The sequence below is a fragment of the Photinus pyralis genome, unplaced genomic scaffold (assembly GCF_008802855.1).
Source record: "Photinus pyralis isolate 1611_PpyrPB1 unplaced genomic scaffold, Ppyr1.3 Ppyr1.4_LG8, whole genome shotgun sequence".
NCBI lineage: Eukaryota > Metazoa > Arthropoda > Insecta > Coleoptera > Lampyridae > Photinus > Photinus pyralis.
In genome coordinates, this window is record NW_022170819.1 from 2,162,808 (window position 1) to 2,234,896 (window position 72,089).

At 37.3% G+C, this 72,089-nt stretch overlaps 3 protein-coding genes across 10 annotated transcripts in view; 1 reads left to right on the top strand and 2 right to left on the bottom strand.

The window, feature by feature from the left end:
* Positions 1–4,104: 4,104 nt before the first annotated feature.
* On the top strand, positions 4,105–5,309 carry LOC116178576 (cytochrome c-like). The gene is made up of 3 exons (XM_031498121.1): positions 4,105–4,226; positions 4,638–4,835; positions 4,885–5,309. The coding sequence occupies exons 2-3, from the start codon at positions 4,655–4,657 to the stop codon at positions 5,028–5,030; spliced, it is 327 nt and encodes a 108-aa protein (XP_031353981.1). The 5' UTR covers positions 4,105–4,226; positions 4,638–4,654; the 3' UTR covers positions 5,031–5,309.
* Positions 5,310–10,181: 4,872 nt separating this feature from the next.
* LOC116179748 (MOXD1 homolog 1) lies at positions 10,182–33,819 on the bottom strand. Of its 2 annotated transcripts, none has more exons than XM_031499568.1 (10): positions 33,599–33,819; positions 32,925–33,369; positions 19,232–19,387; positions 13,117–13,293; positions 12,643–12,928; positions 12,329–12,591; positions 12,159–12,275; positions 10,968–11,269; positions 10,588–10,918; positions 10,182–10,539 (listed from the first exon to the last, which is right to left on the bottom strand). In XM_031499568.1, the coding sequence occupies exons 2-10, from the start codon at positions 33,333–33,335 to the stop codon at positions 10,381–10,383; spliced, it is 2,202 nt and encodes a 733-aa protein (XP_031355428.1). In that variant the 5' UTR covers positions 33,336–33,369; positions 33,599–33,819; the 3' UTR covers positions 10,182–10,380. The 2 variants fall into 2 exon arrangements, with proteins under 2 accessions (XP_031355428.1, XP_031355429.1); XM_031499569.1 differs by lacking the exon at positions 33,599–33,819 and adding an exon at positions 33,433–33,538.
* A 19,254-nt stretch (positions 33,820–53,073) lies between these two features.
* LOC116178551 (neuropeptide CCHamide-1 receptor-like) overlaps positions 53,074–72,089 on the bottom strand; it is a 209,999-nt gene continuing 190,983 nt past the window's right edge. For 5 of the 7 annotated variants that reach the window (XM_031498073.1, XM_031498074.1, XM_031498076.1 and 2 more), the window contains 4 exons: positions 61,389–61,702; positions 61,110–61,336; positions 53,901–54,226; positions 53,074–53,848 (listed from right to left, as the gene is read on the bottom strand). In XM_031498073.1, the coding sequence (XP_031353933.1) occupies positions 53,345–53,848; positions 53,901–54,226; positions 61,110–61,336; positions 61,389–61,639 (1,308 nt within the window). In that variant the 5' untranslated portion in view covers positions 61,640–61,702 and the 3' untranslated portion in view covers positions 53,074–53,344. The remainder of the gene's footprint in view (positions 53,849–53,900; positions 54,227–61,109; positions 61,337–61,388; positions 61,703–72,089) is intronic. The other 2 variants (XM_031498072.1, XM_031498078.1) reach the window with 2 other exon arrangements.

Sequence of the window (72,089 nt, forward strand, 5' to 3'; positions counted from 1 at the left end):
GCCTCAATTCAAAACTTAACCTCCGGCGCGATTTAGTTTCTCTCCAAAAAAATTCGGAAAATTCTCAAATTTTGAGGAAAAAAGGTTATAACAGCGAAATCGTTAAAGTTAAGGGCATATTTAAACATATTAAGTACATAAAAAAATAAGTACTTTGCAAGTACGTACTTTCCAATATCGGGTGTTCCATAAAAAAAACGTAAGTTTTTACGCTACTGGAATACAGTACGCCCCTGATGATCAACAATATTTTAGAAATATGGCGACGGTAATTGTGTACAATTTTGCTTTAGACTTTTTTCGATATCCTCGTCGGTATCTTTTATGGTAAAGGAATTATGATCCGATGGATTTTAGGTGTCACACCCTGTACGGGCGCGGAAAAGTAAAATTTTGTGCACAAACAACCCTCACTGGAATTAAACTACAAAGTTTAAAAATTATTTCGGGAAAAAAAAGGCTGTGCCCAATTTTTATGTTGTTTATGTAAGGGTTGAAAGGTATAGATTCAATAGCAATCGCGATATTTAGAAGTGTAAAAAATGCAACCCTCAGTTAAACTAAACCTCGAACTAAACCACTCCTACGTTGATAATAGGAAAATGACTTTATTTCAAGAGAAATGGAGGGTTGTGCAAAAATTTTATTGGCATCATTTAAGGGTTGCAAAGCATAGATTTTATATCAATCGCAAAACTTTAAAAATAAGATTCCAAACAACCCTTAGGCGGACTAATCCACACCTGCTACGATTATGTAAGGAAAACGGCTACCATCAAAGTTTAAAGATTATTGTTCAGAAAAAATAAAGCTATGTGAATAAATTTGACTTTATATGAGGGATGAAAAGTATCACTCGCAATATTTTGTGCACAAGCACCCCTCGGTTAAGGTAAACCGCCCCTGCTACCTTTATGAGGGCAACGACAAAGTTTAAGAATTATTTCAGAAAAAATCAAGGACGTGTATACATTTGATTGGTCTTCTTTAAGGGATGAAAAGTGTAGATTTAATATCACTCGCCATATTTCAAAAATATGGGCACAAGCAAGCCTTATTTGAGTTAAACCGCCCCCTGCTACGTTCATGAAACGAAAACGACAAAGTTTGAAAATTATCTCAGAAAAATGGAGGGTGGTTCACAAACTTTATTGGCTTTAAGGGCTGAAAACTGTAGATTTAATATCACTCGCCATATTTGAAGATTATGTTGCACAAGCAACCCTTAGTTGAGCTAAACCGCCCCATGCTACGTTCATGAAACGAAAACGACAAAGTTTGAAAATTATTTCAGAAAAATGGAGGGTGGTTCACAAAATTTATTGGCTTTATTTAAGGGCTGAAAAGTGTAGATTTAATATCACTCGCCATATTTGAAAAGTATGTGCACAAGCAACCCTTAGTTGAGCTAAACCGCCCCCTGCTACGTTCATGAAACGAAAACGGTAAAGTTTGAAAATTATTTCAGAAAAATGGAGGGTGGTGCACAAAATTTATTAGCTTTATTTAAGGGCTGAAAAGTGTAGATTTAATATCACTCGCCATATTTGAAAATTATGTGCACAAGCAACCCTTAGTTGAGCTAAACCGCCCCCTGCTACGTTTATGAAATGAAAACGACAAAGTTTGAAAATTCTTTCAGAAAATGGAGGGTGGTGCAAAAAATTTATTGGCTTTATTTAAGGGCTGTAAAGTGTAGATTTAATATAACTCGCCATATTTGAAAATTATTTACACAAGCAACCCTTAGTTGAGCTAAATCGCCCCGTGCTACGTTCATGAAACGAAAACGACAAAAAATGTTCTCTTGCAACCCTGAGTTCCGGTTGTTAAATTGCGTTTTTAAAGGGATGGCCAGCCCTCCTTAAGAAAACAAATTGTGAGGTTACTTTAGTTCCCCGGTTTACAAATTTGAGACGAATTTGAAAGGTTAACTTTTTGGAAAGTGATTTCGTGGTGCACCCTGATGTGGAAAAACTCCACGAAGGTTGGATACCTAAGTTTCCCTATGCCGAACGATCCAAAAACCACTTTCATATGAATTTAATTGTGACCCAGGTTCCAAAATATTTTGCATAACGAAACCCTACGGGATTTTTAGATTGTTAAATAAAAAAAAAAGGTCGTTTTAGCTACAATAAATAAATGCTAAACAGAAAACGCTTACCTACCGATTAATTTTCCTTGGAGAAGACCGAATGGACGCTTGCACCATCAAGTACCCGATCCACGGGGTTGGTTTTTAGCGGGATGTATTAATTTTAGAAGGGTGCAAACGCGTAAAGAACACCAGCAAAGAGCACTACAATGCACAAATTTACCATTCAATTTGCCGTTTTTGACTAATTTGGAAAGGAATAAATCGAATGGTTCCGGCGATAAGAAAACAGGTGTGCGTCGTTTCGCGCGTCTCGTCCTTGTTTAATTGGGCCGTATTGAGTAGATTGAATAAAGAACGACTAATTTGGTAAACTTTTGAAATAGGTGTTGTTTTTAATGTATAACCGAATCATGTGATTTTTCACTATCTCTTTTTAACTTGAACGTCGACTTCAACTATTTTATTTACTCTCCCAATTTTCGTTCGATATGACACCACGGAAAATCTTTGAATGAACATTTGAAATTATTAAAAAAAAGCCAGTGTTAATGGGAATTTAGTAGGTAATTAGGACCGCTGTATTAAAAAACACCAAGCCTGCAATAAAAAGGCTTGCCCTTTCCGTGTTTTCTGAAGACTTTTTACTTGTTTGGCATATACATACACCCCAAATGGGGAAGTACGTAAATCATGATCATCAGAAATCGTTATGAAACTGCTGGAAATCATTACAAAATCATTTACACGCGACGCATGTTCCAAAAAAAACTAGGAACATTTTGCAAAATTTCAGTAAAAAAGATGTACCTACAGTGTGGTCCAAATTCGACGGGTAACTTTCTTATTAGCGCAGATAAATGAAAACGGATTAGGTACTCGTGACCTCTTTTTTCATGCTTATTCGATTACCGTTGTCAGAAATAAGTTGCTGTCTTTTGTTTTTTCCCTAGAGGGAAAAACTGAAAAATGGCCGATTCTTTCAATTTGCTCTAACTGCTTTATTTTTGCAACTAGAACAAAATTCAGGCACTTTTTAACGTAAAAATCAATGCCGTCAGTCGTTTGTTTCTAGCCCTTTTAGTAACTAATGCGCTGTAACCCAAAGTTGATTTTTTAAATGGAAATTATAGTTGGCCATGGTTTTTAAAGCATTGCTTGTTTTACGAGCTTTCCGAAAATTTATAATGTATCATAAGTACTTATGTTCTCTACAATAAATGTTGTTTATTAATACATCTTGTCTGAAAATAAAGAGCAAAAAGAATAGTCCGCCATGAAAAACACTTTACAGCTGCAGTTTGTTTTTTTGGAAAAGTCGCAATAGATTTGTCTGCATTCTTTGGCTTATTTTATGACTAAAAGTTCATATTACAAACATACGTCCACAAACGCTTCGTTTCCGATTTACAGGGTGTTATAATTTCACCGGACATTTTACAATTTAAACCTTTAATTTATATGCAATTTGTTTTATTTTGATGTAAGGTATCTAGATTAATATTATTGATTTGATTATAAGTTTTTTTGAAAAATTTTCTTGTATTAGGGTGCTAACATGTTACATTATCGAAAATAGAAAAAAAATCTCTATCAAATGAGCCTAATGAAAAGGTGCACTCCCATTTAGAAAAAATCATTCTTTTTTCTTCACTCATTTGTTTTCTCAAATAAAAACTGGAGAACGCTGCTTTATTATGGGAAATAAAATGTTAAAAAAATGCTAAAAATAAGAAACGCTGATGCATTCGTTTGTTTCAGCGCCCTCCAAAGTTATACCAAAAAGAAAAGGGATCAAAGAAGCAGAAATAATGATGATTTCTTGACCTTTCAAAGGTAATCAAAAAGTATTGAAAACCATAAATGAATTTACAGAAGTGCTGAAAGCTACTGTCGGTGACATCTATCAGAAACTAGCTGAACTAATATACAGGAAAACGGGAAAACCTACTGCTCCCTTTTTGTATTAAAGAGACCTTAGTTCAACAATGGAGAGTAGCCCTCTATGTTTTAATTGTAGCCGGAGGGCGCTAATCATTATAAAGTCACCTTCTACCGGCCGGATCGATCTTTAGAGTCTAGCGCTAGCCTAGATAAGACAGTGGTGGTGATTTTGTGTTTTGTGCGTGTAAGTAGTCGTATTTAAATCGGTTTTTTTTAATTTTTGGATAGTGGAAAAAATTGTGTTGAGTTACAACGTCTTTTGATGATCCTTAGCAAATGAGGTCACGCATCAGGGATGCACGACCCTTCATTTACCTACGTTATGTAACCCTTTGCTATTATTTTGCAATTGAACCAATTTTAACCTTGCTGAATTACATAATTGTTCCCAATGACCTACGGTCGCAATTTTTGCGGTAAAGTGACGTTCGCACGTGGACAAAAAGCACTTCTGACCAAAGGAATCCAAGTGATTCACTGTGGAGGGAATCTTAGGAAAAAACCACGTGCGCAGCATCACACGTTGCATAATCTTAGGCGCGAATTCTCACGTGAGAATATTTCCACAGCCTTCTCAAATCTAGTTTGATTTCAGAACGTACTAGACGAAAAATGGCCGTACCAGACGGAGATGCACAGAAAGGAATGAAGCTGTTCAAGACGAGATGCGAACAGTGCCACACAGTCGAGAAGGGAGGCAAACACAAAACCGGGCCCAATCTACACGGGCTAATTGGGAGGAAAACCGGACAGGCGCCCGGATTCTCTTACACAGACGCGAACAAAGCCAAAGGTAAGCTAACCGCCTAAGCACAACCAATACATCAAGTCACGTTTTACAGGAATTGTATGGAATAAGGACACGCTATTCGTATACTTAGAGAATCCCAAAGCGTATATACCCGGAACAAAGATGGTGTTCGCAGGCCTCAAGAAGAAAAACGATCGTGCGGATCTCATCGCGTACCTAATGGAGGCGACGAAATAATCGCACTACAGTTTACGGAACTAAAAATAGCGCTGCCATTAATTTATTGCGAGATTTGCGAAGAATCTTCTAGGTTAAGTAAAGGAATTATTAATTTTAAGAAAGGTAGTTCTGTTTTGCGTTCTGTAATATGTAATTGACGGTAGTATTCGTTGGAGCTGTTACCTTATCGATAAACGAACACTAGGGATTCTTTTAGCCAATTTTGAAATTACCTGTTGTCGAACCAAAAGTATTTATGGACATGTTATCATTTGAAATATAAACACTTTAAAGATTCACCTTTTTATTTTGTTATTAATTGGGTGTCGTAGATGGTTGTTGAGGCGGGGGTACGTATCCGATGCGATTGTAAATTTCTTGTTTACTTTTGGGACCTGGTTGCCATGCGGGAGGGTCGTTGAAAGGCAAACGCTTCGGTTGCTCCTTACTGGCCTCTTGTTCTCTTCGTACCACCTCATATTCGATAACGTCGTCCAGCTTGAGCTCGATGCTTGTTGGGGGTCGCCGTAACATCGCGAACTGAAACAACTACTTTTAGGGATAATCCTGGGGGTGATAATTAACTTACCGTCACAGTTTTCCTAATTATAACTAAATTAAATTGCTAAGTAAAATGAAAAGATTGCTGGAAAAGTGAGGTTAAGCTTCCATTTTAAAACTCTACAGGGTTGTCAGATCCAGGAATCCAGTGGCGTAACAACCGTTACAAGGGTCCTACAATGAATTTGCGCAAGCTTTGTGAAATTGGAATGTAGTGAATATCATTAGAATGAACATGGTTCTTTGTTCCTCATAGATTGTACATATTATGAATGCCCTAATTTAATTCACATACAGAAATGAAAATATCAAAGGAACTTTTTGTATATGTACCCACTAAAATTTACAATTTGCAAATAAAACCAAGAACTGTCTTCCTCTTACGAAAAATGGGGCATGACATATTCGTTAGGAAGGGACGATTCGATAATCCTATATGAAAAACTACATATAAGGAGTATCTTTAGGCCTGAACGTTTTGGGGGGATCTGGAATTTAAGGAGCATTACCGCCCTCGGTGCTCCGTCCTCCTTACTGCAGACTAACTAAACATTGTTTGTGTGTAGTCTTTTCATAAACCCCTCATAGACGCATGGCTCTTATCGGGGCGCAATTGCTACATTGGTTGTGGCGAACCAGCTCTTACACATGACGTCGGGAGAGCGTCTTGCTGTGCTGGAGGTTTGCCTGTAGCACAGATTTCTGTGCCTGTAGGAATGTCGCATATGTATGTTTCCCCGGTTGACCCCCAGGCACATCGGCTCCCTGGGTCGACGCTGGCGTCACTGGTTGGGGGGGGGAGCCTGCGTCCTGCTCTCTCTTTAGCACTCGCCGTTCCTTAGTGTTGAAACTGGTAAGTAGGCGTTTATAATATTCCCCTGCGGTGGCTTGATCAGCGCAGTTGACCAGCAACCAGCCTGATTGTAATTTGAACGTAGAACTTAGGAATTGAGGACACACCGTTCCTCCGTCAAGGTTTCTATAATGGTTTGAAAGATTCCCTCTTGAAGTGCTTCAAGCTTTTCTGTAGTGAGGTTCTCCCCCGGGCGTCTGCCATGCAGTATCCCTACCTATTTACCCTCTATACCTTGGTTATAGCAAAGAATACTTATTAGTTACTCTTTGGTTATAGATTATAGAAGGATTGACCGGGTACTGTGGAAACTGGAACCGCACACCCATTTGACCATGTCGTCCCCCTGCGTGACTGCTTCCTTGTCTGGGCAGCCTCGAGTTACCTTGTTCTCTCAGCCGCACATACGCTGCCGGACTGCTTGCTCGGCTACTTGGACCGGCCCTACACCGAGTTGGCTCAGCCAACGGTACCGTTTCCTTGCAGCACCGCTTGTCTTGGGGGGCCTGACTTTCAGATGAATTTTCGCCAAAGCCTCACCCAGCATACCTGGAGCCACATCTGGACTATTGAGGCAATTTCTGTCCCTTACTCTAGTGGAGCATTAATTGAGTCCTTGTGAGACCGAAATAGCTCCAAGTCTCATGGTAGAGGGCTCTGTTGAGGGGCGCCACCCTCTGGTATTTTATCGGATTCTTCCTTGCGAGTCCCACAAGTGGAGATAAGTCGGTTATTTACCGCAGAGCTCCATACGACAGGAAGGGTGTTTTTAAAACTGGAGTCCCTCTGAGCTCCAGAGTTCACTTACTAAATGCCGGTTCATTTACCCATCATCCAGCATTTGCCTGTAAGCATTCCATTTCCGCATTAACCCTGTGTCTTATGCGATCATCCACACGGTCATCCCCCTATCCGCCACTCGGGGACACGCCACCCTCCACATACAAGTTGACTACTGGGATCATTTTCCTAACTCTTGACGAGTAGGTACAATAATCTAACTTTTAAGTCGAAACGGCAGACGTTTCCCGGCACTTTATCATAAGCAAAATTACATAAATAGAAGAAATTGCCATTAGAAGACTCCCCTCCCCGTATTGCTGACGTACGGCCCGGCATATGACGAAAAAGGAAGAGATTACTGCATAATAAAGTTGACTGCATAGGATTGCTTTCTTCAGTAAATTTTCTGGTTCCGAAGTAGAACGGTCAACAACACCATCACGTTTACTGTATACAGAGCGTTTCTTATTTTTTCTCATATTGCCATTGTTTCAACTGTAAAGTGTGTTGCCTAACCATAGGGGTATGTCACCACAAGTTTTCGTTTACATCTCCTTCAATATCATAACCTTTTCAACTGCTTCGCGTCTCTCTCACACTTTACTTATGTCTTCATTACGCCACAACGTCGTTCTCCATTTAAATCTCCCCCTTCACATGCTCCTTGAGCCTCTTTTCTTCCCCCTAATTCTCCATTACATCTTATTAATATTCCTTTAATACTCTCACATCTTTTGCACGTTTTCTTCATATCTCATCTGTCTACGCCTCCTTCAAGTTAACCGCTCCATTTTTTGTTTACTTCTTTAGCATCCCGCCATGCCTGCTTAAAACTGTAATTGCGTCTTTTAAATGATTCATTCACGTCTCTTTAATTTTTCAATGAAGTTTTTTACATCCCCTTTCCATCTACTTCACGTCTTCATCAAGATATCGCCACGTACACATCATATCCTTTGCTATTCCCCCCCCCCCCCGCCTGACAGGTCTGCTTCAAATCCTCCTTACGAATAGTACACTTTCTTCTTACAGGTTCTTCGCGATTCTTTCATATCTCCTTTATGCCTCGCCGCTTTTAATATTTCCTAGTTATAAAATCAATATTTGTGAACCACTGAGGACTAAGGCAATTACGGGCACGCCCGAGAGTGTTCAATGCACTTCTAGAAGTTTCTATAATATTCCCCAGTCTTCTTCATAGTGCGAACAGTTAAGGGTATTTATGACCCTTCAAGTACTTGAGAGGGTTCATCAATAGAAGTCCTTGAAACTCTTTGTTCTCGAAGGGTTTTTAAATGCCTTTAGAAAATTCGAAGATTTTTTTAAAAGATCGTTAAGGCCTCCATGAGCCACTATAGAAGCTTTTCAATCATTTCAGTTTTTTAGCGTCCCCTAACGGTCCATTAAATCTTATGAGGGTTTTTACGGGTGTTTAAAGCTTTTTTATAATCTTTAAGGACATGTAGTATTTGAAACAGAATCGCTAAAACCAATTACGAGCTATAATAGTACCTATCTAAGGACATCAAGGACCTCTAAAAGTCTCTAAGCGTTAGAGGGTTTGAAAACCCCTAAGAGTTTCCACGAATCTCCTTTGAAAGCCTTATAAAAGCCTTTGAAAATTCTTAATAAGTACGTTAATATATTGTTTAAGAGATTTGTATTGAAGAGCATTTAAGAGCTTATTTTATAGATCCATAAAGGTTTTTGAATTTTTACGCGTCTCCAAGAATCTTTAATAGATTTTAAGGTCTGTACACATTTTACAAGGGCATCAAAGAGGACTTTAGAGCTTTACAGATGCCTTTGAAGCCTTCGAACTTTTTCTCTCCTAATTAAAAGCCGAGCCTTTAAGATCTCCGTGCTCGTTTGAGAGTTTTAACAGTCGTAAAGGGCCTGTAAAAGAATCATAATCGATTTAAAAACATTTAAAAACTATTTCTCAATATTTGAGAGTCTCCAAGGGTTTTCATAGGTATGTACTTTAATGGACATTCAAGACCTTCAAGATCGTTTATAGAGTCCATAGAGGTCCACAAGATCTTGTTAAGAGACTTTAAGAACAGAAGCTTTAATAAGTTTTGTTGATCCTTAAGGACGTTCAAAAGTACAAGAGTGCTCAATAATCTCAAACTTTCCCTCCCTCATTCATCTTCTCCCTTACGCATTTTTTCGTGAATGCATCGCGACTTTTATTTTAAATCTCCTTCACGCCTTCTTCAAGATACTTTCCGTTTGCATTATTTCCCTTTATTATGTGTGCTTTATTAACCCAACCATTTCCATTTAATCGTTTTTTTACATCCCGTCTTGCCTGCTTCAAGCCCCTCTCACGTCGTTTTTGCGCTTCCATTCATTTCTGCGTCTCTTTCGCCACTTCTACAGGCTTTATTTAAGCCACAAGGTCTTTGCGTCTCTTCAAGTCCACATTACGCCTTTTTCAAAGGTTTTTTACATTTGCTTTCTGTTCACCCCGTTCGTCCCTACACCTTTTCACGCTACTTTCTTCATGACTTCTTTTCGTCATGTTTCCTACGCCTACTACAAGCTAACCTTTGCAGTTTTTTTTACATCTTCAACCGCCGCATCCCGGTTTGCTTCAAATCTCAATCACGCTTCCTTCTTTTCCCCTTAGGTTTTCATGGCGTTCCTTACACCCCCTCATTTTTCATCACTCCCTCGTCTCGTTTACGCGTTTAGGATCTTTCCATTTCTTATTCTTATCTTTAGGATTCCACTTTGAGGTTTTCCGGACGAAAAACGCTTTCTCTACATCCTTGCTCAACCATTGTCTCTTTCACACCCTATTCACTTCTTTCCTTGCTTCGTCGCGGAATCTTGGAACTCTTCTACTGCATTTGCTTCGCCCCCTTCTACTTTACGATGCTTCGAACACCCATCGCGTCTCTTTCTAACATTTCCCACCTTTTCTCTGCAGAAGAGAGGCGCGATATATGCATATAAAATTGTAGTCGAGACGGAGACATTAATCTTTATTTTTTTAGTGGTAAAACGTAGAAAGGTACACAAAAAAGCCTAAAACTAATTTCACAGCGTAGGTGTTTCAAAAAATCAGAGATACCTATATACAACAAACAACATACACACTCGTACATAAGACACAACACAAACGTCCAATAAATTAGTTCGATTATATTAATTTTATATACATCACAATATAAAGGCTAGGACAGACAGCGCGATAACGCGGGCGACATTGTGGAATTTGGCAGAGTGCGAGTGGTACGATTTTTGTCTATAGCTGCACTGTATCGTCGTACCGTTCTCGGCGTAAGCGGTGAAGTTGGGGAAACGTTCCACTTTCTCCGCCTGCAAACAGTCGGGATTGCTAAGGGTGTAAGTGGTTGACGAGCTTACCATTGCCAACGTGTCGTCCCTCTTACGGCAGAAGGTGAGGTGCAACCCTGAGTAGAAGTACTCCTCAATCCGCCTGGTCAGCAGTGACTCGTTGTAGGGCAAGCTTTGTAGATGGGACATAAAGGTCTTGTTCTGAAATTCGAGAGGTTCTTTAATAACGAGCTGATCGAGCGGTCCCAGTCCTCCGCTCGTATCCCCCTCGGTGAACTCGCGTGCGTTCTTCAGGGCGATGATCGCCTTTTCGTTCGCCTCCAGTGAGTTTTCATCGCCCGGCTTGTACGGCGGAAATAATGACGTTGAAGGCACCTGCGGGGTAGCGGGTGTCTCCGGTCTGGAACAAGGTTTAGAATCGCGGAAGGTAAGGGGAAGCGCACACTTACAGTCCGTGCAAAAACATGTTTTCGATCAAGCTCATGTTCTTCTCGTAAAATTCCTTGACGCCCAAATTGTCGAAGAAGTACTTTATTGGCGGCATCGAGTAACATCCGGCTAGTTGAGTGCGCGGATAATGGAGAACGAAAGCTAGGCACATTTCTTCTCTGGTGGAATAACCGCCTAGGGTCGGCAGTTTGCGGTTTATAGTCGAGTAGGTGCATTCGGTGATTAGGCCGTCGCCCGGTAGAATTCTGACTTCGTGCGATAAGGTCCTGGCCTGTTGGTAGTTGAAGTCATAATTGTCATCCTGCAACAGAAACAATTGTGTGTAGATTGTTTGGTTGTATCAAATGGAAACAAACTCAGATTGCTCTGTTTGCTTCAAATGAAAAAAAAAACTCATTTTTACTCAAAAATGTTGTCCAATACATAAAAATTATCAAAGTCCTCGTGTGAGATCGAAGGGACTTCAGCGCATTTTTGTGTGGCAGATCAGTATTCTATTAGCCACTTTCGACTCAACCATCAATAACAGATCTTGTCGAAGGCTACTACATTCACTAACCGTTTCCCACTTTCCGCGTGCACCCGCAATTCGCTTTTAAAGTTAAAATCGGGTCGGGGGCTACCACATTCCCTTTGACGGTAGCCACTTCCGACGTCCCGTTCACCCGCTATTCACTTCTATTGGCGACACGAGAAAGAGAGACAGCGATTCGAGATTTACGAAACTTTAAACCGCGTGAGTTCGCAACGGAAGGTAAAAGGCGCCCGAAGTTGACTACTTCTCGGAGACGCGCGCGCGCCTCGCAAAAGGTCGTTAATTTCGCCCCTAGGACAAAAAACAAAATTCCGCCACGCAGGAGTTGTGCGCGTTTACAACATCTTTCCGCCGACACCAATTTGAAAAGAATCGGACCAAAACTGTAGTAGAAGATAGGAAAAAACTGAAAAACCTTCACGTTAGTATACTACGCTCGAGGATGACGCCCAGATGTCGCCAACCCCACATCATGTAGCCATGTCCCTAAGGTTGACAAATTTCACGGCCCTGTAGATACACGTAACCCGTTGCCTTTCTACAAGAGTTCTTCTACGCGCCCACATTTGCAGCCAGCCAGCCAGCCAAAGTGAGATTAAAAGCTACTTTTTACAAATAAATTTGCAAAAATGCGCTAAAAATGAATGCTACATACCTGAGCAATAGGTGCCAGCTCCTTATCCCCTCGAATATGCCTCAACTTCAACCTCCTGCCAGCCAAATGCGAATGCAACAAAACCGATACAACATTAACACCGTCTCTAGGCAGGACCTGTAAACACGCTAATCGCATAAGTAATTATAGCGCCTTAAGGCACCACAAACCTCACGCGTGCAATCCATACTGCAATATCCTCCTGATTTATACTCGAGCTGTTGGGGAGGAATAAGCTGTAGAGGCGATATTGTAACACCTGCTACCAAAAATCCACCTTCGTTCGGCCTTAATTTATGCGTGTAATGAAGTCGCAGTCCCGACGTATCCACAGCCCGTTTCATTGAAGGATTATCAAAATGGACCTCCAGCATGTAGTACGTCGGTGTCTTAGGCGCGAGCGGAAGTCCGACGTGTTTCGGTACGTTCTCACCTATTGACAAGTTCTGATCGGGTGGCGGATCGAATTACGATGGACTATTACCTTTTGATCCGACAGCCCAAGCGACTAGAGGCGTCAAGCATATTTCCCATTCATTGGGCATGTCCGGGCCGTAGCACGGACGCCCGGCGTCCTTAGCGTACTCCTCCCATTTCTTAATGTTGGGCACGTTGTATTGAATTTCGCACTCGTGCAGGATCATATGATGGATAAACGACGTGTGGTTGCCTCCAATTAACGGCTCGTAGCCTACAATGTGATGTTTCTGCTGAAGCGAGGGCGCTTTGAATATTTTACACCAATACGTCGTATCGTCTTTCACCTCGAACTGAAAATTGACCGGATTTTGTTATTCATGACACAAATCTGTCGAAGTGAAAAAAAAATCGCGCTGGATACGCTCTTAGCATAATATTTTCGACGAGGGCGCGTTTAAAGCAAATCCGGATTTGAATTAATGGGGCGTGGGGTTTTAAAAATGAAATGTAAATTAGGATGCGAATACAAAAAACTTACTTGCTTTAATGCCACGTCCCACTGCCGCACTTGGTACGAGTTATCTGATTTTGTAATACGCGGCGGGCTTAGCAAATGAATACTTTGCGTTCCTCTTCTTTCGCCGTGATAGACCATTTCTGCCCCTGTTGGGGGATCTTTATCGTGCAGTGCCCATATCATACGTATTGTGTGAGACTGAAATGAATGGCACGATGAGATACAGTTGACATAAAGCCTACCTGAATATGAAACACACACTTTTCAGGGACCTGTCTTATTTTTATATCAAATTACACGACAATCTAATTATAGCGTTTCAGATTGGTAGGTTGGAACGTTGTTTTCACCTATTTTAATATCTAGTCTACGACTAACCCAGTAGAATCTATCTTTCCAACTTCTCGGGGAGATGATCAGTGGAGAATGAGATTAATTATGTTAGAATTGTGGTGTAAGACCACAGCCTATTAAAAATAAATATGCTATTTCATTATAATCCTGGTGAAAAAGAAAATACCTCCTTCGTTATAAAATCAGTCCCAATTGAGGAACGATTTTAATTAAGAATTACGTAATTTCAAACGGTTGAACACTTGGGCTAAGGAACCCTTTAAAGCAGCGGTCCCAACTGGGTTCCGACCCACCTAAAAAATGTTTCAATCTTTATCACTTCCTATTTTTATGTTTGATACAGGGGCCATCAGGGCCCATTCAATAGTCGCTCGCGACCCATCATCCATAGTTTGGGATATACTGCTTTAAAGGGTTAATAAATCCACAAGAGTATTTAATTCCGTCATGGATGTAGTGGTTAAGTAATTACGTGCTTTCAAAACGGATAGGGGTTGAATTTTTATATTTATTTATTTAGGGCTGCTGAAGAATCCTCTAAAAGTACAATCAACCAAAAAATATAGTATTTGATCCCCTTACAATAAATAAGTGCTCAGGGATTTCAGAACCGAAGGGTGTCGAATTTCTACATCCATCTAATTTACCTCCAAAAGGAGAAATAAACCAGAGTACAACCTCTTGTAGAGGATAAGTGCTAAATAAGAAATGATTTTTATTAAAAATTGCGTAGTTCCGATACGGATAATAATACGAAATGTCTTTATCAGGCAATTAACAAAAAAAATACATAAGAATGTTAATAACTAATAGCCTAAGAAAGGAGCTCCATCAAGAATGAACTTCGGTACTATCCAAAAGGCCATAGCGATGTGCGCTATGACTAATATGTCAAAAAAGTAAAAAAAAAAGTTGACATCGCGCAATCTGCTAATGATTTTTACAATATGCGATATGTTTGCCTTTACTAGTAGCACCTGTATTAAAATTTCAACAATGTTTGTTCATATATAACAAAGTCAGCATTGAGCAGGAAGCACATGCGCACATTAATCGTTAAGATTCTTCTTGGGACAGATGCCAGAGCTATAAGATACCGAACTGAAAAAAAAAGAACTAAATAAGGAAAACTGTAGGAGTGGTTAAGGCCTCAGACGGACAGACCGACGGACGGAGCAAGTGACTGCAATAGCGCACCCAACTTTGTTGGAAAATGCGTTAAAAAATAACAACAAAATCTTGCGCATGCGACATTTCGTTTATGCTATATGCGATATGTTTGTTTTTACTAGAAGCAACAAAGTTGGCATTGTTCAGTCTGCGCATGCACACATCTGTTTTTTTACTATATGCGATATGTCTGCTTTTACTAGGAGAATCTATGGCTAAAATTTCAAACAAAATAAGAAAGTTATGAAAGTATATGCTCCCCTCAAAAATGTTACCTTTTTGAGTGATAAATAGGAAAGGATTTTCATTGAAAACTACATAATTTCAGAAGGGATGGGGTTGAATTTTTATTTAAGGTTCCTATTGAACCCCCTAAAAGGATAACCAATATAAATAAAGCTAATTGACCCCTTCAAGGGTGCCACTTCTTGTCTTGAATGTGTACTCTCAAAAGGATTGTCATTAAAAATTACGTACTCCAAACCTGAGGGGAGTTGAATTCTTTTTTCCGATTATTTTGGGTTGCCTAAAAGGCTAATCAATCAAAAATTATCTCATCTCCTAAAATGTGTCCCCCGTGCAAGAAATAAGTGCTCAGTAAGAAAAAATATTAAAATTTACGTAATTACAAAACGAGTGAGGGTTGAATTCTATCCATTTATTGGTTGATTGTGAAACATATAAAAGGATTTAAAAAAAAATTTGCTTTGGCTAGCATAGATTCCATCCGTATTTGATCCCTTAAAAAGTGCCATTCCTTGCAGTGAACAAGTGCTAAGAAAGAAAAGATTTTCACTGAACATTACTTATTTTCAAAACGCATGGGGGTCGAATTATTATTTCTATTAAAATAGGGTTGGTAGTTAGCCCTCTAAAAAGGTTATCAAAATAAAAATAATGGTACCTATTTGCTTCTCTAAAATGTGTCATACACTGCTGTGAGTAAGAAATGATTTTCATTAAAATTACAAAGCGGATGGGGGGGGGGGGTGCCTTCAACACATTTCATTATGCTAAAATGATAATCAATCTAAAATAGAGTATTTGATCCCCTGTGAGCGCATAAGTGCTAAATAAGAAAGGACTTTAGTAGAAAGTTACGTAATTTCAAAGCGAATGGGGGTATTTCTTATATCCATAGTTTAGGGTTCCCTCTAAAAAAATATGTAATATAAAAATTAAGGTAATCGACCCCTCCAAAGGAGCCAATACCTCTCGTACTAACGGGCTGGTGAAGAGTATTTGATCCCCTCAAAAATGTCATCCTTTGCATTATGTATTTATTTACAAAGCTAATGGGAGTTGAAATCTTGATAGTGAACTCTCTAAAAGGAAAATTTATCTAAAAATAGGGGAACTTGAACCCCTGAAAAGTGTCATCCCTTGCAGTGAACAAGTGGTAAGAAAGAAAATGTTTTCCCTGAGCATTGCGTATGTCCAGAACTAATGGGGGTTGAATTCTTATTTCTTATTTAAATGGGGTTCCTAGTTAACCATCTAAAAAGGTAGGTAATCATACTAAAAATAACAGTATGTGATCCTCTAAAATACACTGCTGTGAATAAGTGCTTAGTACGAAATGATTTTCACTAAAATTTATAAAAAAGAGGAGGGTTGAAGCCTTCAACACAGTTATCTAGGGGTGTTAGTAAACCATCTAAAATGATGAACTCTAAAAATAAACGTATATTCTCCCCTCTGAGTGGATAAGTAGTAAATAGGAAAGGATTTTCACTAAAATTTACATAATTACAAAAGAGAGGAGGGTTGAAGCCTTCAACGCATTTATTTAGGGGTGTTAGTAAACCATCTAAAATGATGAAATCTAAAAATAATCGTATATTCTCCCCTTTGAGTGGGTAAGTGGTAAATAGGAAAGAACTTTCATTGAAAGTTACATAATTTCAAAACGGATGGGGGTTGAATTATTATATCCATAATTTAGGGTTGCTATTGAACCTTCTAAAAGGATAATTGATATAAAAATAATGGGAATTGTCCTCTTCAAGGATGTTACCCCTTCCCTTGAAGGTGTACTCTCAAAGGAATTTTAAAAATTACGTACTTCTAAAACAACGGAGGGGGTTGAATTCTTTTTCAATTTATTTTTGGGTTGCTAGTAAACCCTCTGAAAGTATAACCAATGAAAAATTAAGAGTATGTGATTCCCCCAAATGTGTCACCCCCCTGCAGTAAATAAGTGCCCAGAAGGAAACATTTTCAATAAAATTTACGTAATTATAAAATGAGTGAGGGTTGAATTTTTCTATCCATTTATTTAGGGTTGCTTGTGAAACATCTAAAAGGATTAAACAATTTGAGTATTGGATCCCCATCGTTTGCAGTGAATAAGCGCTGAGTAAAAAAGACTGACACTAAACATTACGTATTTTTTAAACGTATGGAGGCTGAATTCGTACCTCCAATATTTCAGGTTGCCATCGATCTAAAAGAAAAATCACTATGGAGGGTGTTACATAAAAGTATATGTAAAAAATTGGATGATAGAGGGGATCAAAACAAGCACTTTTTCCAAATAAACCCAGGGTCCAACGTGTTCGTTTGGGACCCATCCTCAAAAACGTGGTAAAATTTGCATATCTTCTTTAATTTTTTTCGAGTTTTTTTCTCAGAAACCATAAGAGTTACAAAGACTCTTGGCACGTATTTCAATAGGTATGTCCTTTCCGATTTTGCAAAAAATGTTTCAAAATTCTTACCACGAAAGAGAGCACCCCTGAATGAGGGTGCGAAAAAATATTCTGATTTAGATGAAATTTGATATCTGGGGGTTTTTGGTGTTGTCGAATAGTTTTCTAAAATTACTTTTGAAATAAGAGTACTCAAAGTGTCCCCCGCCTACTATAGAGCCATCTTATTTCGCATGTATAGTTAGTTGAAAAGGTCGCAAATAACAAAAAATTAACGATTTATATTAGGTCGATATTATGATACTTGCAATAATAATAATATAATATAGACAAGAAACTAAGCAATTAAAAACAAAACCAAAAAGGACAAATAGATACTAAAATTATAAATTCCGATATGACGAATTCCGTGCTTATTTGTAAAAAAGTCCTCCAGATTTTAACTAAATTAAAACTTTACACATACAGGATGGCCCGTCCTTTATTTAGCGTTGCTAGTGAATTTTAGAAATGGATAAGTATTTTAAATATGAGAATATTTAATCACAACAAAAGCATCACCCCTTGCAGTGGTAAGTAAGAAAAGTTTTTGATGAAGAATCCCAAAATCGGTGGTTGAATTCTTATGTTCTTCTTAGTGTTTCTCAAAGGATAATCAATTTAGAAATAAGAATACCTTATCCTCCCCAGGGGTGTCACTTCTTCTAGAAGATGTGTAGCAAGAAAGGCTTGGGATTTGATAGACCTTTGTTGCTTTAAATTTCAATTGGAAACCATTAATTTCAAAATTTGGGGCAGCAAGACCGCACAAGAAATAATTTTTAAGCAGAGACCACGGAAAGAAATTTTATACTTGAAATGTTTAAACCATTAGAGGAATTTTTAATGGAACGGCAAACAATTTCCATAGAAAATTTAAAATCTACAGTTTTAAATTCTTTTTGGCGAGAAGGCTGTGCAAGGAATAGCCTAAAGTGCAATTTTAAAAACTGAAGAGTTAAAAATTGCACGAAAAACATAATAATCTCAAATTGGACGCTTAAAACTTGCGGCGTAATGACCGTCATAAAACCAATTTCAAGTAGAGGAAGAGAAAAGAGATTCAAACCTGAAGTTTGCAAGCAATTCACAACTGTAATCTATTCTTTTCAGTTGTAACTGTAAAAGCAATAATTTCAAGTAGATGCAGCTTAAAACTGCACAAAAATATTTCAAGTTGTGAATTGTGATTACAAAATAAAATTTCAAACCAAGTTTTTTAATATGGAACTTTAAATGCAACAGTTTCAAGTAGTGATTTTCAACTTTCAAGATGTTACTAAAATTTTCACTTGAAACTTTTAATTTTAATTTGTTGCCCCAAGTATGCACGAGAAAGAATTTCTTCATTTGGAAACTCTTAAAAACTACTTCATCTCAACAGACTTTTGAAGATACGTATTTCGTAGTGATTTCCTGTGTAAAAAATTAAAGTTCCGTCTTTCGAGACCGTTTCCTACTTCACGTGGTTTGGTTTGAATTAGATCCGTATCCAGACTAGTAAATGTTTACGAAACCACATGCTCCGGATATTTTTAAAGGAAATTACATAAATAAGTATCCATTAGCACATTTAAAATTAGCCGACATTCAAATCAATTTACGAACCCCCATTTCCGTCTGACCTTCCCTTTCGCAAATCTCGGTCGGTATATCATAATAGTAAACATACTCATTAGCGGCGCACGTGAAATTGATTGCGATTTTCCATTTCGGCATCAAATTTAAAACGTGAAAAATGAGAAATAAAATCATCTCCGATACGTACGTCAAGATTCTGAAACGTTAACAAAAAATATATCAAAAGCATGACGCCTACCTATACCTATACTGATTTCCCATGAGTATATATTTCCGGTCCCTTACAACGTCGATAAGAAGGATGACATTCTAATCTCTGCGGTACAATTAGAGATACTCACCCCTAACGTGTAATCATCCGAATCGCAGGTGTCAAGGGCTCTTCGAAACTCGATTATTGTATGGGTGCCATTCTGAATTCCGGCCATTAATCGGTAGTTGTTAATTTCGTCCCTTATCGGCGCGCTGCCCTGGTCCTTGCTGCCTCCGTGACAATCCTGAAAGATTTTCATAAATTTAAGGGAAAATGTGTGGTCGTGATTACGTATTCGTTTCATTAAAAAGTCAGCTTGTGGTAATTACGTTATATGCAAATGTCCGTAAGACAGGTGCTGGACGTGCGGGGATCTAATTTCCAGCAGGAACGTATAGTAAATGGAAAAACTATTTTAAAAATGCAACCCTTGTCTTCGGTTGCACTGCGGAAACAATTTCTGCATTTTTAGTTCGTTTGTGTAATCGTTTTGGTAATTAAACCAACACAAAACATTGTCTCTAGGGGAGTAAATACAAAATTATAAGGGGATCACGATTTAGAAAGCGAGGGGAGCGTTTGGCGGCAGGTGCATCCCTGTAGCAACCACCTAAAAAGTGCATTATTTCACAGGATATAACCAAATTCATGTAGGTAAAGATATGTTTAAAAACCAAATTGTTGTTTTTGTACCACCTAATGCTAGAAGCAGAATCAGCAGGTGATTTTAATTCAAAGTCGCCGCTTTGGACCTCCTCGGCGATGGACACACGAGGTGCCTCAGTTGAAGACCTCGTCAAGATCATGGCAGCGTTTTGTCGAGTCCAGCACGTCGGTTAACCCCTGGGGTAGTATTTCCCAAAAAAATCTCTAGAATTGATTTTCACCCACCCCTATACATGGGGTGAACATTTGGTTTTGCAGACTCAGACACTCTCACGTGGTCAGGAAACCGGCCACGCTTCAGTCCCTACCTGGGGGCTTACAGAACGGTACCCAACGATTCCCTACACGTAATTGTCCTCTTCATTTCCTTCTGCAGGAAATTTACTGTAACAGTATCCTACGCAGGACCGGCACCTGCACCTCGGCATTTTTCGCTTGCCAAATCTTAAAAGCATTTTATAACTCTTAGGCGCGCAACGGGGGCATTAGTATGGATATGATTTTTTTTTAATTTTCTCGTAGGAGTAATTTTTAAAGCTGTAAAAATGTCAAAGTTCAAACAAATCTTGTTCATGATAATCCAAAGAATTTATTTGGTTGATTGGAGTAAACGAAATATTAGTCATTCTTACGCAGGGGCTTTTGATCTTATTTGGTTTTCGTATCTAGATAGCAAGCGTAGAGATAGCATTACATCCCTTTTAAGAGGGATATACGAGGTGCGATCGGAATGAATCCGGAGTGATATTTCTTTGGATAGAAGAGGGCGCGCGGATCAGTATAGTTTACTACGAGTAGTGGGGAGTATTAATGAAGCGAGTTCGACAAGAGATCGCCCACGATTGAATTCTCTCCCGTGAAATGCACTCATACGTCACACGTCACCAGTAGTGTGCCAAGATTTGGCTCGAAACAACAACGCAAACCAATCGCAACCTCGACCTGGTTCCAAGTGAGTTTTTTGTTTTCCCGCTCAAAAGAGATGTGAAAGGACTCGATACCAGGGGTTGAAGACACTTCGACGAGGTGCCTGAACAGTGTTCTGATTGTAGAGTTTCAGGGAGCCTACGAAAAATGGAAAAAAACGCTGGCACTTGCCCAAGAGGCCTACTTTAAGGATGTCGTTGGTGATCCTTTCATTTTTGAGTCGTTCGGAATTGGTAAGAAAAAAGACACTAGGAAATAGCATTGCCATTTTATTATTTATTTATTATTATTTATTATCCCACTCTTGTTCTGGGCCCTCAACAGGATTGCCCCCAATTACAGAGTGACCCGCATAATGCTTTTTTAGAGATGCCTTGTTCTATACTACTCCGGTATTTACCTTACGAATTAGGAAAACTGCACGAAAACCTAATTCGGAGTAGCCGGCAGAATGTTTGAAACTGGTGTAAGGTAATTCCCATCTCTGCCACAGATGAAAAATTCTCCTCAACCCAGGTTCGAACACCCGACCTCCGGATTTATAGTCCAACGCTCTACCACTGAAGCCGGTATTTTGAAGTTCATTCGTCATTGTGGGCATACGAAATTTACTTAGTAAAAATAGGAGGACCATTCAGAGTTAGAATGAAGAGATAGATGAAGTCTCTCAGCCATCGGGGAGAGATTGGGGGATTTTAAGGGAATTTTAGAATTCTTTCGTAAGTTATTAATCTGAGAAATGGCGTTCTAATGAAGAATGTATTATAATTACTGAACAGTAAATTTAAAATTCTAAAAGTGACGAGTTGAAGCCCTAAATAAATAAAGGCCGCGGAAGCAAATGCGTGGACCGAGCCTATTCCTCATTACGCGTTAAAAAAACTGCGTCGGGTTCGTAGAATATTAAATTGTTGGGGGATGTTTAATAAAATAGTACATAAACGTGGGGAAATTATAACTAAAACTCGATAATTTCAATAATAAACTCAGTTTAACCTGGGCCATTGTTGGAGTCATAATTATAAGTAGAATTTGGGGCAAGTAATAATGTTCACTAAAAACTGAGTGTATGCAAATCAAGGTCTTAGAAATTATTTCCACTTACAAGGGAAATTAACCACCGCAATCGAGTCATTGTAATCAAGGAAAAAATTCCCTTTGGATTAATACCCATTACCAGATGAATTCGTTATCTGTAACAATTCTGTACATCTGTAACATATGTAACCTCTGCATCTGTAACATCTATAACATCTGTAGCATTTATAACATCGTTATCGTAACATCTGTAACATTTGTACTATAAAGCTGTAAGTAGATGCAAAGAATAAATCATTTCCAGGAAAGAAGAAACCTGTAGTCCAATGTTCTATTTATTTTTGTTAAAGTATTCAAATTAAACATTGAAATACCTTTAAGATTTACTGTAGAAAGAATTTGTATAAAATTTAACGTAAAGCTTTGCTTAATTAGATTAATTGAATCAATTATAAAATTATAAAACATAACATAATAACATAATGTAAGAATTGAAGAACCTATTGAATGTGATGTAGATTCAAGATTCATTTTTGTTCAAGAATTGTATTTTTATCCCGTAATTCCAATATTCCAATCAGCCTAATTCAAGGGTTCATTATTGCCCAGTTTGTATGTATATTGTCATTAAAAAATGAAGTGGCCATTTCATTTGAGATTACGTTAAAAGTTTCTAACAAAAAGTCTACGTTTACGTTCAGAATTTAAAAAATTTGTTAAACGAAGGGAAGTTTCAACAAAGACTCCTTAAATTCTTCAGGTGTTTTGAACCCGTCTACCTCTTCGGCAATTTTTTCCATTCTCCAATTTCACGCGTTTAAATCGATTAAAACCTACATATTTTTGAGAATGCTCGGATTTTTTTTCTTCCAACTTATGAAATTCTAAGGTTCTTAGAATTGTGTAGGTTCTTCAGGGTCAGAAAATTCTTCGGATTCTTCCAAGTGTTCGTATTATAGAAATTTCTCACATTTTTGGGTTTCGTCCTTCACTAGGAGTTTTTAACATTCTACGGACTTTTGGATTCTTCGTGTGCCGTACATTCCTCGTTTTCTTTTTCGTGTGCCTTCAATTATTCTCTCTCTTGATCAGTAAGCAACAAGTAACTAATAGAACAGTGAGTTTGTCTTTATTTTCCTTTAAGATAGATTTAATATAATTTTGAGACACCAAAAGTTATAACGATGTGTTAGGTACTTGATCTCTTCGATCTACCGCGAGACTGAAATTGCAATAAGCGAAGAAATGGAAGCAATCGGACGCAGTCGAAGAGAAGAAAGAAGGAATCTGTAGAAATGAAAAAAAAACTAGAGAATTGGAAGGCTTCGAAGAACACGTGGAATCTATAGAATAACAAAAATGAATAATACAAATAACCAAAAACTGAAGAATATCAAACATCCAATGAAATGGGAGACTTTAAAGAATACGAATACTGGAAGAGATCTCAATAGCTGTAGGATCGGAACAATAAGACTTGAAGGATCAGACAATTTGATACATCTGAACCAACTAAATGATCTCAAGAAATGTAAGAATCCAACGAATCTGAAGAATAGAAATTGCGCGAATGGAAAAATGGAGTAAAGGAAATCAGAAAATTCCGATTGTTTTCGAAGATATGCCAGAACAAAATAAAAAATAATTTTTTCTGGTGTTATTTGAGCAGATACAGAAAAAACCACTACCTCATTGCCATTTTTTAAGCTCTGCAAGACAGCCTTGAGTGACTTCTAAAACAACGTTTCGTTTCGGGGCAATCATCATCAATTTTATTTTTTATATGGCCTGCAAAAAAGTGCATCTTTACTTGAGTAGCATTTTTTATTAGGTATAGAATGATATACGGCATACACCAAAGAACAAAGGTTGAAAACTGTTGTTTTCAACAGGATGGTGCACCCGCGCACAATGCCCTAATCGTGCGAGAATACCTATCGGACAAATTTTGCATTTTCCAGAAAATTTGTTCAATAGAGATTCTCACACGGTTAGAGCAAACGAAACATTTTGAAAGTATTAATTTTGATCCCCTTTACAATCACTATCACTATGTATTTGTAGAGAATATTGGTTCCCAGTTTGGATCGTAAGGGCCGAATTTTCTGGTACTGCAAGCTGATTGCTTTCATCTGGCTGATTAATTACTCCAATACGACCTCTATCAGTGGACCGATTCAGTTTATATTCAAAGGTGAAACTCAATTTCTTTTCCAAAAAAGTGAAATGAAAGCCTAAGGGAGTAGCGTTTAACTCCTTTACATAGGAACAAAATGCAAGATTGTTCTTTTATTCCCAGTGGCTCTGTTTCCTTGTGAGATAAGACCTTACACCTTATGCTTACTGTATGCAAAATGCGCGATTTTCGTCCAAAACCAACCCCCGAAAAAAAGGAGCAACGGAAACACGCATTTCGCAGTCACAAATCGTCATCCCAACTTTTTTGTCAGCGTATCATGTAATGTAAACGAATCAATCCCTTCGCGTTACGCGATCGCCGGGGAAATTTCAATAACGATTCGAGCAGACAGATGGCTTTCAGATTCAAAGCTCGTGTCGATATCGTTAGGGACGCCAACGGAAACATCTGCGCCTTATGTTACACACGCTCTATCATTATAAATACGTGACGGTATCGATACGGCTGCAATTTGAGCTTAAAAGTGCAGCAAAAGCTCATTGGCGCCAAGACGTTTTTTTTTGCTGAAGTAACAAGATTTTCGTGGTTGTAAACCGCGAGAAAGGGGATGTAAGCCATTTGCATATTATAACAACGACGTAGAGCGTGTTTGACAGGCTTTCAGTTATAAAGTTGTGAAACTTGCTTTGATTCTCAGAGATTACTTTTGTAGGAAAACTTCTTATAACACCTTGAAAGCCTCCAGAACAACAACTGTCATTAAAAGATTAGCATTATGGCGGCTATTACCGCCTTTTAAAGCAGCGATATTGAGTGGCCTACTTTTTATTTATTAATTATTAATTATTATTATTCATTAATAACTAATTAGCGCGGGATAATTAAAGTTTAATCATAAGCTACCGCGTGTTTTCCGAGAATGACAGAAATTTAGTATGTGTTGCTTACATTTACGAAAGAAAATTCTGTACGTACAAACTATCGTTAGCGAATTGCATCTCTAACTAGTTAATTATTAAAGCTGTATAGGATAACCTTATTCCTTTGAGACAAAGCTCCCCAAAATAAGATGATCTTCTTAGTTCATGAATGTAAAGTGGATAACTAATGGATGCATGATCCCAAATACGAGGTAGGTCCGCCGCTAGGTTCTGCAAAGTGGACCCTTAAACGTTTCTTGAACTCCAGAAAAGCTATTTTTTACAGCAATTCTGAACACGGTATCCGCAGTTCTAATTTTGAAAGTCAAAAGATCAAGCTATGGCCCCCTCATTTAACTTTAGATTCTTCTCTACTAAATACATTCCTTATACACTTAACAGCAGTAATCCCGAATTTGCACTTTTTAAAATTAAGTTTTACAATATAATCTTTAGTTCTCTGCATAATTAAACAATTTCCCTCAAATCAAAGCATCACCAATGTAAATCTCACAACTTTCGATAGAATCAAAAACCTGTTCAAAACATTTTTGGAACATTTCGGGGAATGTTTTTAGACCATACCACATTTGGCACACTTTTTTGAAAATGCCGGACACTGCACGTTTGTCCACTTCATGAAATTTTCTGAAATATTTCCATTGATTTTGAGGGGGTTTGAGCTCCTTTAGCGTCTCCATTTTGTTTGACCTCGTTTTATGCAACCCAACCAAGAATTGCGTAATACCCCTTTCCTATTCTCAGCGCTTATTTAAGAATAAAAAACATTTTTAAAGTTTTTGTGGTGGCTAAAGTGGACTTGGTTGGTTAATGTCATTAAAAAGCTAGGAAAAGGATTTGAAAGTTTAAAGGAAGAGAAGAAACTTTTAAATAAGCGTAGTACGGGGCTTTTTGGTTCTTGTAAAAGAAAGTCTTGATGGTGTTCTAGAAGGTTTCAAAGTTCCAAGTACTCAAAAAGCCACTAAGCTCGCAAATATATTTCTAGAACTACGTTTCGGTACCATTTAGCTTCATTCGTAGGCTTCATAAATTCTGCATCTTTACTGGGATATGAGAGGAAGAAATATGAACATAGGTATGTATACAATATGAAAATTTTAAGAAATTATTAAAAATCTGTTTATAAACATTTAGAAAAGTTGCACGGTACCGTATCTACCACCTAAAGGAATAGTTCCGGATCGTTACCCGTGTTGAAATTATCCGAATGATTAACCACAAGTGAGTTTCTCTTATTTAAAACTAAACAAGGGTTAGGTTATCTATTTACTTGCGATATTCGTAGGCCTCAAAACCATTTTGTTATGTAGATTATGTGCGAGCAAGCAAAAAAATCTCAACAAGAAAACAATTTTATTCAAATTTTATGGTTAAGAACACGTTTAAGTGGGATAAAAATTAGAGCTTTTGTTTGCAACAGGATATCTTTTTTTTAAATTACGTCTGCATCCTGTAATAGGTCACACGGTGAACGAATCCGAACGTTTCCATTGTAACCCCTTGAATTCGTTTTTGATAGATTCAATATGATAACTATGTGAAGAAGGCAATGTAGCAGAAAATGAACAAACCACGAAGATTCTTTTACGCCGCAACGATATTTTCTTTGTCTCGGATATTATCCAAGACTCGGGTAGTTTGCCGTAATTTCGATGATGTGCGTAGTCTAACATATTGGACTACATGCTATGTAAACGGAAGTGATGTACAAATGGAGAGGAATTGTTATAGACTGGAAACCAATTTCGAAAGAAAATTCAAAGGGCTGTAACTTTTGAACTAGTAGCCCAATCTTGGAAATGTTTGAAATTATGGATTCTACAGGCCACATTCTACAAGAAAATTTTTTTTCCGGGTCGATCTGAGACAATTTTTTTACGGGGCTCAAAAAAAGGTAGTGTATAACCTTCCTGTTTTACCAAAAATCGACTACACCAAAATTTCTCGGGAAAACACTTTTTCTTATTAAAAATGAGTGCGTAGAATCCAAATCAATTCGTACATTTTCAATCAGACTTCTCAATCAAACGTTATACCTAGACTAGAAACCAATTTCGAAAAAAAATTCAAAGGGCTGTAAAAAAATTCAAAGGGCTGTAACTTTTGAACTAGTAGCCAAATCTTGGAACTGTTTGAAATTATGGATTCTACAGGCCACATTCTATGAGAAAATTTAATTTCCGGGTCGATCTCAGACAATTTCTTTTTCGGGACTCAAAAGAAGGCAGTGTATAACCTTCCTTTTTTACCAAAAATCGACTACACCAAAATTTCTCGGGAAAACACTATTTCTTATTAATTTGGGTGCGTAGAATCCAAATCAATTCGTACTTTTTCGATCAGACTTATCAATCAAAAGTTATAGACTAGAAACCAATTTCGAAAAAAAATTCAAAGGGCTGTAACTTTTGAACTAGTAGCCCAATCTTGGAACTGTTTGAAATTATGGATTTTACAGGCCACATTCTATAAGAAAATTTTTTTTCCGGGTCGATCTGAGACAATTTTTTTTCGGGGCTCAAAAAAAGGCAGTGTATAACCTTCCTGTTTTACCAAAAATCGACTACACCAAAATTTCTCGGGAACACACTTTTTCTTATTAAAAATGGGTGCGTAGAATCCAAATAAATTCGTACTTTTTCGATCAGACTTCTCAATCAAAAGTTATAGACTAGAAACCAATTTCGAAAAAAAATTCAAAAACTTTTGAACTAATAGCCCCATCTTGGAACTGTTTGAAATTATGGATTCTACAGGCCGCATTCAATAAGAAAATTTTTTTTCCGGGTCGATCTGAGACAATTTTTTTTTCGGGGCTCAAAAAAAGGCAGTGTATTACCTTCCTTTTTTTACCAAAAATCGACTGCACCAAAATTTCTCAGGAAAACACTTTTTCTTATTAATTTGGGTGCGTAGAATCCAAATCAATTCGTACTTTTTCGATCAGACTTCTCAATCAAAAGTTATAGACTAGAAACCAATTTCGAAAAAAAATTCAAAGGGCTGTAACTTTTGAACTAGTAGCCCAATCTTGGAACTGTTTGAAATTATGGATTCTACAGGCCACATTCTATAAGAAAATTTTTTTTCCGGGTCGATCTGAGACAATTTTTTTTTCGGGGCTCAAAAAAAGGCAGTGTATAACCTTCCTTTTTTACCAAAAATCGACTGCACCAAAATTTCTTGGGAAAACACTTTTTCTTATTAATTTTGGTGCGTAGAATCCAAAACAATTCGTACTTTTTCGATCAGACTTCTCAATCAAAAGTTATAGACTAGAAACCAATTTCGAAAAAAAATTCAAAGGGCTGTAACTTTTGAACTAGTAGCCCAATCTTGGAACTGTTTGAAATTATGGATTCTACAGGCCACATTCTATAAGAAAATTTTTTTTCCGGGTCGATCTGAGACAATTTCTTTTTCGGGGCTCTAAAAAAGGCACCTTCCTTTTTTACCAAAAATCGACTACACCAACATTTCTCGGGAAAACACTTTTTCTTATTCATTTGGGTGCGTAGAATCCAAATCAATTCGTACTTTTTCGATCAGACTTCTCAATCAAAAGTTATAGATAGGGAATGCAATACCGGGATCGCAGGATCCCGAAATACCGGGATCCCACAGCATTTTTGAGGGATTAATCCCGCACATAAATGGAGCGGGATCCCGCGGGATTTGCGGGACTGAGGAATTTGTCGACCAAGGGGAGGACCCTGTTTGCTTTGTTAATGAAACGCATAACGGAGAAGTTATTTTTAAAATAATTGTTAAACTTTTTTCGTTAAAAATGTACTATGATTTTTGAGGTACTTTAGAAGTTTACCTTTTTTTACACTAAACTTTACAGGTGATTTTTTTTAGTTATACTGAAGGTACTTTTTTGTTGAATATTGTGATAATTAGCGATTTATTTTAATACAGAAGTTAACCGCACAAAATTGCTTATTAGCCGATTTATTTAAAATTTTGCGGGATCCCGGAAATACCGGGATCCCACGGGATTAACATCTAACGATCCCGCAAATACCGGGATTGAGATTTTGCTGCGGGATTGCATTCCCTAGAGAGGATCGACGCGGTGCTTTCAGGAAACGGGATGTCTCGCAAATGCGAGGGTGACTCTTTTTATACGTTTCGGTTAAAATTTGGGGTTAAAGTTGAAAACTAATACTAGAATATTTGTTCCGTGCACTAGAAAAGTTAATGTGTATATCAAACTCTAGAACCAAAATGTCTTTAACGCATTTATTTATATATCATACTCGCCAGGAGAGTATTGCCAACTGTCAAGTATTGTAAGGTTATTAAGACACTTTTAATTTTAATTGATATCAGTCTTTGGAGAGTTTGTTTTTTTGGGTTGTCAAGCTTTTTCGATTATGTGTCAATAGTGCAATAATAGAAGAGTTGTTGACCTTCAAGTTTGATTTCGCGATCATCAACTTAGAGGCCGAGTTCAAGACGGGTAGTTCTTTACTTGGTCGCAATATTTTTGGCGACCTTGACAATATTTGATGATTGGCACCCAGACCAACAGAGTGCGTGCGCTGATTAATAGTGGGTCCCAGAGATCTTATGTCCTACAGAGTGCAGTGCAGATATTCCGTTGCAGGATGGAAAAGTTGGTTCATTCGCTTTTTGGAGGCATGAATTCAGCAGATTGTTACGAATTGATGTGTGTGAGAAGAATGATTTTTATATCGTGGAAGTTCTGGACCAATCAACGATTTGCTCGGAGACGGATCCCGTTATGCCCGGTTCCTGGACGTGTGAGTTAGAATCATTGGGAATTTTTTGCTCGACATGGACGTCGGTTTCGTTGAATTATTTTTGAGGGCGGATATCATCGGACATTTGTATACGGGTCGACGACACGTTTTGAAATCCTGTTTGGTTGGACGTTGGCGGATAAAAACCCTTCCTGCGGAGATGTCTCGTCGACAATTAGTACCAACATTCTGTTCCTTATGTACAGGATGCGGCAATGACCGATTTATTGAAATGCTATTGCTATGTCAGGGTTTTTGTCCCGACGAAGGTTTCTCCTGACATCCCCTGGTAACTGGTTGTGTGTATAACATATTTATGCTTTAGTATTTTCTTACGCACAAAATTATTTTTTTATATATTTTCGCTTCCCTTTTGTGTATTAAAACACCGACTGCTACTCAGATTCGAAAGTGTCACGAAATGTCCGTCGTTTGGCATGAAACTAACGGTTCTGCTCGTGAGTCTGGGGAAGTCAAGATTGCATTCGCTTCGCAACTTCTACTTCTACGTACTGCGGGCGTTGTTATTACGAAAGAACAAAATGTTTTTTTTAAAGTTTTCCTTTATGCCCAAGTAATAATGTCCACGTTGCCAGTAAAAGATCGCGACCGAGGTACATCGGAAATTCTAGGATTTCCTTGTGCATTTTGCGATTTCCAAAGACTGCCAATGAAATCAGTGAGATTTCGAAAGACTATCACAGAAATCACCAATTGCGGAAGACTGCCATAGACTTTGACGACTTCGTTCGCATTCATATCGATTTCCGGGGGTTTCTACAGTAGTCCCGAGGTTGTGAAACAGGTATTTTTCGAGGTATTTTTAGTAAATTCCATAGTCCATTGGGATATACATTTTAAAAAATTCAAAAAAGTTTCGGATGGGCCATTACTAGACTTCAGCACATTTTTTAAATTGCAGATCAGTAGCTTTTACATAATTTATTGCGTAATTTTGTTTTGATTGCTTTCGCGGTGATTTTTCAAACTTCAAAAACTTCAGCTTTGGGTTACATGACGTTATTCAGCCCCCCAGATACGATCATGAAATTGATAAAAATAGCTAGAGAGCAATTTTAATTAAACGTTTTCAACAATGAAATTGCGGGAGAAGCCCTAAATTTTCCACAATCTTAATACAAAGTCCACATAATTTCGTCGAAATTCGTGGGGTTATGTTACTTATATTTCATATTACTTATAAGTTGGTCAGTGTGAGCAACATTCCAACTTCAATTTCTTAAGAGATTATGCTATTTGTCCACGATTTAATAAACGTTCAAAAAAGGACGTATAACCATACATGTGTTTCTCTACATATTTTACGTAATTCATGTCCCTTCCCCTGTGATAATGCGGTAGGTGACAGTCACCGGCTGATACAGAGGCGTTCGAAGTTAATCAGCGGTCTATGGAAGATACGAAAGATGACATTTCCCCTTTCGAGTGATGAGGCGATCGATGTTAGCTGACCGGCTGATAAAGAAAAGGCGTTCGGAGTTGATGGGCGGTCGCTAACAAAGAGGCGGTCTATGGAAGATGCGAAAGTTGTCCCTTCCCCATTCGAGTAATCGATACGGAAAAGACGATCCTTGCCAGATTGAAAACGTAATCCTCTCTACGATATTCTTCTTTCCTAAGGCATTCAATTTTAGGATGTATGCGCTTCCAAAAGTAGTGTCTCTTAATTTGTATATGTCGAACTAAACCTAAAATAGTTTTGTATATATTACACTTTTATTACATTAACTGTTAATATACACGTTAAACTCGGCATATTTCCATTTAGTAGAGAAAGAAGTTGTTAACATAACCTTTTACAGTTGTCACTTATGAAACTATCATATTTTTCAGTTTCACCAACACCAGAAATCAAGTAACTTTTAACTAAGATTGTACAACATTTCGGGCTTCTCCCGCAAATTATTTTGTTGAAAACGAAAAGGTGCCAACTAGCCGTTTTTATTAATTTCATGATCGTACCTGGGAGCTGAATAATGACACGTACCCTAGTTTTGTTTCCCTCGCTTCAATTTCGTTGGAAGAGCCCACGTAAATTGGGGCGACCGTGACAGAAAAGGAAAACCTTCATGCTTCAAATATGCCTGTACAGCAAATTTCTAATCGTCAAAGTTCTATCGACTTTTCAAATTTTTCAATTTGGATAATTGGGTTTGACGGTGATAAGCCTTTGAGATTTTTTTAGTAATTGGTCAATAGTCGTCGATGTAATGGGTATCCTACCCACAATGCAGCACTGTCTGTATGGCTGTCTACATACGCATTCTCTTCCAATGATTGCATGATGCTATATAAACATACTTAGTGATGACGTGCGTGCAAACTAAGGAAAATCCTACTATACTAGATTTTTCCCCGCGACTTCATACGCTCGATATTGATGGATGTCTAATAAGGGAAACCCAGCGTACAGGAAGTAAAAATGAAAACACAGTGCGACATCAACGAAAAAAGAAGTTAAAAATCCTATAATCCAATCGGGCCCAATTGTGAATTTAAACAATCTGAGAACACACAAAGGCATATAAAATGCCATTTTGGAGCAGGAAGTTCGTGTACAGTATGTTCGTTCAGAAGATATTCATTAAATGGGAGGTTTTCCGAATATCGGTCGAGATTTTTTTGAAGATACCTCGACCGCACCTGCTGTTGTGGCATGCGATTGTTACGTCACGAAATATGCCAAATTGTCCTTGTTGTTCAGTTATAGAAATGACCACTATAAAAATGAAGTCGTCTATAAAAACTTGTTCGTGTCAAATCAATTGCAATATTTAATAATCTCGTTGAGTGCTGAATGGCGCCTCGACACTCATCCATCAAGCAGTGTGTCGGAGCCGATTGCGTTTTCCTACCGGTTTTTCCTTAAACGGAAACAAGATGCTTGCCAATTAAAGAGTTAAAGTGCGGAAAACGTTACGTTACACTTACGCACAAGGGATTATTGCAGAAATTGTTAGTAGCCGCAAATGCCAAAATTTCAAGGTGCCACCTTCCAAAAAAACATGTTAAGATTTACGTACAACATAAAACTTAAAATATGCAAATGTAACACAAAATTAATATAAATTTTTTTACACCAAGTTTGTATCCCAACCACGCACAAGTTTAAAAATAATTAATTGACTAATAAAATTTTACTCGTTCTCTTTTAATTGTCGCCGTTTCCGGCAAAATTCTTCGTCTCTTACGCCAAGAATTATAATACGCTCCTTTCTTCGCGTGGGAGAAATTAAAATGTATAAAGGAAGTCGACTTTTGTAAAAGTTTTGTACATACCAAAAGGTGAGCCCTTCCCGTGCGATCATCGATCCACCCCAAAACGATGTCGGCCCCCTGCATCCCTCCATTGGGACTGAAACCGATCCCGACGTATCCCAACGTTCTGGCCTCCACCCGAAACAGCATCTCCTGGTGCCTCGGCTGCCATTTAAGTAAAATATCCTTGTTCGGATCCAAAAACTCGAAGTGCGTCCACTGGCTAACTTCAGTTTCGCGCTTCCTTCTATGACTACTAAATCTTTGGCTAAATTTCCTCCTCGCTTCCGCGCTATTTCTAATTCTTTGGTTCGCAGTCGAAATACTGTTCATCTCACCCACATGCTTTACGTATTCGTCCACCAGGTCTTCGTAACCTCTGACAGCTTTCAATAGGAATATCCATGTTAAAAATTGTAGAGCGCATTTCATTCTTGCGTTTATTTTGGACGCACTTGAAACATATCTGCAACAACAAAATGGAGCGGTTTTAACGCGTATCCGGCCAGGATTTCCGGTAAGAAGCTACCTTTATCACCGTGCAAGATACAAATCGACTCAAGGTGAACGTTTTTTTTTAGTTGACCAAGAAGGCAGCTGCTGGATTTGGGGGTCCTCATTATTTCGACAGCTGCCGACGAGGTATTGTTAATTAATGTTTTAAAAATAAACTACTCGAGCATTCCTCGACTTACCGGTGGGGTATCGAAGCACTAAATCACTCAATTTCCCAAATTAACACTCGAGGAGTTTTCATTTTGGTGGAAAACCGAGTCAATAAAGCACTAGCGCCGTTTTGTATAATTAGCGGCGCGCACAGACTGCAGAATGAAGATCAAACCGGTTCATTTATTTAATGAAATTGTTAATCTTAAATGCTGAATGCATCCTTCGCGTTCATAGATTTAATAGCAACTGGTCTGGGTCTGGTTAAGTTCAGGACGACTTTGTCGGTGTCGTTTTTGTATCGGCTTCCCTCCAGCTACCTACCGATGGTGCTACCGTATTATATCCGTTCTATTCAGGGTTAAAGTTGCGTGATCTCGATTCACGATACATTTTGCCCAAATATCCAGGGGGTTGCAAACATTTTCGGTTCGAGCAGTACGAAGAAACTTCGATTGAAATTTGCATACAATGGCTTCACAGTTTGTGTATGCTCTATGAATACCAATTACTCTACAAAAACGGCTTCGAGCACGTTACACCTCCTGCTTATAGAGAGGCAATTAAAAGATAGCATGCTGCTAACGAAAGATCGGGAGATTTCGACGATAAATCAGACGAGATAACTGTCATTGAATGCTTTTATTTTGAACGTTAGTAGACGCTCTGGTTTCAAAGCAGTTTTTCTGGTAAGACGAAAGTAGATTTTTGTATGAAACCGTTCACGGTGCAGTAAATTTGCATAATAAGAGAATTCGCACAGCCTGGGGCGTTTGGGGTAGTTTCAAAAGCAGAAAGAATGGCCTGTAATTGGCATTCGAACTGGAGTAGAAATGAAGCATGGAATAGATTCGAAAAATCTTTTGTTTTTTTTCTTTACCGGAATATTCACCCTCAGAAAAGTTACCCTTTTAACATTCATTAAACATCTGCGGAAGATAGAGCGAACCTTACGGAGGCGATTTTTAAGAAAAGAATTTATCGGTGGCGAATTTTCCGAGGGGAAATCTTCTGGAGAGCTTTTGGGCTAATGTTCCCAGGGTAATAATTCGCGGACACATGTTATCATTACAGGTGAGAAATAACGTGAGGCGAATATTCCGGTGGAGAATTACCATTCATAAAACTACACATATCGCATCCATGGTGTTTCCTCGAAAACTGGAGTGAGAGTGATCAGCAGACGGTTCTGGACTGGGAGGGGGGTATTTCAGTTCAATGACCATTTTCCTACAAACATCAGTATCACCATGAGGCCATTCCTATAGTCAAATAAATAAACTCCTCGTATCCTGGGAGGTATTCAATACCCCCAAACCCCCCGGTGCTACGACTCCGATGGTCTTACACAAGAAAACCTCTTCCTATATACTGGACTCGAAAAAATCGCCTTTTTAAAATGCTTCCGTGCAAGATTCAACTCATAAATTCATACAGGGACAGATTTTCCTCCCGTAATATGCGTGAAAATTTCACCCTCAACAATTTTCGGGAAATCTTCTGGAAAACTTCTTGCCTAAAAAATTCGCCCACCGAATAAAGTCGTCCTTGGAATCTTTGACTCCCAAAAACTCCAAGGAAAATTGTTCTGGGAAAAGTCGCTTTCGAAAAATTTACCTACGAAAAATGTAGGTTCCAAAAATTGCCCTTGAAACATTCGTCCAGAAAAGGAAATACATCTACAAAAATGTTCATGATTCAATTTTAATTAACGTAAATTAATTTGAATAAATTGAATAAATTTGAATTAACGGGAATTAATTTGAATTTACGTGAATTATTTTGAATTAACGTGAATTAATTTGAATTTGAATTTTTGGTGTACACAAAAAATGGTACTTGTTTCCCCCTAGGACTATCCCACCTGAAAACTGGTGTCGGGAAATTTGATCCGGAATTTCGCCACCTCTAGGATTTCCCAGGAACAAAGCGACTACGAATTTTTCGAGGATGAATATTGAATATCTTAGAAGGCGTGTTTGAGCGAATATTCTAGAGGTGCACATTGTAAATTCAATACGTTCTCCCAATATTTGTTTCTACAGATCCCCCCTCCGCAATATCCATTCTTAAATAAAATGGTGCCGAAAATTTACTCCCAACAACTCATTTGCCTCTGGAGAATTCATCCCAGGAATATTTCACAGGGAAATAGTTGTTTCTTGTGTTCTTGGGAGACGGGAAGGCTATTGAGTCCTTTATTTTGGGAGCGAATGGTTCTGGGATGAATATCCTCGAGGCACCTCTAGGAACGATTATAGTAAGACCTTAGAGACCTATACAAAATATTATGACCGATGAACTTTGTGCTTTGAAAGACAAGTAACTTATTCAAGCCCTTCTTTTTCTAAAAATTCCCTTTTTGTTGTTGTTTGTTTTAGTTTCTCGTTCATTTCTTTTTTGCCACTTCAAAGGCGTTGATGAAAATTCATAAAATCCGAAAATCCTCCCCTAATGTTGTCCAAGAAAACCGAAAACTTTGTCACTGGAATATATGCAATACTGAACTCGAGCAAATTGGTCGCATAAGAAAATTCAATGCAGATGCCGAAAACTGGCACTAGAAAAATTCACCTGGGAAGAAATTTCTTTCAGGCAAATTCATTTCCGGAATTCGCCTTTGCATGGAATGTGGAATTTACACGTTACTGAGGATCCGAGGCTCTAAAAATCGCCCCTGGAATATTTGACCCCTGAAGACTTGTTCTCCGAAAAAAATATACGAGACAAATTCGCTATGAAAAAATCTCGCCTTTTTAAAATGCTTCCGTGCAAGATTCAACCCATAAATTCATACAGGGACAGATTTTCCTCCCGTAATATGCGTGAAAATTTCACCCCCAACAATTTTCGGGAGGGTTCTTCCTGGAAAACTTCTTTCCTAAAAAATTTGCCCACCGAATAAAGTCGTCCTTGGAATATTTGACTCCCAAAAACTCCAAGGGAAATTGTTCTGGGAAAAGTCGCTTTCGAAAAATTTACCTACGGAAAATGTAGGCTCCAAAAATTGCCCTTGAAACATTCGTCCAGAAAAGGAAATACATTTACAGAAAATGTCGAAAAAATCATCTTTCGAATATTTGGTCCCCAAAAAATCGTCAAAGAAAAATTTGCGTTGGAAGTTTATGCCCTGGAATACTCGCTTATAAACTCGCCCCGGAAACTTGCGTGGAAAACTTGTCTCCAGAAACGTAAAAAAATCGCCCTTGAAATATTTGACCCACAAAAATTGTCCCCTCAAAATTCGTCTTGGGAATATTTGTCGTGGAAAAATTCATTTCCAGAAAATTCGCATACGGAAAATTTAGCCTCCAACAAAATAGGCCTTGGAATATTTGGCACTTAAAATCTCGTCTCCGAAAAATTCGCCCTGGGGAAATTCTCTATGGAAAAATTCTCGTCTTGAAAATTTAAGATTGATAAAATTGCTCTTGGAAAATTTTTCCCTGGTATACTTGTGTAAAAAATTTGTCCCAAGAAATAATCCGCCGTTGAAACCCCCAAAAACTCACACTCGGAATATTCGCCTCCACAATATTCGTCTCTATAAATTCACTCCCGGAATAATCGCCGTCAAAACATTTACCCCTAAATGCGAATGTACCTACATTCTCTTTTTCGGTGCTTGATGCGTGAGGTCGTATCAGGGTGAATTTACTTTTTTGAATCAAAATCTTCGTCTCGTCTTCAATGCGCTAATTATTTAATTATTTAAAGACCACTCCCAAACAGTAATTTGGCTATAAATAACATTATTCCTCTTGATGAGTATAATTACGAATTAAAACAGTTTCACTACCAAAAAGTGATATATGTACCTTCTCGAATGTATGAATAATGTAAGGCAAAGTACTAACTAATTAAACTTTAAAACGATATAGCGTGCGTTAACAAAATAGTAAAGTTGTAATAATACATTTAAAGCACGCTCGTTATTAATAATACAGCAATTTACTAACACTATACCTTGTCAACCTTGACTATTTCCGTTGTAAAGAAGTTCGGAGGTAGGTAACTGTCTCCATTTTACGGGCCCGTGGGTTTAATTGATCGATTGATCACATCCGTAAAATAAAAATGAGGTTTGAACAATGCATAGCGGCTGCATAGATCGTTCTTAATGACTGAATTAACAATGACAATACTTTCATTGCCAAATATGTAAAAAGTGGGGCTCTAGTGAGGTAGTCCCAAGATTTCTAAATTGAAACCCAAATCGAATAGAAATATAACGTTGTTTTTTTTTTCAAAATTGCTATAAGACATCGCGTTTTAGAAGCTGTTCCGTACTGTTCAAATGTTACTGTTTTATTTTATCTGTAGCACTTCATTTTGAACATGTTCATTACATCGCCCGCTCTCCTGTGAGATCACTGCCACATCACCACTTTCCCGGACACTATTTCGCCGTGTTTGTTGTGCTTTCCTTCTATCAGTTTTAAAAAGCTCTATGTCCATCTCCCATCCCAGCTTGATTTTGTTACAGATTGAGCAAGCTGTCTATTCTTTACAGTTCCTAACTTGGTGTCCAATCTTAGCCACAGTTGTAGCATCTCCTGCTGAGGTAATAAATTCTCCTTGCAGTGGTTCCCTATATGTTCCGTCTCCCAGCATCGTCTATTTCACCCTCGCTCTACAATAGGTGAACCCCCTTCGAATTTATCGGTGGTGCGGCAGTCCACGCAGTTTGTTGTTCCCGTTCACAAATGCCACCCCCTGGTTTTAGGGTGGCGATTCCTAAGCCTCAAATTGTCGCTATCCCACGCATACCTAAGGAAACGAAAAATAACGAGCCAGATTTTTGAAAAAAAAAATATAAAGGCTGTGAAACCGTGAAAAACTTTGCTTTAATATGAGTTTTTAGCGCCGTGACGTCATACAACTGTTTTTTTAAATAGTTACCCACATTTTTTATTAACGAGCAAAGTTTTCGAATGGTTGCCCATTCAAATACGGGTATTAAACGGGAGTGTAGACAATAAATTAATTATTAGCAATAAAAATATCCTCAAAATTAAAAAAAAAAAGCGCAACATCGTGGGGCCGGGCCAAGCACGTATCATAAAAAAATTATCGACTATAGCGAACTATTAATTAAGGGTAAATTTCGTTTTTGTCCGAGTATAACAAAGACTAGGAATTCGGAACAGAATGATAAGTTTTGAAGCAAGAATTGTTGCCTAGAAAAAATATCAGTTACACTTTGCGACCACCAGTTGCGTAATCCTATATTTGAATGTCAGTTAATTAATTTATGTACAGGGTGTTCCATTTATCTTGAGACAGTTCATTATTGCGGGGATCTTTGGCACCTATTCTTATACTCTAATGAAGTCGACTATTACTTTTATTAACTAAATCTGATAAATTTCTAATAAAATTGGTGCACGAATACACGAAGCCAATTTTTAATTGCTGGTTCCGACAGTTCCCTTAGTGCTGCCTCAGACGTAGCCTATACATCATGTAGAAACGTACTGTCTGTAACGTTCTGCAACCTACCCCAAGATCGCATAGCATAACGTACCCACCAGGTGTACTTTACCAGGTGCGACCACGATCACCCACGTCATCTGAATGAATATCGTTACGTCGCGAAACCGGCGATCGTTAATCAGAGCCTGCGATGTATACGAATAACGAGCGATTCCTCAGCTATAAATTAATTAAGTTCGAATTAATCCCAAATGAACACAAAAGGCGGAAACGGTTTAATAACCGTGACGTCACGAAGTCAGGGGCCTGTTGTTTCGTGAGAGAATGAACAGTGAAGAAACGAAGAATGATGTATTATTCAAAAGGTGTTAACTTCACGTACACGTATCTAAAATGTATTTTCAGAAATTAATCGTAACCTTTCGTCGGACAACTGGAGCCCCCAGCCTTAGTTCAACCCCCGTGGGAATGTCTCCGTTTAACAAAGCGTCAGGTCTTTAAAAGCGATTATACTTTTAAAGCCTTTCTTTATTTTCGTCAATTTTATTATGGCTTAAAAACATTCCCGAGAGAAGCCAAACGTGATCGATTCCCATCATCCCCCGTTTTTGTCGTTTAAATCCCAAATTTTTTCACTGCAACAGGTATGGGGCGAATTAAGCGAACTTGGGAAACGAAGAACGTTGGTGTTTCACACGAATTAGAGGTTGTGAGAAAATTGGAATACGTGGGAAATTACTATCGGGGCAGAAGATAAAAACGTGAACGGCAGATGTTCGCGGTGACAAAGAAGTTCCGGACGGACAGATGTTGTGCCACGTGCCACGTGAGGGGGTGCATAAATCGATATTTAGAATTTTATGAATGAATTTATCGCAAGCGGACCAGAACGTGGTCGAGGATTTTTCGCATTCCGCAATTTTTTTGTCGACTATTGTGTATTAGATAAAGGATCAGGTATTTTTCTTTGAAAGTGCCCTCTGATTACCTGAGGTGCATTAAAAGCAAACATTGGGAGTGTTGAAGGTTACGTCTAAGGTAAAATAATTCAATCGGTGAATTTTGCACCCCTTAATGATCCTCTCTTTTGGCGTTGCCTTATATCCAAACGAAAACTCAAATGTGGGTAACCCAAAGTTGGCATGTGGCAACCGGAAGGCGCCTACTGCCTACGTCTCTTATTTCTTACCTTCACGTCACCCATTCAGAATAGTTGACGTGTTTCACGAAGCTAAAAATACATTAGAGTTCAATATTTAAATAATTAATGGTGAATACATTCACCAACCGATTAATTAGGGGCCTAATTAGGTGCACGACAATCACTCTCATTACTCGAATGTTAGGGTGGAACTCGGCTACAATATTTTTCTTCAGTTTTTATGGCATTTTCCAACGAAGTTTATCTGTACATCCGACAGTCTGTGGTCTTAGCTACTCCTACAGTTTTCAGTATACAGTGATATTCATTTAGAAGTCGACATAGGGATTTGTGTGTGTTGTCTTCTCTATGTCTACTTTTAAATGACAAAAACTCTCCTGAAGGACGCTTAATTTTATGCAACCAAAATAACTTCAGATCAGTCTGTCATATTATGATATGAATGAATTGGAATATTAATTATTGCTTTAGCTTCCGTATTTTTTATTTTCGTTCGTGTGCGATGTATTCAACTGAAGAAAAAGTTGATATTGTCAATTGGTATAGTGCCGGTAACAGTTTAATGTGCGTAAGAGACTTATTTTATGTGTTGATTACTTTAAAATTAGTGGTTGTTTAAATGCGATGAACATAAGACACCGTAAACAACCCTCAGGTTTAACGGAGGATATGAAACTGAACATTTTAACTGCTAAAATCTATAATAGCAGTGCAGAGTGCGTGCGCATGTTATTTTAGTTGCATAAGATTTTCGTTCTTTTTGAATTCGGTAGCTTAGCTAACAACAATCTTGAAGATTAATGTGCGCATGCGCAGGTTGCTCAGTATCAACTTTCTTATTTATCAATATATTTTGTTGACACTTAACCACAGATACTTCTACTAAAAGCAAACATATCGCATATTATAAGATTTCCCTGTCTTAGTCTATTTATCTGCACAAACACGTGCGTTTCGATGTCCGGCTCAGAAATAACTATTATTCGCTATCACAAACGGTGGCATCGTGTTTTATACGGGAAAAATCTTTTTTGCGAACTAAACCTGCTTGTTTTTTGAAAACAAGACTTAGGTTTGTAATGATGTGAAATGTAATTTCATTAATTCGAAATTTGACTCCTGTAGGAATATGGAATTAATCTAAATTTCTATCAGGAGAGGGCGGTAGTTTCGGAGACGTCATGTTGGTTGACATTCCCACCAGTATAATTACCATCACCATTACATTCCCACTTCCTTCCAAACACTATGTAAACAGAAACCGAAGCAGAAAGGAGGTCTTAGAATCTCTTGCCCTGATCCTAAGTATCGCATGCGTGTTCCCTGGTTAGAGTAGCGATTGTAGATCGCGCTCTGACAATAATTTACCTGTTCCAAAAGTAGGGGTGTCGGTTGTAATACCGCGCTCTCCCCAGTTAGCTTCCGTGAATTAAGGGTGTCGGGATGTATATCCGCGCTATTAATTAAGCTTACCTGTCCCTCAATTACAATAAATGTGTCTACTCCCAGAAGTCCCAAAATTTCTAACATCAACGAAATTTCACAAAAATTTAAATGAGAATTAAAAGCTACCATGACAGATTTAAAAATTTTAAGGGCTCTAAAACAATTCAAAAGGCCCTTTGAGGTCATTGGTCATTAACCAGCATTGAAAGCTCTCAGAGCTCTTGACGGTTCATGACACTTTTGAGGCCACACCTCTTAGATACTCTTAAGAATTTTTAAACAATAAAGACCTCGTAAAGTTCCTAATGCATTTGCCAATTTCTGGAGACACTTGAACGCTCTTCGGAGTAGTGTACGCGACTATTCTCTCAATGCCTCTTAAAACAGAGACCCTTGGAGGTTCAGAAAATCGCTGAACGTTGTAAAAATCTCTCGGAGACCTAATCTCTCAAAGTATACTTACATTTAAAAAATCATAAAGCCCCAAAAGAGTTGTAAAACCTGCAAAAAGGTTGAGGCCTTTGTGGCCCCTTTAAGGGATGGACGACTATTGAAAGCCCTTAAAAACCGTTAAAAGTGTACGAAAGCTGTGTTGGCTTTTAAGAAACAATAAAGGTCTCGTAAAGAATTTACAAAGCTACGGCTTTTATAGTATCTAAAAAGCTTTAAGAGACCCATAAGAATCATAGAATTGCCTAAATGGTTTACTATACGCTGTTCTTGGAAGACACTTGACTGCATACGATCATTAAGAGCTTTTAGATACTCATACAAGCTCTTATAGACTATGCAAGACTGGTAAAAGTGTCTATTATTTTAGTGCTTCAAAAATCCACAACTTTTGAGATTGCTAGTAAACCTTAAAACCTTTAAAAACTAATAACAAAAGGCCACAAAAGATCTTCAAAAGTGGGGAGGATTTTAGTTTCTATAATCCCTGGATGACGCATACATTTTGGGAATGGCCAAAAATGCCGTCTTAAAATTTCACCACAAACCATCGACGAATGCCATTGGCTTCCTAGTCGCAAAACTGAGACAACCCTTATTTGATATTATGATTTTTTCTTTATTATTTATTTTATGATTATTATTATGGCGACCAACTTGCTGCTTTGCTATGTAGTGTGTCTCGAATGAAGAGGAGTACATTGAGCACATGTTTGTGAAGTCCAAATAAGGTTTATTTTTTTAAATAAATCAAACAATGACAAGTCCAGTACTGTTTATTTTGGGCCATACTGCATATTATAAATACATTTAAAGCTAATTGAGAGATAAAACCTTATTAACAAATTTCAAGGGGCTTAAATATTCTATAAGCCTTAGCTTCCAGAAAACCTTTGAAGTCCCTTAATTTTTGTGAAATCCACTAGAACCCTTTGACATAGTTTTCGAAGCGTCGGGAAATTCCTAGCAAGTGCTGGTGACCCTTAGAGGCTTCAAAATAGTTTTTAAAAGGCATTACAAACCTTTAAAGTTCGTAAAAGGTGTTTTCAAGGTATTAAGTACCTATCTAGACTTTTAGGGGCTTTTTAAGGATTTTTAAAATCGATTCCAAAGGCTCTTAGGTCTATTACACGTTTAAAAATTCTCGTAAAGTATAGAAAGTTTCTAGAAAGGCTCTTAAAGCTCATGTTAAAGCTTCTCAAGGTCGCACCAAATGTCTTAAAGATGGCAAGCAACAAGAGCTTTTTGAAAACTCTTTAAAGGTCTTAAAGGCTCTTGATGGCTGCTTTTGAATCATAAATTTTCAATTTAGTTTTCTATAAAAGGTTTATATTCCAAACAAGCTAAATACGTAATAATAATATACACTTAATGAATACAACTAATGTGAATCATTCAGAGATTATCATAAATTTGTAATAGAAGCAGTTCTCTTAGAGATAAATCTCCTTACACTCTCACTAAAAATTCTGCTGAGACTCGCTTAGAGACTCTTGAAGGATTTATCAGATGCTTATCAAATATTCTTCAAAGGTATTTTTGTTTTTATTAAGGACATTTTAGAGATTCCTTAGAGACTATTCAACAAATTTTTACAGAATTTTTACGGACTTTTTGCTATATTGGCTACATCTCAAACACCCTTGAGATGCCATTTAAAAACTTTGCAAAATTGTCCTTCAATATTTTTTAAATCATGGAAGCTATGTCAAATAGGTGTTATTTGAAAGATTGTTTAGACCTTACCCAGAGACTCGTCAACAGATTTCCTGTTGAGATATATCAAGATACACCCAAAAATTACCTACTAATGAACAGCTTTCTCCGAAGCTGGTCCACCAATCCTACCCACTATACTCTTTTGCTTCTATATTCGAATCTACAAGTAACATAAAAAGATCTCTCGTTTTGAAAAAATTAGTTTACGCACAGTTCTTGGCGGATATTCACATAATTATGCTAAGGGTTCTTCAAATCAAATAAACAAAAAATTGTTGTCTAAAGATTATTTAGAAATTTTTTATATTATCTGGGAGTTTCAGGGTGACTTAACGATCTTTAAAAAATCCTTACGGTAGTTTTCAGGGGTACACATATTTACTCAGTGCTGTAGCGAGTAACTCAGACATCGGGGCGCCAGCAGCCATCATCGAGGCGCTATCAAGTCGTTACCGGCGATAAGGAAATGCGATATGCCGACTTCGCAGGTATTTGGGAATTCCTGCAAGCGTTTAGTGATCTTACTAGGAACCCTTGGTATAAGCAAATTGAATCGGGTTTAATGGCGATTCCGAGGTCGATGCCGAAGTGATAATTAGTGAAGTTCTCGCTCGTATGTGATACATTTATATGTTATAAATTTCATACAAGTGAGTGATAAATCCATTTAAGGATCGTTATTAATTCATTCTTAGTTAATTGCTAATAAATAAATCGCGTAATTAAATTGACGTTACAGTAGAATTTTCAGAGATTCATCCGAAAGTTGTATTAGAGCGTTAAAAAGTGTTAGGGCTCTTCTGCATTAGAGATCCTTGAAAAATGTTTAGTTATTTATCAATTCTTCTTAAAGGATATTTGAGAGATTGCTTAGAGCTTCATCAAAGATGCTCTACAGATTTTTGAGGATTTAAATGCTTTTCAAAACGATTTTTAGGGATTCATGAGGAACCTTACAGGTATTCTCTTCTCTGGGAAGAATGCAGCGGTTCACCGGTAAACTTGGTCTAATGGGTAAAATGCTCTGCTACGACGAAAAAAGATCAAGGCTTGAATATAGGACGTTACGGAAATGTAAGAAAGTAGTAATCGAGTCAGTAGAGCAGTTTCGTCTGAAATCCTGTATGTACGTAATTCGAAAACTCATTGAAGAATCTTCTAAAATACCCATAAACGACTGTTCGCAGGTTTCTCAGTGACTCTCGGTGAATTTTCAGTCATTTTTCAGAATTCGGCATAGGGAACAGGTTAAACATTCATCACAAATTCTTTATACGTTAACCAGCAGAAATTCTTTAGAGATTTCTGAACAGATTTATCTCCAAAGATCCCTCAGAGGTCTTCTCGAGGAAATCTTTAATATGATTTTTGCAAGAGTTGTTTGGCACTTTCCACATAATCCAGAACTTCTCATGAATCAATAAATATTGAATAAAGAGTATATTTGAAGCATATGAGGATTCTCTGGACGATTGCTGTACATTCTTCATGGCCGAATTTTAAAGTTACGTTTTGAAACTTTTAAAATTTTAAAATTGAAGTCGTTTTTCAAGACACTCGCTTAAAATTGCTTCGCAGTGCTCAACTCAGCTCAAATCTTAAATTTATGCTTCTCAATTGAAGTTTAAAGCTATGAAGACCACATTTTCACCAATTGTAATTTGAAATACTTCTTGTGAATGTTTAAAATCTTGACTATCAAGGTTTCATTTTGCCACTACCTTTTTTCATAGTCCTCACCTTGAATTTTTTTATTTATGGTCTTTATTTTTATCGACACTTTTTGCAGGTTCTAACATGTTTTTGCAGGTATTCGTCTTTTGCAGAATTATCAACAAATCAGAGGTTCATCAGACATTTGTAGTGGAAACTGTTGAAACATTTTTTGAATTTACAGGTAGGTATATTTCCAAAAACCTTCAAGTGCATTTTAAAAATTCTGCAAATCTAGCCTTAAGAAGAATGTTTTGAAATGATATCAAATTTTACTTCAGGCATTCTTCAGAGGTTACCCAGAGACTTTTTTTTTCAGATTTTCTGTCGGGTTTGAGTTAAAGCAGCGCCAGCCTAACCAACTGCTATAAACTTGCCCTGTTTTTAGTACATCCCACTAAGATTTGTCGACTATTTTTGCACTTTACTTATTTAGCATGGTTACCTGAACCCGAAAATACATAGTTTCCTACACATTTCACAAAATTCGTTACCTAATCTTATTTGCATTAAAAAAGTGCACTAGCCGCCTGTTTTCCATGTATCTGGTACCTGGTTCTGAAGTGAAACGCTTATAAATTTAACCTTAACGAATTTTGCGAAATTCAATGAAAATGATGTTTTCTCATCCGGTGTTCTTCAAAACTCTTTGTAAAACATTGCAGCTACTTTTCAGAATGCGCTCTTCAAAGTTTAAAATTATGTATTGAAAAAATATATAACGTATTTACAATATGCAGTCGTCTAGAATAATATGTGGCAATTTATGTTTCCCGAAACCTGAGAAAAATAGGCAATGGTTAATAATCCATCCTCTAATAGTGATAAATCTGTTCAATCTGATCAATAAGGAAGATGACATAATATGATACCCAATTTTCCGGAGTGTAGAGTGCTGTAACAATTTAAATGGGATAGTAGTGGGTGGAAAAAAATAGGAAGTCACCGAGGACAATCAATCAATTTACAAGAAAAACATCACGAATTCGAAACCCTTCAGCACTAACGATGGAAAAGTGAAACAATGATCTAACGTTGACATTCTCAAATTTTAATTCATGAGCAATTTTATTGACTTTTGATACAGAGAGGTGTATGTGTGTATTGTCAAGAGTTCAAGCAGTTTGGAAGGTGGTGGATTATTAATAATAATAATGTGCGCTCATAAATTGTTCGTTCTCCAGTATGTCAGCAAAGTGAAATGAGATTAAGGAATCCAACCCAACGACTAATACACCTTCCTTCCTAAGAGGACTATTAACAATGCCTGATGATGACGGGATTTTTCATTTCGTCCACTGAGATTGGTGGAAACTATTTTAGCACGAAGCAATTTAAAATAAAATGACATGTTATTATTTTCCAGATTGGCAAAGTTTGCGGGCGCCATAAATAATATATGTACTGCAAAAAGTGGAGGCACACAATAAAGATTAAGGAATAATATGCGCGGTAAATTTGGCAGTTTGGCAAAATTTCAGCTCTAAATTTTGCATAATGCTACCGCAACGAGGGGACCGAATTTTATATACCGCGGATATTAATCTTACAACGAAATCCCTCCAACAACTGCGCTATTAAGTAGATAAATTCGGGACAGCAGCTCCACAGGTAATTTTGAGCAGATTTCCTCATCTGAAGTCGTCAGTAAAGGTTTTTCAAGCATTTGTGAATAGAAACGTTTCGACGATTGCAAAACCAAGAGAAAATCCGCTTAGCGGCGTAATTGTCTTAAATAAATATGAAAGTCTTGCGAAAGATGATGTAGGGCTAAGTTAATTAGAAACAATAGTATTCAAGCATAATCCTTTTCGAAACGATGTAAGCTTTAATAGCAAATCTTATTAGATTGAAATAATTATGGGGGTATTTTCTAATTAACGCAAGAGATACAATATTATCTTCATAATTATTATTTATGGCATCCACTGACTTGATTAAAATTACAAACTTTGGGAGGAACTAAAAATTCTTGCTTGTCGGCGCATAATTTTAATCGATTATATTGAATTTCCAATCAACTGTAACGACAAAAAAGGTTTGTAATTGTGGATGTTTAATTGGATGCGTTTCAATGCTGCCATACGGGTTGGAATTGTTTCGATCAGTGATGATTGTATGCCCTTACGTTCTGCAATTTCCAATCAGAAGCCCTATTCATGTGTATCTAGCTGTATTTTATTGACATTTTTAATTTTAGCCTATCTAGCATGTAAAGAACGTAATTATTGTAAGTGCTTGACCCCATACAAACTTTACAACTAAGAAACCGGGAGTTAGTATTCTAAACGTTTTCCAAAGGGATGAGTTAATTAGCCTTTCACTATACTAAAGGAATAGGCGTTCCTTTTTGGAAGTGTCTATAGGACTGTTGGGAAGAGAGGATTTACGTCGTTTTACTCTCATGTCACGTTAACTCTCTTAGTGACGGAACAAGAAAGGGTAGAGAACAACTTACACTGGCGACAAGAGCAGTTTTCCTACGTACAGTGTTGTTCCATTTTAGTACGTACGTCCATGGGACAAATATGTACATCTGATGTACGTACATTTGTGTACTATAACTATAACTCTATAGCGTAGAAAGTACGTACATGGTACGCTCACAATTTTGGTCAATTGTTAATTGTGTACGCGATCATGACATGCGCACGCGCTTTGCTCTATTAGGTGGATGGTACGCATGAGTCAATACTCATTAGTATAAAGGTGGTTATCACCACTATCGTACAACATTTTGTGCCCTTGACTATTTATTGTGAAATAAAACATCAATTAGAAGGTAACTTATTTTAGGGATTCGCTGCGTTAAATTTGAAAGCTCTACTAATTTTACAATGTAATGGAGAGATTCATAACCGTCATAAACTGTCTCGCTACGATGGCATATCATCATACGCACAGCGCTGGATTTACGGACGTACATTTCACGTACATGGTACGTAATTTTTGCTACAAAAGTATGTACTATGTATGTGCAGAAAAGAATATATTACGTACGTAAATACATGATACATATATACATAATGTACGTACGGCAAAGTACGTACCTAGCATCTACAGAGTGATGTAAAATTTTCTCTGAAAAACTTTACTGATTAATGGGAGATTTTTCAGTGATAGGGATCCAAACTCCACAGAAAAGAGAGGTTTGTCTATCCTTTTTAAAAACTAATTGTTAGAGTCTGAGTGTTCTTGTGATAAAACGTAGTACCGGTGGGTCTGGGGGGTGTGGAATACGCATTTTCACGCATTGATTAGTACTTCCCAAAAGAGAATAGCTATGTGCGATGTTTATCTTTACAAGAGGCGTCTATGGTTGGTTTTTGTAAGAAACGGTTTTTTATTTCTCTTTAATAAAAAAATATAGCCATTGTAAGCTTCAAGAGCCACCCTGTATGTATTCATATTAAATACTTATGTAAAGTGCAATAATAGCCGATAAAGTTGTAACGTTATTTTCTTGCCGATTGATACTCCTCATTTTCATTCCGCTTAAGTAATTTGTGCTCTTATTTACAGTGACTTTATAGAGACAGTGTGGTCATATGTTGGTGTTATTTTCTATTGGTAGTTGGGAAATCCGCAATGTTTTGCCCAAATACACCGAAGTGGTAGAAATTAGCCTGGAAACCAAGGTGCTGAATTTAACTTCCTGGACACAAATGGGACAGTATTATTCTAACCAAAAAAATCTACTAATTCGGTTAAACCATAAATTCGAAAAAAACATGATACACTGTCTTTATACTGTCACTGTACTCTTATTTAAATTCTTACGCCACTAGTTTAAAGATGATAGTTTTTGTAGTAGAGTTCTTTCGCATAGTTCTCTATTTTTCGCTGTTATAAATTTCTTATTACAATAGTTCTTTGTTTTACCGCCCGAGGTTGGGCAGACTTCTCTTTCATTCTTTTCGGCGCACGCCCTTCTTTGTACAAAATGACATTCAAGAATTGATTCTGTATGCAGATGACACTACCCTTTTAAGCAGATGTAAGAATCTGTGTGATTACACTACCAGTTCACTTAATAGTATTAAAGATTGGCTAAATGATAATAAATTGCACATAAATTCACAAAAATCGCAAACATGTACCTTTAGTTTAAAAGAAATAAACCATTTCAATAACCCAGCAAACATAAACTTTCTGGGTGTTTACATTGACCCTAAACTGAATTGGAATGATCACTGTAATAAAATTGCATCGAAACTGTCAAAAGCATGTTTTGTTTTAAGAAGTTTAAAAATAATTGCCTCTAGACATATTATCATTAATGCGTACTATGGTTACTTCCATTCGGTTATGAGTTACGCTATAATTGCATGGGGTCACTCGACAGGTATTAAACGGGTCTTTGCAATCCAACGACGTGCATTGCGCATTATTAGTAATTTGGGATACAGAAGCTGTTGTAAAGGTAAATTTATCGAATATGGTATTTTAACTCTCCCTTGTGTATACATATTAAATCGTATAATTCACTGTAAAGAAACTCATTTGAATTACCAGACAGGACGTGATATCCATCAATACTCTACCAGACTGTGTGATAATATTGCTTTAAAACGAATACGCCTTACTACTAGTAAAAATTGCAACAATTATTATTGCATAAAGTTTTATAACAAAGTACCCTCGGATTTAAAAACACTGCCTATGAGTAAATTAAGAAATGCTGTGATTAGTTACCTTAAGAATAACGCTTTTTACACTTTTGATGAGTTCCTACTAACTGATTGGTGTTCTAATATTCTGTGATATTTTGTCTATTTTACTTAAGTGTTTTACAGTACTTTAACTTGACCTTTTTTTATATTATTTATATGTATAAATTGCTCTGTTAGTAGATGCACTAGTTTATAGTAAGTTGACGACACTGATATAGTTTATATACTATGATAGCTGGAACATTTAAAGATTAAAGATTAAAGATTAAAGATTAAAGATAATTATTACATTTACTTAATATTCCCTTAGCGATTTTAGCTTCGTTGTCTTCTGCGGAAGCCTCTTTTGTTATTAATATTTTCTCTGGTTACGTATTGATTCCTCCTTTTTTTTAAAATAAGAATTAATTAAAATTTATTCACCCTCGATTGTGACGTCGCTTATTGTTTATGTCCCACAATCAATCAAGTAGACTATTTCTTTTTAGCTTACCGAGACTAGAACAAGAATCTTTAGTCTGCCTTGTTTCCCCCTTTTTGGTAAGTTTTACCCAAAGTTAACGTAGGTAACAAGGTCTTACGGGATTCCTTAAAAACAGGGGAGGTTTTTTTCTGTTCGGACCAGTCTTTAATTCACATTTAGCATTTACAGGGCGCTTCTTTATGTTAAACTGAATATGCAAGAGGTAAAAATGTTCAACGAATTTTGTGAAATACTGGCAGCGTTTTCCCGTCTGAGACTTTTCTTCAGTTCATTGAATGAAAATGAAATTCATTATCTTAAAGTGAGTAGGGAGCAAAAATGAGTGAGAAATACTTATGGAAAACAGCGTCCGGTATACTTTTTTAATTTATACTGTTAAACCGCAACTAAATAACTTTACAATTATTGCAAAAATTTTTGTCCCTTAAAGTTTCTCCAAAGTATAGGGTTGTAAGTATAAGTTGCCCTTCATTTCCGGTCTAATGAAACGAATGGGGCTCGTATTTAAACAAATAAAAGCTGTGCCATTTGACATGAATTCTTGTACAAGTTGAATCTTAAGGAGGGGTAGATAGTTTGCAATAAAAGTGTCTTGAGTGGACGAGAAGTACAGTTGCGAATTGCGATATATCTTAAAAGATATATGTGCTGGATAAGATTGCGTGTTCTTGACGTTGATGTAATGTGCAATCCAAATCTAATTTTGCATCCAGGTTTAATAAAAATGAGGAAGTGCTGGAATTGAAAAATTTTTACCATATGATTAAAGCGCATCTCTGGAGAGACGCTATGAAATGTAAAATCTTCATTCATGATTTTATGAACTACAGGTCTCCCCCACAGCTATATAGCAAAATACAAGCTTAACGACGAGTATGTCATAACCTTTTTATCTCCATGCGGGCAGTAAAACAAAAACCTTGTAAAAGATGAGGACTAAAATATGGCAATCGATAAGTGAAACGCTCAAGTAGTGATCGACGAGGTAAGTAGTAATAAAGTGAACTTCCCCCATTTATCGTCAAAAAGGACGAAGAGATAATTGAAAACCCTTTCGTCCGTTTAAAGGATTCAGCAAGTTTGATCGCCTCCAATCTGTAACACAGAAATGCAAGCTACAATTTATTTCACTTATTAATTATACTCGTGAAAACTTCCCCCAAAGTTTAATTGGAAGTTTAAATTTTAATGGAGACGATATTTAAGAAAATGGAAAATCGATGCCACCTAAAGTGCGGGATTAACGCAACGCGACCGGCCCGTATGCAGTCCCCATTAATTTGTCTTCTTACAAAATCAATTTAGGAATATCATTCGAGCGTAATGCAGGTGCAGCTTGTCCGCGGACTGGTGGATTTCGAAGAAAATTAAATGAAAATCGTAGTTCACGGCTAGTAAAGCGGAAATGGAATAATTCCGCAAACGCTCCAGAAAATCTGAACTAATGGCGCAAACCGACATTAACTCTTCCTCGTTATTACTTTTGCGGCTGTGAAAATGTCTAAGGCTCAGTTTTGCGCCGAGAAAAATTGAATTACGCATATTCACGACGTGCTTTGTTTAATTGCTCGTTTTAACACAATTTACTGCAACATATAATTTCGACAAAAACGTTTACTTTCATTTTGATGAAGTTAGGGTAAGAGGTAATCATGTGGAGTCCTTTGCTTTTAAGGAAACCCTTTTAAAAGAGGGTTGGACATCGTTCCTGTTTTTTTTATCGCCAAAAATTCAAAATTGAATTCCCTTTCACTCCCCATTAAATTCACCTGAGCTGTTCCTCCACACTAAATTTTTTTGCAGGTTATAAACGTTCTGGGCATATGATCTCCGGTCCTCCGTTACCACTTACTAATAAGGTTGAGCGCCACTCAATTTCCATCTTTGCTCTCTCGTTATGAAATTGAGAAGATACGAGGGTAGTAATAACAGTACAAATAAATTTAGGTAGGTATACCAAAACAAATACTGGTTTATTCCAAAGTCAAAAGGTATATGAAGGATAAATCTGGAATATACAAAATAAGTTGTAAAGATTGTAGTCTAGTATATATTGGGCAAACAAAATGATCCTTAAAGATTGGGTCACTTTAAAAATAATCGCATACACTTGAAAATAGTCATACAGTTGACGATATTTGCCTAGTTAAGCAGGTACATAGTAGAAATGAATTAGATTGTTATGAAAGTTTAGAGATTCGTAAAAAGAAACGCTTTCAATGGGGGGTAGTTTAACAAAACGGCGCAATCTTGGCGGATACTGACAATAAAGCATCCCAAATTTATTCCAGGTTAATTACAATTGAAGGAAATTAAAAAATAGGTCAGCTTACCTTTTCCATGGACTTTCGTTTCACTTGTAAAGACGTGAAGTCATCCTTTATTGGGACGGAATAAGTTAGACATAATTAAAGCCACACGTCAAAATTATGTATTTATTAATTTGAATTTGGGAGACATGAACATTATTTACAAGAGACAATGAATTGTAAAAAAATAAGTTTCATTAAACTTGTAATAAAGACATCCACTAGTCTACTGTTAAGCGCAGTGTTGCTCTAAGAGGGTAGTTTTTACCCAACTTTAAATACTTATAATTAATACTCTTTATACAGGTACAGGTAATGCGACGAGTTTCAATTAAAAGGTGCACATCAACATTGAATTGTAACATGAATTGCACACGTAACATTTACATTTTGCTGCAGACGTGATCGGTGCCGTTCCCAAGGAGGGTGATCGACGTTTCTTGTCCCAATAGGTTCGCGCGTCTATTAGTTGACATATTTCTATTTTTGAGGGTGGAGGGTACTCTACGGGTTGACATCATTGTTAAGGAAGTCGCGTGTTGTCCTTGACAGGTATTACATCTCGTCCGTTTTGGCTTTGTGCACAAGAGGTACCTAAATAAGACTAATCTTACAAACTGAATACAACTCATCAACTTAACTAACCTATTGAAGTGCTTCCTAAACGTCCCACTAACCCAATAAAGTGCAATGGGATTCGCGCACGAGTTTAAGTACGACAGGCAAAATCCAATAATCCTCGTATAATGCCAGAAGGCGTTGTAATACTCCTCCGAGTCCGGGTAGAAGTAGAAAAACAACATAAAGACGTGCGAGGGTAGAAAACATATCGCGAAAACTAATACGAAAATTAATACCGTAATCGCCACCTTCTTCCTGGCGCGAATCTGAAAACGACGTCCAAATTAAAACGCCAACTCCCCAAAGCGATTCTCTCACCTGCTTTTGCGTTCCCTGCACCTCGCCCGGAACGTTCTTAGTGCTTATAATTAAATAGTTGGCCATCTTTAGGTAAAATATCGCGATTATTGTTAAGGGTAGAATGTAGAGGATTAGAAACCTCATCAGTACGTTTATTTTGGGATACTGGTGATTCAGCCAGTCCTGCGGGAACGGGTAGCACACGGTGAAGCTGATCGTCTCGTCCGGGCTGCTTATTTTCTTCAAATGCGAACCTATCGCCGCAGGTACCGCGCACAATAGTGCAAGGATCCATATTGATATTGCAATTCCCAAAGTTAACCGGGTTGCTTTACGGCTCCCACCTGGAAAGTCAATAGTAGTTGAAACGAGCGTGATGAGTACAACAAAACAAGATTGCATTTCCCGAAGGAAAGCTGTCGGTATCGTCTGGCTTTTCATGTGCGCTTTAATAGTAAATCCCTTTCAAGAACCTAATAAAATTGAGGACTGTGACCAGTCTCGTGCCTCAGTTTTTACATTCATGTAATAGACTCATCTTCAAGGATTCGCCCCAGGAAAATTCTCCTCTGAGAACTATACCTCGGAAAATGCTCCCTTAAATCGTAATGAAATGCGACAATTTATTTTTGTTTTACACTAAATTTCCTCGAGAAAGGCGAATATATCAAAGAGGAAGCGAATGTATCACGAAGTATTTTTCGTTAGAAAGAATCAGGGGCCCCTCTTCAAAAATATTTGGGTGCACTTTCCCTTACGCTTAATTTAACCACTTGGATTGCTAATGACAACCATCTTACAAATATATAAATGAAAGTTCACTAGAAATACCCCCCGGAAGATTCGGATTCTTTAATAAACCCCTAAAGAGCATCTAAAAAAGCGACAGAGCACCTCGGTGTGACCCTACGGGGTCATTGGGTTTGACCCATTCTCAATAGGCTTATTACTTGTGCCATATAGGTCAACTGTGTAAAGTTTGAACCAAATCGGTCCAAGCGTTTGACAGTTATCATGTTCACGTATAGACGGACAGACGGTTACCATCGACTCCCCTAACAAGTATAGGTCTTCTATTGAATGACGTCACAATATAGAATTCTGCATTCTCTTGAGTGAGTTCCACTATGGAATTTTCGTCCATTCTGAGCCGTCTGATTTCAAAATTTCGAACGGCAAGTACGGAGTACCGTTGGCGTATCTGCACACGCCGCTGGAAATACATTTAAACTCATTTAGTTTGATTAGCGATTTCAATTCTTTGTGTATGAATCTGCCTTTTTTAAATGTCGCTAACTGTAAATGCTGGAGTCTTAAAACTATTTAGCGGCATTCATCTCGAAATACAACTTCAGTCGAAGGTTACCGTATCCAGGACCTTCAGATATCTGCAGAACTGCAGAAGGTCCCGCTAATTAACAAAGTATTTCATGTACTTTATGTAAGTAGACATCGGAATGTTATTTTTGACAAATGGTAAATGAGTGGAGTTGCTTTTAAATCTATTTGAGCTGGCTATTTTGGAACATTATCAAATTTCTTATTAAATTAAGGTCAGATTTAAATTATTAAAATTCAAGAGTCACTTCCTCGGATTGTTAATTTTTGTATATTGTAACACAAGCGTAACATTGAAGTCGGAATCAATTTTCCGAGGGGGCATATGTCTAGAGACAAGATTTGTGAGTGGTAAAATTACAGCGACAAATCCAGCGAGGACTATTCCTCAAAATATCGTGTCCAACTTAAAAATCCATTACAGTTGAGCAGGGGCATTGTTTAAATAAAGTATTTAAACAATGGCAGGGGTTTATCACACCCGCTTGATGATTTTATTGTGGTTGGTGTTAATTATGCATGTAGGTATAACCATTGATTGCAATAATGCTTGTCGATTATCGATAATTTTTCCTTATTATGAAGATTTGGCACCTTTGGCAAAGGTCGAAATTTTGGTGCAGTCGATTTTTGGTAAAAAAGGAAGGTTATACACTGCCTTTTTTTGCCCCGAAAAAAAAATTGTCTCAGAACGACCGGGAAAAAACATTTTCTTAAAGAATGTGGCCTCTGGTATTCATAATTTCAAACAGTTCCAAGATTGGGCTACTAGATCAAAAGTTACAACCCTTTGAATTTTCTTTCGAAATTGGTTTCTGGTCCATAACTTTTGATTGGGAAGTCTAATCGAAAAAGTACGAATCGTTTTGGATTCTACGCACCAAAATTAATAAGAAAAAGTGTTTTCCCGAGAAATTTTGGTGCAGTCGATTTAGGTAAAAAAGAAGGTTATACACTGCCTTTTTTTTGCCCCGAAAAAAGAATTGTCTCAGAACGACCGGGAAAAAACATTTTCTTATAGAATGTGGCTCGTAGAATCCATAATTTCAAACAGTTCCAAGATTGGGCTACTAGATCAAAAGTTACAGCCCTTTGAATTTTCTTTCGAAATTGGTTTCTAGTCCATAACTTTTGATTGGGAAGTCTAATCGAAAAAGTACGAATTGTTTTGGATTCTACGCACCAAAATTAATAAGAAAAAGTGTTTTCCCGAGAAATTTTGGTGCAGTCGATTTTTGGTAAAAAAGGAAGGTTGTACACTGCCTTTTTTTGAGGCACTCAAAAAAAATTTTGTCAGATCGACCCGGCAAAAAATTTTTCTAATAGAATGTGGCCTGTAGAATCCATAATTTCAAACAGTTCCAAGATTGAGCTGCTAGTTCAAAAGTTACAGCCCTTTGAATTTTCTTTCGAAATTGGTTTCTAGTCCATAACTTTTGACTGGGAAGTCTAATCGAAAAAGTACGAATTGTTTTGGATTCTACGCACCAAAATTAATAAGAAAAATTCTTTTCCCGAGAAATTTCGGTGTAGTGGATTTTTGGTAAAAAAGGAAGGTAATACACTGCCTTTTTTGAGGCACGAAAAAAAAATTGTCTCAGATCGACCCGGAAAAAAATTTTCTTATAGAATGTGGCCTGTAGAACCCATAATTTCAAACAGTTCCAAGATTGGGCTACTAGTTCAAAAGTTACAGCCCTTTGAATTTTCTTTCGAAATCGGTTTGGAGTCCTTAACTTTTGATTGAGAAGTCTAATCGAAAAAGTACGAATCGTTTTGGATTCCACTGCCTTTTTTTTTGCTCCGAAAAAAAAGTGTCTCAGAACTTTATAGAGAGAAATCCGAATGGGAAGGATTTTGTCATTATCTTTATGTACATCCTGGTTAGAGTTGCTAAACATTATCAATAATTATCGATAAATATCAATAATCGATAAATATTGATAATCGAGCTATCGATAATTATCGATAATATCGACCGACTTCAATTCTCATTTATTCATCCCACCCCTTTCTGTCCAATCTCTTCTCCTGTTGTGCTGTCCCGATCTCTTCTGTTTTATCCTGCTCTCGCTTGTGCTATGTTCTGCTTCCTGACGTCTCCTGTACTCTCCTGCTCCCTACCGTTTCATGTTCTTTCCTGCCGTCTTTTCTACCTTGCTCTCTTGTCATCTATCTTGCATAGTGGACAGATACAGTTCTGTACAATCGTCTCCCATTTACTGCTCACTCTTGTCCAGTTACGTATACTCCTTTTCTGCTTTCTTCTGTCTTAACGTACACTCAAAGGCTTTATACTGCCTTTTCCTGTTCTGACTCTTTATTATCCTGCTTTGATCTGTCTTCGCTTCTGTCTCTCCTGTCCTATTCTCGGTGTGGCATTCCAGTCCTTCACCTACTGCGCTCTTCTGCTTCCTTACGTTATACTGCTCTTGTCATCTGCTGCTCTTTTCCGCCCTCTCACGCCTTTTCTATTCCCTGCCCTCATCCATCTATTTATGTTCTCTACCGCCGTATATAGTTTTTCCAGTTCTTTCCTACAATGTCATGTCCTGTTCTCTCTTCCTCTTCCACTATTATCCCTTTCCTCCCTCCATTCACTATCTGTGTTCCCTTGCTGTTTGTTTCTTCTACCACCCCCTGCTCTTCTGCTCTTACCTGTTCTCTAATGCTTGATACTGCAATGTTCCGCGTTCTTATGTAGTGTCTTGCTCCCTCTCGCCTTTCACAGTGCTTTTTTGCTTCCTCTCTTCTGCTCTGTCCTGTTTCTTTCTTATTCAGTTCACACATAACCTCTCCCATCCCATCTGTCTCTCCATATTACTCCGCCCTGATCTGCCTCCTCTTACCGTCTCCAGTCCCCTACTGTGTTTTCCTGTTTTCGTGCTGCCCCATCTTCTCTTGCCTACTTTTATGCGCTCCTGACACTTCCTGCGTCTTATATCTTCTAATATCATCTGATATCTTTTTGTATCCAATCCTGTCCTATTCAGTCTTTTCTTGTCTTCTCTTGCCCCCTCTTTCCCTGTTCCGCCCTCTCCTGTACTCTCCTTCGTTTTCCTATTCTCGACTGTATTATCCCCCCTCTAACCTGCTCTCTTTCCCCCTGCCCTGTGATATGGCTCAGATCTCTGGAATTCTTCAAATTCATGAGATTCTTCTTCCGAATCTTCGCATTTTTCGAATTCGACTCCATAACATCCTAATAATTTGGATCCTTGGGATGCTCGAGATCCTTTAAATTTCATAATTTTTTCAAACTCTTAAAATCGTTTAAGCCCTTTAAATTCTTCCAAATATTGACATGATTTTTTTAATTCTTCAGATTTTTCCAATTCTTTTTTTAAAGATTTTCTTTTCCAATTCTTTTATTTTTCGCTTGAAGTTTTGAAATTTTTTCAAATTCTTCACTTCCTTCACATGCCTCATATTCTTTCAGTTCTTGAAATTTATAATAACCTTTATAAGGTAGCCACTGCTTTCATTTTTTTCCAATTTTTCAAATTCTTCAAACACTTCAGAGCACCTTCGTTTTCGATGGATTGTAGAGGTGTTTTGTCTATAACGTTATTTATCGATATTTATCGGTATCGATGATTTTTTACCTGCCTGAAGTTACATTCGCTTTTTTTTAAGGACATTCGCTTTCGGGGTAGTACCAACCTAAACGGGAAAACAAAAAATAACTAGGACCGGGCTGAAGTTACATTCGTTTTTTTTTTAATCAATGGCCATCGAAAGTGATGGCACCGGGACCAATTCTCATCCCCTTTTCGGAAAATAGCCCTAAACCCCGACAAATTCGTCCCCGAAGTTGACAAATTCCACAAGTGTGTGAGTGAGTGAGTTTTGCACGCGGAGGATAAGGACGCCGTGGAGGCCCAAGGGGCCACCTAAAACCCTCTACCTGTAGTTTTTCGAAAAGTGCCCCACAGTTCGAGAAATTCCCTTTTGTTTGGTCAATGGCGCGGTATACGAATAATGCAAGTTGCAATTCAAAATTGATTTATTAAAATTGAGGGAGTCCTTATCCTCCGCGTGCAAAACTCACTCAATTTTAATAAATCAATTTTGAATTGCAACTTGCAGTATACCGCGCCATTGACCAAACAAAAGGGAATTTCTCGAACTGTGGGGCACTTTTCGAAAAACTACAGATAGGGGGTTTTAGGTGGGCCCTTGGGCCTCCACGGTGTACTTATCCTCCGCGTGCAAAACTCACTCAATTTTAATAAATCAATTTTGAATTGCAACTTGCAGTATACCGCGCCATTGACCAAACAAAAGGGAATTTCTCGAACTGTGGGGCACTTTTCGAAAAACTACAGGTAGGGGGTTTTAGGTGGGCCCTTGGGCCTCCACGGTCCTTATCCTCCGCGTGCAAAACTCACTCAATTTTAATAAATCAATTTTGAATTGCAACTTGCATTATTCGTATACCGCGCCATTGACCAAACAAAAGGGAATTTCTCGAACTGTGGGGCACTTTTCGAAAAACTACAGGTAGAGGGTTTTAGGTGGGCCCTTGGGCCTCCACGGCGTCCTTATCCTCCGCGTGCAAAACTCACTCACTCACACACTTGTGGAATTTGTCAACTTCGGGGACGAATTTGTCGGGGTTTAGGGCTATTTTCCGAAAAGGGGATGAGAATTGGTCCCGGTGCCATCACTTTCGATGGCCATTGATTAAAAAAAAAACGAATGTAACTTCAGCCCGGTCCTAGTTATTTTTTGTTTTCCCGTTTAGGTTGGTACTACTCCAAAAGCGAATGTCCTTAAAAAAAAAGCGAATGTAACTTCAGGCAGGTCCTTATTATTCTTCCCCCGTAAACTCGTTCCCTGTTCGCTAGCCTAGAAACATTTCTCTTCTTCCGGAATATTCTGCCCTCATTCTCCGTTAAATAGCCAGCGAGTACATGCCATTTCCTTCTGAAGTGATTCAACTGCAGAAATCTATTTCATGATTTGGGATGGTGAATTTTCGGAAGCGAACTTTCACGAGGCGAATTGTTCGGAGACAGTTTTTCGAAGGAAACCTTCTAGGAGCGTATATTCGTACGGAAGGTTTTCCTGGATCAAGCCGAGGAGTAAACTTTCCTGGAGGCAAATATCGCTGGGGTGACTTTTCATTTGACTCTTGACTTTGACAAATTTTACAATTTCCGGAGGGAGAGCTTTCTGGGGACCAGATGTTTCAAAGATTAGCTTTCGCACGTGAATTTTCCGGGACAAGTAATCTTTTTCCTGACCGTGATTTCTTTCTGAGGAGGACGGGATACGTTTCTCTTGAGCTCCTTTTCTTGTGGATTTTTTTAATTATTGCCTGATTGACTATAATTGTTTAAGTATGCAAGAAATAAAATTCATTTAGTCAATAACATTAATATTTGTAGCGCGTAGATTTCGTAACTAAATACTGAATGTAATACTAAAAGTGTACTTCAGTCATTTATAAAAAGCACGTACCCTTCATAAAATTACTTTTGCAATGCTTCAACGTGGAATTCAAGATTATAACAATTTTCGATTTTAGTTAATAAGCGACCGGCACGTACTTCTGCATCTACGTGACATAAATTTCAGCGCATCCCTGCATCATTTAAAAGTACAAATAATTACATTTTCGTATTATCCCTTTTCTCTACCTTCGTCACAGGCCTGATTAAGAAATTTATCGAATGTCGGACATTCTGTCGTTTTTTCCTGGTTTCTAAGACGCCAGAGAGTTTAAATTGAACAAAAATGCTGCGAAAGTTCGTAAGTTATTCGCAATTCCGTACGCTTTAAAATTCAACCCGTTTCCCGGGAGGAAAGGCACAGTTCCATTTTGATTAACTTGAAATTCTGGCGCGCTTAATAAAAGATTCGGAAATGTAACTTTCATCTTACCGGTGGCGTGTAGCTTCTTTAAAGGGTCAACTATCGCAAAGAATCGGTCGGCGGACAGGGCCGTTAGAGTAAAAACGGAAACGCCGATCGATATGTCTTTCGCCGTTTCCGAAAGCTTGCAGATTAGCTCACCCCAAGGCCACGATTCGACGGTGTAAACGACGGATGTAAATGGGACGCTCGTAATTATCACTAGTAGGTCGGCCAAGGCCAGGGATAATATGTACCTGTAACAGCTTGGACGTGCAAGTAGCCCGGAAGGGGTTGGGGGTTACTTACGTGTTGGGGACATTTCGCATTGTCCGATGGCGCATGAATATCACCACCAGGGTTCCATTACCGATCACTCCCAGCACGAAAATGAGGAAAAACAGGACGGGGACGAAGTACGTTTCTGGACGTTCGTAGTAGGGTACAAAGTCCGTCTCTGTACCGTTTGGGGGAGTCGTAGTCAAGTTGAAGTACTCATTCGATAGAGTTGTATTGCAACAATACAGCGAGTCTTCGGTCACTTCGGTCTCATTATTCATTGTCGAGGAGCACTTGCTAAACACCAAATTCGACTGGGCCGCGTTCAATTCGCATCTTGAAATCTGGAATAAAAACAGTACTATAGCAATTATAATAATTTAACAGGTGAGGGTGAGGACGGTTTAATTACACGCGTGCCGTATCAGTTCAAAATTTTTACCCCCTACCGTGAGGTAAAAAAAAGCTCCAATGTCAATCATTCCTAAAAACGTATCTTTCTGTACTAGCTAGTAAATTCATTATGGCTCCGTGGAACCATTCCCTCACCTAGCTAAAAGAAGTAGAAAAATTAGAAGAACTAGAGGAACTGGACAGACTTTGGATCTAAAGAATCGGAATCTTTCGATGAAATTCTTGATAATTTGAAGAATTGGAAGAATTCGTAGAACATTAGGGATCTGAAGCATCTGACGTACCCGAAGAAACTACGGAGAAGTAGGTACGAACAAATCCAAAGGATATGAAGAATGAAGAAAAACAAAAGAAAATTACAAGAATTCGAAGAAACTTAACAATTCAAGACTGAATGGTCTGAAGAAAATTTGCAATTTCCAAAGAAGATTCAAAAACGTAGAAATAGAAGAAATTCAAAGCTCTGAAGAATCTGAAAAGATGGAAAATGGAGAGAAAGATAGTAATCTGAAAACTAATGGTAACAAAACGAAGAATTGAGCGGAAGAGTAAAAAAAATCAAAGGATCCAATAATCTAAAGGAACCTCAACAGCATAAAATATCTAAAGAATCCAAGAAATTCGAAGGATTGTAAAAATAGGAAGAATTAAAAGGATGGGAAGTGTATTAGTCCGGATAAGTAAAAAAATTGTAAGAATTCGACGAAATGGAGACATATTAAAAACCGCAAGAATATGAAAAATAGAAAGAATAGGCATGGAAAACTAGAATTTAAAAAAAAACTGGAAGAATGTACCGAGGAACCTGAAAAATAGAGAAAATTTAAGAATCAGAAAAATGAGAAGCAACTGAGGAAAACCGAGGAGCTTCAGGGATATGAGCAATCTGAAAAAAATGACTAATCGAAGGAATCCAAAAGTAAAAAAAAGGGAAGAATCCGAAGATATGTCAGATTTTAAAGAATCAAAACCAGACGCAAGCAATCCTCAGCACCTAAAATACAAGAATGCAAAGGGTCTGAAGGGTTAAAAATATCGATAATTGTAAAATCCAAGGAATCCCAAGTATCCAAAGAAAACTCCGAACGTTTTAACATACAAGAAATCCAAACAGTTCGTGAGGCCTGAAGGCGTTTGTAAGAATTCAAAGAAACAGGCTGTGAACTGGAAAAAAATTGTAGAATCTGAAAATGGAAAACGCTGAAGATACTGAAGAACTGAAGTTTTAGATAATTCAAAATTTTATCAGAAGAAATCAAAGAGCCAGATAGAATAACTTGAATAATGAATATCCTGTACAAACGGAAAGGATGGAAAACAGTACATAGAACCTGAAGATGGGAAAGAATTGGATGGGAAGCTTGCAAACAATATTCCACAAAAATAACGAATCAGAAGAATATAAAGTAGAAAAGAATAAAGAATAATGAAACATGGAAGAACCACTTTGTGAAGAGAGATAAGGTAAAGGGAAGAGAAAAAGGAGGTATATTAGCAGGGGTAAAAAGGAAACGAAAGAGGAGGAAGAGAAGAGAGTAATTACTATATACAACAGGAAGGAATCAAAGAATAGATACGGTAGACGAAAGGGAAGAGGAGGGGGTGATTTTACAGCCAGAACTGGAATTAAAGGGAAATAGGTAGATATAGAGGAAGAGGATACAATAGTAAATGAAACAAATAATGGAATAAATAGAGGTAGGAACAAGGATAGACTTGAGTCTAAAAGGGACTCAAGAAATTAAAAGACGAAAAGAGGGAGAATGTACAGAAGAGAAAAATAGGTATAGAGAAATAAATAAGAGAAATATCCTAGAAAATGTAAAGAAACAGAGAAACAGAATGAATACGAAGAGCAAATCACGGAAATAAAAACAGAAAAGGATTTTTAGAAAGTGATAAACAGAGGAAAAAAATAGAACAAGTGGGAGGGAAATACAATTAGAGAAATGGAAACACAAATTTGTCAAGCTACTATAAGGAAAGCAGGAGAAGGAGGAGGCCATGTAAGAGGCAGGAAAGACAAGGTTGATGGAGATGCGGTAACAAAGAGAAGATCGAGCAGCGAAAAAAAAAACGGCAGTGAGAGACAAGATAGGTAATGAGGCTTGCATTTTGGCCACATACAGGGTCAGGGAAAGGATGAGAATTCTAAATCTAAAGGTAAGAGAAAGGGGGCGTTTACCCGAAGAATGGCATGATCTTCAAAAGAGGGAACAAAGCTTGTGTGGAAATTATAGGGAAACTACTGATAATGACTGCACTGTGCAATGATACTGAACGAGAAATGGAAGAGAAGGGAATGTTTGAGGAAGCACAATTGGAAATCACAAAAGAGAGGAAAACGATGGACTGCATACGTTTACAAGATGGAAGAGGAATTGGAAAAAAAAGGCAGAAAGGTTTTCGCGTTTTTCATGGAGGGCGACGTTTGACAGAGTGGAAAGGGTAAAGTATACTCGTAGAAGATGGGAAAATTAAGAATTATGTGGAGAAGATGGTAAGATGGTAAGAATAGAAGGTTAGGATAAGGATCCCTACTTACCCCAACCTTATCTAATCTCTACTTAGGAGACATGGTAATTAAGGACATTAAGACAGGGCCAAGGTGGAGAGAGTAGTTGGAAGAAGAGTAGAGAAAAGTCGAAGATGATGAGATTTGGGAGGAAGAAACAGGGAGATAGAATGGAAATGTAGGGAGGAAAGAATAGAAATTAAATTTTTAGTGTACCAAACAATGAGCCAAGTTAGAGAATTAAGGAAAAAGGAGGCGGTGGCGATGAGACAGGTTAGGGAATTGGAGAGAACGGGTTCAAGAACGATTTTAGAACAAGGAAGTACCTGCCGATGCAATGGTGGGGGGTGGTGAAATATGGGGAAGAAAGGAATGGGAGGAACTAGAAGAAGAACAAAGAAATATTAGGTTTACAGAATGACACCAAATTGTATATTAGAGGGAGAAACAAAAATGGAAAAGATAACACCAGGGCGTAGGGCGGTGTGATTTGAGGAAACGAGCGACAGAGAAAACGAATTGGTGAAAGAATGCTTCCACAACAAGGAGGAACTCAAAAGGAATGTGGGAAGAACTAATATTACCAAAGTAATGGATACGAACGATCTAGTAATGGAGTCGTTACCAAAATATTTGATGGAAGGGAGAAAAAGTATTAAAACAATAGCGAGATTCAGATGTGGGAATGAAAAGAGAGGGAAAGAGAAATGGAGACAAGACGAAGAAAGGAAATGTAGAATTTGCGGAGAGGAAGCCGAGGGCATTGAACACACGTTATGAAACTACACAGATAATTTATTGAAAAAATAAAAATATCGTGCCCACCAAGTGCGAATATTCTAGAAAATTACGTAAGTTAAACGAGAAGGGACTTTAATTTTAAAGGGCAGTTTCAAGATTAGTCATACATTTATTTATTGAGGGCAGTTGCAGGTGAATAGTTTTGTAGTGAATTTATCAGTTTTCCAACTGTTCCGGTAAGAATATTTAAATTGTTTTTATAGCCGCCGAAAGAAAAAGGAGGCAAATTAACATTTTAGCATTTCAGACATTATACGCCATTATTAGCAGGTTTTTGTTTTCTATCACCTCGCTGATTGCACTTAACACGTCCAGAGACAATGGGTTCAATTAAAACCACGTTTTCCGAAACTTGCACCTGGCAAAGCAAGTGAGTATAATTAGTGGCAATTAATTTCAATGAGTTTCAGGAAAAAACCGTCCGTTTGCGTTGGGTTGTCTGCTATCGACCCCATATTTTTCCTGTAACTGAGAGCCCAGTAATTAATTAAAGAAGTTTTAATTTTGAACGCATTCCATATTAGGTATTTGAAATGTTTTGTGGATTTTTTTTGCTTTTGTTGTCATTGTCAACTTAGTACGTGTGTTTGTGTGGACTACGCCGGGGTTTTTGTCCCGAAGAAGGTTTCCCTGACATCGCCTGGTTGTGTTCGTAATATATTTTATATCTTTTCGTTTTTTCTTACGCACAAAATAATAAGTTTTTATTCAATTTCCTTTTCCATTTGTGCATAAAAGAAACCGCCAGTTTTAACACCGACCAGATTCGAAAGTGCTGCGAAACGACTGTGCTTTTGACATGAAAGTAACTGTGACTCTGTTCATGTGTATGGGGTAAATGGCGTTGTTATTATACGAAAAAACGATTAAATGATTTGAAACAATTTCTTTTAGATTCAAATAATAATATCCACCTTAGAGATATAGAGGTAATAGGGAAAAATCTAATGGTCTTTAGAATCTGATAAATTAAAAATTATGAAAAGTTTGAGAACGATCTGAAAGAATTAACAAACCGGAAGAATTTGAAAGTTAGAAAATACAAAGAATTTGAGAAAATGGCAGACTGTAAAATCAAATCTTGACGAAACCGAACTGTATAAATCTGCAGTGGAAGGAACAGAAAGGTCTAAAGGAACTAAAGCTCAAAAATCTAAAGTATCAGAAAAATCCTTAGATATGAAGAATTTGAGCACCCGAAAGGTCCAAACAAGTTAAACACTAAGCACTCTCCGAAACCTGTACGAGCAACTTCCAAAAGAAACTGAAAACGTCATAAAACTTCCCCAGAAAAACCAGTTGCATCCATTGTCTATGCGTTAACATTTTCAGGAACGAAGAAGCAAGGAAGAGAAGAAATGGGATATAGACAAAATAAGATGATAAACTACCGTGTGAAAGTCAATAGCTCAAATGGAAGGGAAGCTCACGGAAATGTTTCGAGAGTAACTGTAAAAGGGAGGGTAGCAGCGACGATGTGTAAAAGGAGGCTAAATCTACCCTTATTTAATTTATTTTATAAGAAAAAATTAATGAAAAATGGAAGAAGTTATAATTAATTCGCTACAAACGGCGACAAGAATGTGAGAATACATTTTACCACTTCTTGTAAATGTACAATTTGTAAACGAATGACAATATTTACATATTGCACAACTCCAACAGCAAAAAATTTGCCATATACCATAACACCGCAAAGCCACCATTTATTAGCGCTCCAATATTTTATGGAGGATTAACAAAATCCAGGATATAACATCAGGATGCAGTATAGAGCGGTTACGGTACACAAACAGAAATGAGAGCCTTTCATTCTGTAGGATTATTAACAGCCCAATTGAAAGAGACCTGTCAGACACCCACTTTGGAAGTTTAGTTTCAAATTTACTCTTACTTACCCCTTCTTGAACTCATTCCGTAAGTTTTTAGCGCCATAGATAGCAGTATATTAAAGAGGCAGTCGTATTAAAGGACGAAGGAAAGGAACTGTGACTGCTGCAAGTAGAGTTCTCCCGTGTAATTCCAGACCTGCACTCAATTGCTTATCGTTTGCTAAGCTAAGACGCTATATTACTTAAACTCGCTGAGGATATTTATTATATGGAAAGAAAGTTTAGCAAAGCTCTTCCTATTATACGTTTTATTTGTGTCCCACTGTTTCGTACACTAAAGCTTTCCGTAATTGTTTGCCAGCTTTGAAAAACTTTTCTAAGCTCTAGGTAATTTTATTGCGAAATGTAAGATGATGTTTAATTTAGCTATGCTTTCGGCACGTGCCAACTGACAAACCGCCAATCACGCAGTTCAGAAACTGCAAGGAGACAAAATAATTGCTAAGAAATTATTTTAGTAGTTAAAGCTCAGTTGTACTACTTTATATGCAGGCTTCATTTTAAAAAACACGGAATATGAGATAAACAAATTAATCCTACCCTAAATTATATTACAGTCGCCAGCTTGAGCTTTAAATTTTGAAATAAATCATTTTCTTCATCAAAATGTTCAGATTTGAAATAAAGCGTATTGAAGACCCTTCGATTTCCCTTTGGCTAGTCACGATAAAAATTGCTTGTGAACAGACGAACGAGCTTATGAAAGCGCGTACGAAATTCAAAAGATGTTTGTTTTCTCTCCGTTTCAGAAGGCAAGAAAATTCTTCAGTTTTCCTTTAAAGTTGTGTAGCAATTCTATGTATTTGTTCAAGCTTGAAATCGATGCACTCTGTAAATGCGGGCGTGCGCTACGTTTAGTAAACATAAGAAGTTTCTAGTATAAGAAAACGTTTAGCCAAAGTAAACACGACGCTGCCACGCCTTTCGCCAATAAATAAAGTGGATGCAAAAAGTAATTCTTGATTGAGCTTTTAGCGTGGCTAACGCCACCTCCTTGTGTCGCAAACAATTTAATTACGAATGCGCGACTCTTAAGGGAATTAAATGTCGTTTAGACAAAAACACATTTATTTTCTAATTCGTGGTTCAACATTCTCTATTATTCCTTTGTGATTACTAATTTTCAGCGTGACCCAATTGCTATTTCGTGTTGGGCATATTATAACTGAAATTAATGTAAATGATTAGTTTTTCTTTATTCCCGCTCGTTTGCTATAAAGTACCATTATCGTGTCTCCTTATTCGTTTGTAATTCACACTTTTGCCAGAATAAAACAGCCCAATAAAGACAATGTAAACATAATCAAATGCGGCATTCATGTAATAGTGAAATCTGCTTTCTGCAAAAGTTTCTTCAACGAATTTGTAGATATATCTACAGTTCCTTACCAGGGATAGAAAAACTGTAGCATAGGCCACTAACATAACAGTCTACCACTGACTTCATTGATTTTTTGATTTATTGATGAATTGCATTTATCAAACCCAAAACACTTCACTAGCGATTACCAACATTCACAATTCGTCAGTTAATTGTAAAAATTCTATTATTCTCTGTATATACAGGGTGTGGCATTTAAGACTCCTCGGATCATAATTCCTGTACTATAAAACATATCGAAAAAAGTCTTAGAGTAAAATTGTACACAATTACCCTTGTGTGTACACAATTACCCATTCCACTAGATGCTGCCTGATGGCCAAGTCGATTGATAAGGAATCAATATTGATTTAAAGCGTAGTTGTAAAGTTCAACATAGAGTTGGAAAACAAAACAAGTTAAAAAGTAATCGTAAACAATTTACAAAAAGCGCATTTCCACTTGCATCCATTTCCCATTTTCCCAATTTACATTTCAATGCTTTTCTAAATAAGAAAGTTGGAACTGCGCATGCGCAAAATAAAATTTTGAAACTAATGTTAGATTTTCCTTTATTCCAAGCGCTTATGTATCAAATTTCATTTAAATACTTTTATAAATAAAAAAGTTTGCAATTCGGTTTATAAATGATCGAGATGCGAAAAGGGCACTGTGAATGTTGAATCGATTCGACTCAACTTTTGGCATTGCGTATTATATGGCTAAAGCTATGCCCATATTGAATTCCATGCAATTCAGTTCATAACTAACGGAGCGTGTGCGGACAATTCGCGCCCGGACAATTCGCACTCGGATAATTCGCACCGGAATAATTCGCACCCGGATATTTCGCACCCGGACATTTCGCTCCCAGGATATTTCGCACCCTGGACATTTCGCGCCCGGACAATTCGCACTCGGATAATTCGCACCCGGACATTTCGCTCCCAGGATATTTCGCACCCTTGACATTTCGCTCCCGGATAATTCGCACCCGGACCATTCGTACTCGAAAAATTCGCTCCCGAATAATTCTGTAAATCTTTGGTTTATTAAAATTAAATATTTTTAAGAGGCTACTTGCCTTTACAGAATGTATGTAGTAGTGCACATCTTGGTATACATCTACTTCATGGAAAAATGTTTCAAATAATAGTTATTTGGTCTTTCATTTTCAACACATCGCGATTCTTTAAGTATTTCCATTTCTTAAATATAATCACGCTGGTTTTTTTTTGAAGTTTTATGAAGAGTCTGATATAGTTAAATCCTGTAATTTAAGAACACATAATTTTTAACTACTGCGCTTTCGTTTTGAGAAAATAAGAATAGGTAACTGAAACGTCTTTTGTGGAGTAATTAAATACCAAATAGTTATACCTAGTTATAGTATATCTACAATATTATGTGTAATATTCGCTACTTTTGAGACGCTCTTAATATTAAAACAGAATCAACATATAATACCGTACACAAACAAAGTGATAAGTCTAAAGTTAAAAATATTTACATTATAAGATCAAGATGAAAATAGAAAAAGGAAGTAATTTTAACGCTCCCTTACATAAAGATTTCTTAATGAAGACACATAAAAAATTGTTCTTTATTTCTTTAGTTGAAAAGGGTGACAAAGGAAATGAATTAAATTTATTTTAGACAAAACGAGTATGTATAAATGACAATAGAACAATGCATTTCATAGATGGCACTAAATTTGGATAAGTAATTAAGATAATATTATAATTAAAGGTAAATTTGAAAAGACCCCGATAACACAAATTGCACTTCATAAAGATACAACAAGAGAAACATCGTAATGACATCCTTTCAATTATTTCTGGAAGATGAATAGGGTTTATTACAAGGTAAAAGTAATTAGGTCCGAAAAATCAGGTTTAAGTACGTATATGACCACAACTAATTAGAACTTTAACGCCTGTAAAGTATCTTCATTCTTGAACGTTTGACAGAGTGGTATTTTAAAATTTATTTGAGCACGGGTTTTGATTTTGTGTATACTTTTTTTTTAATTTAAAAAAATTTTATTTCTGGTGGCAGTTTTGTGGTGGTGTTCAGAAAAGGTAAGTTTCCAGTTTTCTTAGAATCAGTTTTACGTTTCTTTGACCACATATGGCTATATGTTAATTATTGGTGACTGAGTAAAATTACACTAACTGCTTATTTTTTTGCGTTATCTTTGCTACAACTATGGTAGTGAATGAACTTAAAAGTTTCTTTTTGATTTTCTTACTCTTATTTATTTTATAGTTTGAAGAGATACATGGAAAAATTCTGGCAATTTTTTAAGAGATTGTTAATAATCAAAACAGTAAAGCTTTTAAAAATCTTGAAACGTTTTAGGAACAGGTCGATATTGATGATTTTTTCTTTTAAATGTTTGTAATTATTAAGTACCTATATACTTCCTTTTTAATTTTTGTATGGTACCTAGTATTAAAGCAAAACCCTTAGCATTGGTAATTGCGCAACAAGGAAGATAGGACATCATTGGAAAGGCTTTCCTTCTCTGAATTTGGTGAGACTATAATTTTTTAGATTTGATATTTTCGAAATATTTTAAAAGTAAGTTGAGGGCGCGCTGTTGTTTATGTCATTGGAAGGATGTCGGGCCGATCACTATGTAATAGAAGCTAATGCGATCGTGCGTCAAAATTATGCAGTTGCAAGTGGTATAAAAAAGAGAAAACTTGTACCTGCAACGTCGAATGCGCTGGAAATGAAACAACTAAACCAAAAAAATTACATATCCGAATTCAGAGATGGGCGACCTTACCAACGATGCATCATTTAAGATTTTAAGGGTTGCACTGTCAGCGATGCGAGACAAAGACATTAGTGAGCAAGTTTTATTTTAGACACTGTTTCCTTCCATGATCAATTTGACGTGCCAAAGCGTTTTTTGAAAATTATTTTAATTTACAGAAATAGCTATGTATGGTTTCTAATGCACCACCGTATATTATTTAGCTTCGGAGAAATAACACCAAAATCTCCCCATAAAAATTGTTATAATAATAAATGGGTAGATTTTGGTGTTATTTCTCCGAAGCTTCTTAAGCACCCCATTGAGAGTCATGGATCTTCACAATTTCAGTATATTATTTAAATAATAGCCATATAATTTATAGCAAGATCAATTTTTTTCACGATATTTATCAACATTTTTTGCTTTTTTCGTTACTTTACAGTTCTTATCTCTTTAATTTTACGGAAACTCTCAAGAATCTATTTGTTTTACGTTCAAATATGATTATAATTTACTTGAGATTCTTTTAAGACATAATAAATAATAATAATAATAATAATATATATTTGCTGTCAGCAGATCAATAGATATAACATTGATATTGACAAAGTCACATAAACGATACATAAATTTTGTATAAAAAACACAAACACGTAGGTAAACTAACACTAAACAATAAAATCGCTCACTTTATATAGCGCTTTCTCCAGTAAAAATGCTTTTAATTTTTGTTTGAACATGTGTGGTGACTTTTCCATAGTTATATTGGGAGGCAACGCGTTGTACATCTTAATGCCACTATATGCGGGACTTTTTTCGTATTTAGCAGAGTTATGCTTAGGGATGGACAGGGATGCACCCTTTCTTGTAAAGTAAGTGTGGTAGGAGCTTAGTGTGGTGAACTGGTGCATATTGTGGTATACAAATATACATAACCTATATATATATACAGACGGAAGTGTTAACAATTTTTGGTTTTTGA

Coding starts and splice junctions, on each gene's coding strand:
- LOC116178576 (XM_031498121.1), top strand. CDS start 4,655: ATGGCCGTACCAGACGGAGATGCACAGAAAGGAATGAAGCTGTTCAAG. Junction 4,836..4,884: donor AGACGCGAACAAAGCCAAAG/GTAAGCTAACCG, acceptor CACGTTTTACAG/GAATTGTATGGAATAAGGAC.
- LOC116179748 (XM_031499568.1), bottom strand. CDS start 33,335: ATGAAATGCGCTCTACAATTTTTAACATGGATATTCCTATTGAAAGCT. Junction 19,388..32,924: donor CGGGAAGGGCTCACCTTTTG/GTATGTACAAAA, acceptor AAAATCTTTCAG/GATTGTCACGGAGGCAGCAA. Junction 12,929..13,116: donor GGGACGTGGCATTAAAGCAA/GTAAGTTTTTTG, acceptor GTCAATTTTCAG/TTCGAGGTGAAAGACGATAC.